The sequence below is a fragment of the Castor canadensis genome, chromosome 9 (genome assembly GCF_047511655.1).
Source record: "Castor canadensis chromosome 9, mCasCan1.hap1v2, whole genome shotgun sequence".
NCBI lineage: Eukaryota > Metazoa > Chordata > Mammalia > Rodentia > Castoridae > Castor > Castor canadensis.
The window spans coordinates 87,400,681-87,472,769 of NC_133394.1; the positions used below are offsets into that span (position 1 = coordinate 87,400,681).

Sequence of the window (72,089 nt, forward strand, 5' to 3'; positions counted from 1 at the left end):
ATAACAGTCCATCTAAGTGTTTATGTATCTGTTCTATACATTGTGTGTTTGTGAAATAAAAAGAAAAAAAGCATGGTTTATGGAGTCAGGCTTACCTGGGTCCATATTTTGGTTCTGTGATTTGTTAGGTGTTTGTTCTTAAGATATATTTTAAAATTTTCTTCATCTTCAATTTCCTCTTCTATAAAAACAGAGATAATATTAGGTGTTATATATGATTGTTATGCAGATTAAATAGATAAATAAGGAAAGTACTTGACGATTTCTGGCATATAAATAACAAATATTAGTTATCCTCTCACTTTTCCTTAAATTTAATGTGGATGACCATAAATGATTCCTGTTTATACAGAAAAGAAAAGAAAACAAAACAAAACAAAAAAACCTTCATGACTGCCAATGCAGATTCCTCGGTCACATTTACTAACTATCTATCAACTTGGCATCAGAGACTGTGGCTTTGAATCCTTAAACCCTACCATAGAACTCAACAAATGTTCAAAATATGTGTTTGCTAATGTTAACTCATCAGTATATTTGATGGTTAATATGATGCATTTGTTAAGACTGTGCCAGGTATAAAGAAGTTCCTCCTAGGAACTTAAAATTAAGATATTATCAATAGGTTTTGAAAAGTCAGGCAGAAACAATTATTAGTATCTTTTTGGGGATTATGGAAGTTTATTCTGGATAAGTGGAATAGTATGAGGAGTATCATTGCTATAGGAAAACTTAGACTGATTTTTTTCTCCAAAGATAGGTAATTCCCTCAATTAGATTATTGTATATGTAAAAGTCTAAATAAGAGATAAAATTATAAAGTTTAGTTGACAATCTTGACTGCTTATATAAATAAAGCAAAAAAAAAACTGTTAGTTTTGGAGTAAATGAGCATCTCTTATTTGTGACTCATCAAGCTCATTGCCTATATCTATAGTCAGTGACTATGCCTTCTTATTTTGTATGTCCCAGATTCTCCTTCCCTTCTTGCTTCATTACATTCTGAAATTAGAGAAACAACCCCCCACTAGATTGCTATGCCCCACCACCCACACAGATACACATATAATATACTGCATCTCTGATATGTGGTATGTCACAGACTGGAGAAAGGTACTATTATCAGGAATGAGAAAGTCATAGGAGGGTGCAGGCTTGGAGGAGATGAGAAATTTCCTAAAGCAAATAGTGAGATTGTTAGATCTCACCTCTGTGTCTTTTTAACATTAGTCACACTGCAACCTGTCTTTAGAGGCAGGTCATTATAATAATGAAGGCTTGAAAGTATGAGACATATCTCATCTCAATTTAGGTAACAGAGAACCAACCTAACAGCCTATGGGCCCATACATGGGTGCAGAGTGAAGGAGAAGGGTTACAAAGTCTCTCTTTGCACCAGTAAGCCCAGAGTTGTTCAGAATACCCCTAGCCTGAAGTTTGTAGGCATTCCATGGCCCATGAGATCCATAATTATACCTGCTTAATGGATAGGCTGGTTGAGAAACAAGGGAAAAATTCAGGGAGAGGTACATAATAAACCAAAAGGTAGCAATATTTTCACTCATTTATTTATTGACTAGATGTTGAGAACCTATTGTATGCTGAGTATTGATGTGACATTGAGTTGGTAGCATATACTCTTTATTCTAATTATTCTATTAAGAAATTTATTCTAAATATAATTCTATTAGTAAGTATAAAATAGTCAAATAATTTTAGAGAGTGTTAATATGTTCTGAAGGTCTTTTTGAAGTGCCTTTTCATTCTTAAAAATAAAGTAGAACTCGGTTTCTGCAGACAGGTTAAAAATGATTAAGTTAAGTAGAATGAACCTATCCTGGCAATAGTCAGTACTAATTTTTTCTCATACTTCAAGTCTTTGCAGAGAAATCTTCCCAGACTTCCTCAAAGCAGGGACCCATGTAGATCTCTGACCCAGTTATGGTCATTATCAATAATGACTGATTGTTCATTCTTGTGTATAATATCTGTCTTGCCCTCTTGGATGGTAGCCTCATGATGGTAGCAACCTTGTCTGTTTTGTTCTCACTGGATTCTCAATAACTTTTCCAGACCCTGGCATACAGAAAGTTCTGGAATTCAGGTAATCAACCATCCCAGTTTACCTGGACCTGAGGCTTTGACCAAGACATAAGGTATTCAGCACTAAAACTAGGCTACTACTAGGCATAGCCGGGTGGTTGGTTCCCTACATGGCATGTATATATACTGGATAAGAGATTAGCTCCAGGAATAGACTTTGCATCATTGAGGTTGAATCTCAAATGGTTTAAAACAGACTCAAAGCTGAGGTATTACTAAGCCCTAGTAAATTTAGTTCTAGACACTGGCTCTAGTGTAAGCCTGAACCTCAGGAAAAATGAACACAAACTCACAGGGAATCTTTTAAGCATTATGAACATTAGTATGGTAATGCAGACATTGAGCTCCCGGGAAAAAATTTGCCAGTATTTGCTAACAAAACTGGGGGGAGGGGGGGAAGGAAGAAGTCTATTACATCTAGGCCTCTGCAAACCTCTTGGCTACTGAAGTTTCCAGGAAGACCTACTCTAAAAACATCATTATTATTGTTGTTGTTGTGCTATGGTAGGGGTACATTGGAGTATTTGCAAAAGTTCTTACAATGTACCAAATATATCATATTTGAATTCATTCCTTCCACTGCTCTCTTTCATCCTCCTGACCCCCCATTCCAGAAACAGTTTCAACAGGTATCATTTTTGCATTTACTTACATGTTTATACATTGTTTGCACTGTTACCATTTTCTCCCTCCTCTGCCCCGCCAACTCTGAACAGAACCTGTTCTGTCCTCCGATTTTGTAGAAGAAAAAATATAAAAGATAATAAAAATGTGATGTGTTTGCTAGTTCGAGATAAAGATAGCTATACAGGGAGATTCCTTGTGTTGTTTGCATGTGTATATGTATTACAACCCATCTCTGCCAGACCTCTTCACTACTCCTTAGTCCCCTTCCCAAAGTGGCCTTGGCCAGTACATGATTACTATATTCATTTCTATACAGTGCACAAATGAACCACATTCAAGTTTTTGGTTTCCATCCTTTGCCTTATTTCTCCCATGCATGATCTGATCTCTCCTTAGTGTGACCCATGTCCAATAATATTACTGCATTTGTTTTGGGTCTATAATTTGCCTATGAGGGAGAATGTGCAATTTTTGGCCTTCTGAGCATGACTAACTCTGCTTAAGATGATGTTCTCTAGTTCCATTCATTTTCTTGTAAATGATAAGATTTCATTCTTCTTCATGACTGAGTAAAATTCTATTGTGTACAAGTACCACATTTTCTTGATCCATTCATCAGTAGTGGGGTATCTTGGCTGTTTCTATAACTTGGCTATTGTAAATAGTGCTACAATAAACATGGGTGTGCAAGTGCCTCTGGAGTAACCTGAGTCTTGTTCCTTTGGGTATATTCCTAGGAGTGGGATTGCTGGATCATATGGCAGATCTATGTTTAGTTTTTTTAAAAAATCCTCCATATTGTTTTCCAAAGTGATTGTACTAGCTTACATTCCCATTAAAAGTGTATGAGGGTTCCTTTTTTCCCTGCATCCTCACCAACATTTATTTTTGTGGTGTTCTTGATGGTAGCTATTCTAACAGGAGTGAGAAGGAATCTTAGTGTGATTTTGATTTGCATTTCCTTTATGGCCAGGGATGGAGCATTTTTTCATGTGTTTTTAGCCATTTGGACTTCTTCCTTAGAAAAACTTCTGTTTAATTTAGTTGTCCATTTCTTTATCAGGTCATTGATTTTTTTGGAGGTTTAGTTTTTTGAGCTCCCTGCATATTCTGGTTATCAGTGCCTTGTCTAATGTATAGCTAGCAAAGATTTTCTCCTATTCTGTGGTTGGTTTCTTCAGTTTAGAGACCATTTCTTTTGTTGTGCTTTTTAATTTCATATAGTTCCATTTGTCAATCCTTTCTCTTAGTTGCATGAAGTAGCATTTGACAACTAAAAGAACTATTAACATCTTGTAGTATCATCCCTCATTTTACAGTTGAAGACACTAAGAACTTGAGATGATAGCTTCTCTAACAGCCAGGCCAGTTCTACAGGATCATCTTTATTTTGTTTCTACCCTGACTAGGGTCCCTTTGTGATATTGCCAAGGGTTCTTGTTCCCATGGTGAGACAATGATTGTCTTCCATTTCTCCCTCTCAAAGGTCTTGTTTTGCATCTCTTCTTTCATTCCATGTGTTCTGGGTGGAACCAGTTTTGCTAGTCTTCTTGCAAGTGACTCATTTCAATATCTTGGTTGCTTTTCCCTAAGATGGCCTTTTAACAGGTTCAAATATTCCCTCTTTGTAAATTTAGAGTGAAAACTTTTTGCCATTTACTGGCTTGCAGATCTTAAAGAGGAGAGAGAGAGAGAGAGAGAGAGAGAGAGAGAGAGAGAGAGAGAGAGAGAGAGAGAGAGAAGAGAAGAAGAAGAAGAAGAAGAAGAAGAAGAAGAAGAAGAAGAAGAAGAAGAAGAAGAAGAAGAGGAGGAAGAAGAAAAGGAAGAAGAAAAGGAAGAAGAAAAGGAAGAAGGAGGAGATAAGGGGGAGGGGGAGGAAAAACTAAAAAATTCCTTAAAAATTGATGAAGTCTCCTAGGCCCCTTGTTTGTTGGGTTGGGTGACATGTTCAAGTTTATGTCACTGTGTTAAGTTTTAATGGATTTGCCTTGACAGTATATATGGGTTTCTCACAATAGAAAGAACAAAACTCATGCTAGTTTTTTTTTGTTGTGTATTCTAAATCAAAAGATTAAAGTTGTCTTTAATCTTTAACGTAACAGCAGGGACAGGAGTAGCAAAACTGCATGTATTTAAAGATGTCTTCAAAATAGTATGTCCTAGGTCAACTATTTTGGGGGGAAATGCAAAATACTTTTATTAGTATTTTTGAAGTTAGAAAATTTGGGTTTATGACTGCCTTTTGTAACAGCTGGTATTTGACTTTTAAACTTAGGAAAACAGGGCATTTAAAAAATTTGTTATGAGTTCTTAAAAAAAATCAGAACTTAAGTAAAATATTTATCTGGGGAACTTTGTCCAGACTGAAACATTTTATTTTGCCCTTGGCTATGAATTGGATTCATATTTCTATAGTGAAGGTCTAAGTCTTTCTTAGATTTATTTCCTTATCTACTTAAGATAAAATTGAACAAGAGTCTGAGTCAGAAAATGTGTCTTCTCTTTTTTTTAATCAACTTTTTTCAAACTCCACCTCTATAAGCAACAGCTAAACCCTTTAATCTCATTTCCTAGCCCCAATACATGCCAAATACCACTCCTTCCTCTCAGAACAGGTCTGAAGTAAAGGAATCATTCCACTAAAAGGGGACATATCTGTGTTCAACCTCCATTTTCTTCCCATTCTTGACCACTCTTCACAGACAGCTAATTGAAGATAATTATGTGGGTAATTTGATTCTAAAATTATCACTGGTAAATTCCAGGCCTTGGAAACATTAATCATATGCTAATGGTGTTAGTGTGTGAGGTTTGACTTTAAAGCAGGTTGCAGTCAAGAGTCAAAGCACGTTTATGTGTTAACTATGTGTTACAATGCATATCACTGCCTGGAGGAGACCCACACAATCACATAAAAAGCAAGAGGGGGTTAATTTGATAATCTATGTGAGAGACATGGCATTCTATAATAAACTTGCATTAATGGGACCCAATACAATTTTCCAGACTGCTGATAGGTTGTTAAACTTTGAAAATGTGATCAATTATTAAGCAGTAAAAGGTAAAGGTAAAACAATAACTTTTATCTGTATATGTTGCTATAAAATGTAAGTTTTAAATATAGAAGTTTAGGGTTATATAAAATCAATTTTGATGATAAAATTCTTTCATTTATTTCAGAACATAAAAAGTATAAACATCTATGTATCCACCATCCACAAATAATAATGATGAATATTTTGTTAAATTTGCTTCATCTTTATGAAAGAAAGTAAATTCTATAGATAAGGTTGAAGCCTCCTTTGTCTCCCAGTCCCACCTTTCCCCTTCCCAGAGACAGCCATCCTCTCAATTCTGTAGTGATATGTAGTTAAACTATAGGATCAGTTCCAAATTTGGGGAAAAAATATATTTAGCATTTAGCTTTTCCATAACAGTGTGTAAATATATTGTCTAGAAATGCTGGGGTTACTACTGAACTAGTGATCCCTGTGCCAAAATGAATGTTTGTTTATTTTCAGAGTTTAAACTTTATAGAATCATCCAGAAATCACAACAATACTTTAGGGAGATCTAATATTTACAAGAGATGATATAATTTTGTTAAAATCAGGTATTTTAAACAGAAATTTCCTTAGGTATATGTGTTTATGATAACAAAAGAAGATGCTAATTAAAGCTCTTTTGACTGACGTAATTTCTTGAGCATACTTTCTGATTAATAGATTAAACAGACCATGGTTACTTTATTGGTAAAGGCTTTAAAAAGTCCAGTATTTTATTATTTTTAAACATTAAATAATAACATAAATGGTATTAGCAACATGTAGAGAATTTCAATAAAAGCCAGTAGAGATAGCTAGAGAATTCTCCTTTATCATTTTGTCAAGAGGTATTTGAGAATATTTTCCTCAGTGTTTGAAAACAAATTGAACTTCTATAATGCCAAAGATTCACCCCTGAAGGAATAATAAGTAAGTAAAATCATGTAGTAGTTAAAGTCCTGGGCTTATTTCCAAGATCTTTGATAAGTGTAACTTTGCTATTATCTTGTTAGCCTGGATAGATCATTTATTCTCTCTGGGATTCAATTTCTCCATCTCAAAATTGCCTTGGTTGGTGGCATGAGGATAGGGGAAGATAAAAAGAGATGTTCATTAATATTTTGCCCAGCTCTCACATTTTATCATTCCATTATTCATTCTCTCTCTTCTCCCTCAATGCTCTAAGACAGAGACTAGTAATTAGTTAAAAATGAGGGGATCTTCTAGAAAAATAATATCAAGTTTAACATTAAAGAACAAGAATGCCAAGCACAAAACTTCTTCTTTATTCATTATAAATGCTCTCATTCAGAAGGAAATAAAAGCTGAAGAAGAAAGAAGTTACAAATAGAGAAATATACTTATATTAACTCTTCACTATATAAAGATTTTATAGGATGAAGAAGATTTATCTAAATAAACTCATATTAAATATAGTCAAATTGCTACTCAAAACAGTGATACATCTACTCAAGATGAGGCATGTTTAAGATTGTTGAATGTTTGTCAGAACAAAAAAAATGGTGTGCTGTTATAACCAATGAAGAGGATGAGTTATATTAGTTATTTATTATCAATAGCTCTCACAGGAAGAAACATTGTCTCATGTTGTAAATAATTTCTTTGTAAGAGTAAATATGAACTGACAAATGAGTGAAATAATAATGCTTATTAAAGGAAAAATAGTAAAGTTGGCTTTCAATAGTTCTTATCTATAAACAAAGCTAGAGTAATTTTTACATATTCTTAGGGGTCTTGCCAACCTACTGTGTTTGTGGTAGAATTCCACATGTAGTTGTTACATTCTTTTGTGCATCTTTAAGGTCTGGGAGTTAAAAAGTGACTGATAACATACATGGATATATGAAAGAAACTTCTTGAAAGTATGTTGTCTATTCAATTCTCTCCTACTTAGAAGTGTGCTCTTAGCATATTAAAATGAATAGTTATTTATAATATTTTTAGTGATCCCAGAAAAGGAAAATATATGCTTTCTGTAAAAACCACTGTTGAACTGAATGACCATCACAGACCTAATGTTCTTCTTACATCAGTTAATGGATATGAAAAAGCAGAAACTAACAAATATTGGAGATTATTATTGAGATGACCATTCCAAAGCTGACCTAGTCATTTATTTCATTTCAGAAATTCCTTCTAAGTGGCAGCGTTCATTTTTATAGTCATCAAAGGATTGATGGTCTTGGGCGGGGACTCAGTATCTTAAATATTGAAATCTTCATGTCCTGTCTTGGTTGTCCTTCTCATTATGTTCCAGGAATATGCATGTATAGAGGCCACTTTGCATTACTATGAAATAGCAATATGGTCCCTTCTAAGTTAGGTTAGCCATGGACAGACTTCACTCAGGCCAGAAGCAGGAAGAGGGCATGAACCCAAAGCATTCCTGAGCGTGCTTACAGTCTCCTTCCCCCTTTTGTTCTAGGCCCCAGGTGATGAGGAAAAGGAAGCCATAGAAAAGCACACCAAAGAGCAAGGGGAAAATAAGGGATTTTTTTCTAAGGTTTGGAGCTCAGTTGCTCTAATTGGCCTGTCTAATTATCTGGGCACCATAATTCATCTTTTCATTGTAGCTGCATGGGAGAAAGATTCCAAAGAGGGAGGATCCCAAGTGTGTCCTGTGGCTTCCAATATCTTGGTTTTGGCTTACCCATGCCACTGCAGTATTTCCTCCTCCTCTGCAAACAGCTGGGAGAGTTGAATTTTCTTCTTCTTTCTTTAAGTCTATCTGCTTTGAAATAGCAATTACTTTTTTCCCCTTAAACATAAAGTAGTCTGTTATCTTTTCAGTACTCTAGGTATCATAGTTTGTTTTTTTTTTAATTCCTTAACTGTTGAAAAAAACATATTGAGTTTGTGTATTCCAGAGAAGCTTTAACTATTTTTGAAGATCCGTGAGTTAAAAAGTCACAAAGCTTTCTTAATAGCTTGCTTTGACCCTGTATATCTCGAAATTGCATCTGATCATTGTTCATGTTTTTGCTTTATAGAATTCTCATAATCACTTGTCAACATGTAAGAGAGGCAATGTATATTGTGATTATCAAAAATGGGTTTGCCTTCCTTGGCTTTGAAACCAAGAAGACTTAGGTGGTGGTCCAAGGTGACTGTTGATAGGTAACGTGACCAATGTCTTTGTTTTCTTCTATTACATACATTCTATTACAAAGGGATATGATTTCCTATCCTTAAACAGAGAGAAAATGCAAAAGTATTTTTTTGTAGAGTTCCTTGGCTACTTCACAAGACCCTTTAAGATCCAGACAGAGAATTCAATGCTAAAAAAGGCAGCCATTCCATTTCAGACATAATTATTGTTTTTCTTACACTGAAGCTGTAATCCATTGCCTTACACCTTTCCCTCTTTAGTCTTATCTGGTGTCCTGGCATGTCATTCCTCTTTAACATGAAGAGTTTTAAGTACTTGAAGGTAGCAATGTTTTATGAGATTTTCATTTAAGGTTCAAACATCTTAAGGAAATCATAAATCACAAATAATGGTATTAAACTTATGCTTATGACAAATGTGTCTTTGAGACAATAAACACTGCTTTGTAAGAAAGCAACTAGCTTCTCATTTAACTTAAATACATGTATTCTCTAGTTTTATACATTATTTCATAGCTCTTAGAGTAAGTAATTAAATCAATTTTATGGAGTTGGAAAACAGGAGCATTGGAATTAGAGACATATGAGCTTAATTCATGGCTTCTATAGCTGAGTAGCCTCAGAAAGTTATGTACCTTTCTGCGCTTCATTCCTTCATGTCACAAATGCAAATAATGATTCCTATGTCTTAGGGTTTTAGTGAGGATTAAATCTAATAAGTAACAATTTATAACACAGTTATGGTGAACATTCAACAGTGGATAAAATGAGTGAATTTTATCAACATAAGTCAACATGGATAGATGACCAAATGCATAAATTTTACAACAAGAAACAGAATGAGACAGATTGCACAATAGCAGGTGAATACACTCATGTGGTATTCATATAAAATAATACCATCGTTGTTCATGAAAGGTGGATTGGAATGCTCACACTAAATACAGTATGGTGTAAGATGGGGATTTTAGATAGGAAAAGAAAGATTAAAATAAAAGAAAGGTGTTTGGAATTGGATCACTCATGGCACTTGATCGAAATTTGTGTACTTGAGGTACAAGAAGATTGGAAAAGGAAAATAATCCTTAGCACAGAGGCTGCCATATATTAGAAACTCAGTATAGGTGGCTATTTATTTAGTATTGGAATAAGGCTCTACTCAGGCGTACTGATACTTTTTCTTTTTTACCAGTTTGACTGCTATATTGAATTTACCAACATTTATAAGGATAGAAGTTGAGCTAATGGAGTCTAAAGACCAGAAAGAAACTTTGAGAATTACAAAATGGAAAGAATTTTTTAATGATAAAGAATAATTAAGACATAGTAGTAGCAACAATTATTTATTGAGTAGTTTGTGTAAGACATTCATTTGTTAATTCACTGATTTATTTATTTGACCAGCACATATATATTGAAGGCTTACGTGTTACCACTGTTCACACAACAGATAAACAACAACAGCAAACCCTGCCCATATGAAGCTTATAATCTAGACAGAGGAAGCAATAATAAGAAAATGTACAATATGCTAAGTGGTAATATGACTTCTGGAGGAAGCGACAAAAAGTGAAGAAAGGCTATACCTAGTGGAGTGAGTACAATTTTAAATAATGAGGTCAGGAAAAGCTTGCTTCTGTGAGGAACATTATTTCAAACTCATTCCGTGTATTATCTCTCTTAACCTTGTCATCAGACCTTGAAGAAGTCACTTTGCCTGACATGATGCTGTTTTTCAGATGAATAGACTGGTTTCCAGAGTCCTTCAATGCCTTATCCAAGGTTTAGTAGGTAGCTATGTAATAGAGACAGAGCTAGGGTTCAGGGTGCTTGACTCCAGAGCTGTCTCCTTATGTAGTATTTCTCATATAAAAGGGTCCTTGCGCTTCCTACCAGGCATGTGTTTTGGAAAAAAAAACATTGCACCACTAATATGGTATTCGCTTTACATCTTTTTATTGGGGTAGAGGGCACAAAAAACAACTTAAGAACATAAAACTAGGCACAACTTTTCTGCCGGCGATTGTATCCAGAGGTTGCACAGTATATGTCAAATAGTTCCATTAAGAAATCCTGATTATACCCAACTCTTTTAATTCCTTGCCACAGGATCAGAAACCTTAAGAGTGCAAGTGACTTGCCTGAGGTCACCAGGCCCATTTGTTATAGACCTAGGATGGAAAATAGAGCTTGAAAACAACCAACAGCCAGCACAGCCAAAACACAGTGGGGCTGGCCTCCATGGCTTTCTCCTTTGAACTGCGGAGTAGTCAGGGTTAAGAAAAGGCTCAGGTCTGTGAGAATAAATTACTGAGTTGGGGGAGGGAAAAGAAGCAAAGAGGGTGTGAGGGAAGTGAGAGGAGGAACCAGCTCAATATAGGCAAGGCCAGCTTCCAGATGGCTCTTTCCATCCTAGGAAGGAGAAGAGCGGCAGGGACCTTGGAGCAGGGACAAGGGTCTCTCCATCTCAATAATCTTAAGTATAGGATAGGTACGAATAGTGCTGTTTTATATACAAGCTGAAGCTCAGAAAAAGTACTTTACATACTCAAGGTCATAGGGCTGGCAAGAGAATTTCCCAATGATGTTAGTTTTGTTTCTGTCTATGGTCCCTTTCTATTCATCATTTCTTCCCTCAGCTTTCTTTTATATGTACAAGGTGAAGTATTGAGGTTTTTAATCTTTTTTTCCTAATAGTTATCAAGTATCCAATGATAGCGTTAAGTATGAGGTTACCATGACAACACAACCTTCACTGAGGACTAGGCTCCCTGCCATGCCTCCAGAATCTTATTTCACAGAGTATAGGCTCCTTTTCTTTGTGGAACTTCTAACAGCTGTAATTTTACAGTCTGATTGGGCGATTATTTGCTTAACGTTTGTCCTCCTCTAGCCGATAAGCTTCATAATGGTAGGGACCAGCCTGTTTTTACCTCCCGTGTGCTCCCAGCGTTTTGCACAATACCTGGCACTCAGGCTCTCCGTAAATACTTGCTGAGCAAGTGCTCTGTGGTGCCTTCCTGCTCTCTTCTGAAAGTTACCTGGACAGTAACCTTCGGCTCACAATTATGTTAATAGATACTGTATAACGAGTCGAGCCGGTATTTACAGGTAGTACACAGGTAAATGAATACACACACGCGGACACATGACTGCACGAACTGCCTCGGGCAGAGGCGCTCGGGAGGAGACGCAAGCAGGAGCGAGTCCCGCCAGCGTTGCTAACCCGGGCCGCATTCGGGCGCCGCGGGTTCCGGCAGCCCGGGAGAGCGCCGGGGTCAAGGCGCTGCGGGAGGCGCGCGCACCCCCGACCTGGGGGAAAGTCCCGGGGGCGGAGGAGCGGGCGTTGGCGGCGGTGTGGGCGCAGAGCTGCGCCCTGATTGATCGGCGTCTGCTGCGGGGCGGGGCCGACGGCGGGAGGCGGGCACTCATGGCCAAGGGGGTGTGCGCCGCGCCAGTGCCGTAGTTTCAGTATAAACAAGGAACGCGACTGGCTTGGTGGATTTTTTTGCCTTCTTCCCGCGCGCTTTCCCTCCCGGTCCTTTGGTCGCTTTCGTAGGCGCGCGGCGACCGGGCCAGGAGGCGGAGGAGCTGGGGTCCATCTGCGGGTAGGTAGTTCCCGGGCCGGGAAGGACCGAAGTCCCGAGGCGGGAACGCGGGACCTGGCTGCGCGCTGCGCTCTCCGGGGAGACCCGGGAGCCGCGGGGAGCGAACCGGCCGCTGGCTGCCGGGTGCGCTCCGAGGCTGCTGGAGACCCCGGGGCCCGCGAGCGCTGGCTCAGAGCCCGGCCAAAGCCAGGACCCCGGGGAGTCCCCTAGCTTAGCCCGGCTTCCCCGGGCTCCTGGGGCCGCCCTGGTCCCAACAGGTGCGAGGCTCAGCCTCTGGGACCTGGACAGGGACGCACGGGACTGTGCCTTGCATCTTTCTCCCCATTCCACAGCCAGGCCTTCTGTTTTGAGGTCTCGATAGTTTTGAAGGGTTTGAGTTCTAGTGCGTTCATCCTTTTTTTTTTTTTTCTTTTTTTCTCCAATTCTCTCTTCCCTTCCTGTGCACATGCAAGTTGTTTCCTTCTACTTCTTGGCTGTTTTTCTCGGGTGTTTGTGTGTGAAGGGGTGTTGTCTATTTTTGTTGCCGGTTTCCTATAATCTAAGGTCTGACTCGTAAGAAGGAATAGGGAAACAAGTCATGTGCTCCACGCTGACTCTCATCCCTCGGTTTTTTTCATTCCTTGGTTCACCTGGCAAACTTGGGTGACGCCGAGTCGCTTTATTTTTTGTGTGAGCTCAGGTGAGTTGTCTTGGGATACCTGCCCTGGCGATGCTAACGTGAGCTGGGGGCGGGGTGGGGGGGTCCCTGGAAGCCTCATGGGCAGACAGCAGCCTGAGGGAGGCTCCTCTTTCTAGGAGGGCCATGGGAACAACTCAGTACAAAACCGGGGAGCTGGATATACGTCTGTATGTGTGTGTGTGTGTGTATGTGTACATGTGTACGATTTAACTATTGCTTCCCGCCGTACCCTGTACTCACTGGCGCAGTTTAGGCAAAGCAACGTAGCTCGGTCTGTGACAGTGCCAAGGGTGGCAAGATTGGAGTAAATAGCACAAGAAGAGTGTCTGGGCAGCAGTTTTCTCTTGAATGTGGATGTGTCGCCTTCGCAGATGAATTCCGTGGGTATGGTGTGTACAGATGAATGTGCACACTTACTCGTGTATGTATGTTTGGGCGAAAGCGTCTCCAAGGAGTCCTTAGTCAGCAGCACCATGTGACAGTGGTCTGGAACTGCTGGTGTGCATAGATCTATATTTAACGCTGATGATCTTTTGCAGGGAGGGTCTCTGGAACTGGGTGCAAAAAGGGGAAGAGTCCAGGGATCAGGGTGTCGCAGTCTTGAATGATGCCTGGCACAGTCAGACTCAGATGAGATGTATAATTATTCTTTCCTCCTGAGAGCAGTGGCCAGCTCTTGACATGTGATGACTGTGTCTTAATTTAAACATAGCTGGGGCGATGGTGGTCAGCCTATGCTAAGAAACAAGGAGGATTAAAATTAAGTAGCACCTACACCAGATTGGAGATTTGGGAGGGACTAACTGGTCAAATGACGTTTACAGCAAATGTAGAACTGATTTCTTAAAAAAGGGAATGAAAATTTTGGCTGTTGGGGTTTTCATAATAGAAAAAAAGAATAGCAGCCAGTTAAACCCTGTCATTAATATTATGCTATTTGCCAAGAGGAAGGACAGTGTTTGAGTCAGTGAGAACCTGGGGCACTTTTGACAGAAGTCAGAGTTCACAAGCAGTGCTTACTGTGTTATTCCTTGCAAGAAAGATTTTCTGGCTAGGATAAGAACATTAGTAATTTCCTCCCCTGCAGGTTGGTCAATCCTTTGTTTTCCTAAAGGTGGCAATATTTCTGGCTACTTAAGCATACTGGCCTGTACTTGCAGTTGTCTAACGGAGTGCTTCATTATTTTTAGAATTTATTTCTCCTGTGGTGCATTTTCAGTTTTACTCCATATTACCTGCTGCACTGAACATTGAATCTGATAATACCACACTAATTCCTGGGGACCATTCTGTCTTTTGGAGAAGAGAATCAATTTTTCAGTGTTACTATCTACTAAAATTTTAATTTCTCTTGACTAATCATTTTTTATATATTTATATCTCTCTTTTCAAGTTTTGCGAATCAAGTTTTTTGATTCACATTTTATTAGGAAATTGTGGTATGAAAATTAGTTTAACACAGAAAAAAAATTAAAAACCCTAGCCTTTTAAGAAAGGAAAACATTGTAGTCTACAATATCTATCTAAAGAGAAGAATAGATGGGGAAGGATAAACTTAGTTTTTTAAGAACTTGTAGCAAAAAATAAAATCCCATAATTTTATGACTACATAATAAAATATAGAGAAAGTTTGAATTTTTACAGATGTCCTTGCTAAGTGTCAGATCATTTTCATGCTGAAATGAATTGAGTGTAGAAAAGTAAAATCTTTTAATAAAAGTGCTCCCAAGATGATATTCTGTGATTTAGCTTAAGAGCTATCATGTATAAATTATGATTCATCTTCTCATTGTTGGATGTGACAGACTTTAGCCACATGGTGATATTTAAACTTAAGTTTATTTGAGTTGAATTAAAAATTTAGTTTCTCAGCTAGGTGCTTAGTAGTCACTGTGGCTAGTAGAGACTGTTAGTGAAGAAGAGTGGACATTTCCATGATTCCAGCTCTTTTGACAGTACTTGCTTAGAAAATGATGATTTCGATTATCTAGAAGGTCATTTTTATTTTTCTGGCAGAATGAAATAATTGATTCTCATCACAGATGGACATCTAAGACACCAGGAAATATGACTGACTGGATTTGTCAGTTAGTATATGTTTCCTAAGTTCAGTAATATACCAAGATTACAAACACAAATTTCTCATTTTTTTTCCCTCAGAACTCTGTTGCCCTTCTTTTTCTTTTTTTAAACCAGCACCAGCTGTCACTGTTGGAAAGTACCAGCCCTTTCAAAGACAAGGAATAAGGCTCCATCTACTGTTTAACTCAAGAACTGCTTGGAAGATGGAGTAGATAATTAAAAATCAGGCAGTGAATGCATAAAGAATGTTAACATGTCCTGGCTGTCCTTCCCACACAGTAAAGCTTATCTTTTAGAAAAGTTTTAAATGACTCTTCAGGTTTATTTAGAGTTGCCATGCCATTTTGTGCTTTAATAAGCTACTAACAGCATCCCCTAGACAAAAGATAACAAACCTTATCTTTGTTTTTCTTCCAAGGAAGCCAAAGATTATAAGTCTTTGAGTCATAATTCCCTCCCCCCGCCAATTAGGAATTAGTGAATACTTTTTTTACAGTAACATCTATGGCAAATCAACTAAGATTCAAATTCAGTTTTTATATGGATGCTTTCAACTCAAATCAGGAAATATCACCATTTCATTGTGAAGAAAAATGAGATGTTCCTCAAAAATAGTGATGTTTTTCTTCTTTCTTTAACTTGGAAATCTGTGCCCCTTCCAAAGAATGTACTTGTCTTGGAATTACTTTCAGTTAACATGCCAAAGAAATGAGTTGATTCTGAGTTGTCTACTATGTGTTGTTTGCCCTATCAATACAATACCTCTTTTTTCAAGTTGGTTAGCAGAGGTGTAGCATTTCTGCAACTTCCACAGCTGCTGTTAGAAATCTCTACTTTCAAGACTTCTGATTAAGGGAAGAAATGAGAAAATAATCTAGGCATTTCAATCTCAAAGTAAGCTCTATTTTAGATAGTGTCAGAAGCTTGACTTTTACCTTTCACTCATGTGCGTGTGGTCAGTCTTTGTATTCTCAGATGTAGCATTACCAAAAGAAGGCTAATAGTACCTGGGACACCAGCTAGAGGAATACATGAACTCTTTCTAATTCAGATCTCTGAAAAGAAAAAGTTGCTGAAGGTGCATCTCACCAAGGTACAAAGTTCCTTTGGAATCTACATGGGAATTGGGGAACCTGTAATTCCAGGATATTAAATTAAACCTCTCCCCACTAAACAAATATTCTTTCAAAGTTCAGCTATGATAAGAAGGCCTTTGTCTACTTGACTTTTTTTTTTAACTGAGACACGTGTCCCGCATTTGAACAGATGCTAAAATACTATAGTCAACATAAAGGCATTGAATTTATTATATTGCTTTGTATGGTGAGATAGTGTTGAATTTTTTTCTTTGACTCCTGTATTTTCTACCTCATTCTCTTGAGTGTAAAGGAAATGCTGACATGACATTCTGGTAGAGATTTACAAAGCACCTATAACACACTTTGAGGGATGGCTTTTGATTTAGTCCCTACACCCATCTTTTTCTCTACTTCTTTTCCAATTTGAATTGTCACCTGAAACCACCTTATCCGGGTGCACCTGTTTCATCATAAATAACGTTGTGCAAAAGTAGTCACTAATTCAAACACAGTCTGCTGTTTAGAAAAAGGCAGCTTTTCATCTGGTACTTTAGTTGGTTTGAAGCCATTAGGCATGCTTTTCAAATCCATTCAGCCCATAAATCACCCAGAGCCTGCTTCCTTTCTGCTGGATCAATGTCAGGCTGAACTTGTTCAGGGTCCTTGGAAGAACATGATCTATCTTTGAGACCAATTTAGCAGCCCCTGTAAGATGTCTTGCCTGTCAACTGACTTTTCAGCTTACCAAATTAATTTTAAGAAAGAATATTTATCTTTTTTTTACCTGGGTTGGGTATATCTTTTTCCAACTGGAAAGTTTTTCAGCATAACCTATAATCTACGTACTAATTTTTGTGGCCCAAAGCTAGCTTTGAGCCCAGTGTATTGTTTTAAAAATTAAAATGTTTCCCATTGTCTTGCTGAAACTTTTTCCATCTTAAAGTGCTGCCTCAATGTAAGGAAACAAGGAGAGCCCATTTCATAGTTTTCTTCAAAGCAAAAGAACTCTCATTCTTTTATTGTTTTTAGCTCAGTTGGATTGGTACCTGGGAAAATACGTATCCCTTGGTTTTTAAGTAGCCAATCTTGAATGTGTTGAGTCCAAGTTCCCTTGTTATTCTGCTTTGAGATAGAGACATGATTTTTAGGTTCTGTGTAGACTCACAGTTGGACCTCTTCACCTGGGATCTGCAGATTCCCTTAAAATATATGACAACCTGGTGTGTTTCTGCAGGGGTGGTGGAGGATAGGTTTATAATCTTAAAAGGTTAAGGGCTACTGGCTGAATAGAACATATTTTGAATTTCAAGGAATTTGGCTTACAACTTTGTAAGTTGAGAATTTCCTTTGAGTCTGTAGTGTATATTAGTGGTAGTGAAGTTTTTTTCATGTGTCCCATAGAAATCTCTCTTTTTTCCAAGGGAATTTACTCTTTGAAGTTTGATTTAACAGTAAATTAACCCAGTATTTAACTTGCTACCATGTCACACATTCTATTTTGAGAAAATAGTCACTGTTTCCCAAACAAAGTCTCTGGTTAGCACAGGTCCTCATTGTAGAGATGTTGGGTTAGGCAAAATTTGTGATAAAGAAGAATGATGGAGAGGCTGGTGTTGACTTTATGTCAGAAAATGTGAGAAGGAGTAAATTGAGAACTTATGAACTCCAGAGACAGAAAATATTAGTTGCGAGAGCTTAAAGGAAAGGGGTTGGCCACAGATAAGGAAGGCATCAGAACTACATTGAGAAGAAAAAAAAAAAAAAAAAAAACCAGTGGAAGCAAAACGCGAAGAGCAACTTCATACTACTTGTTCCCCCCAAGGAATAACCAGTAAGTGATTCCTGAAGTTAGTAGCGCCCAAGGATAAATACTTTTCTGGATTCTTGTGTTCAGTAGTTTGGATGTTAGATTTATTTTCTTAGCAAGAACTAAGCCAATATTTAATCTTCTGGGCCTCATTCTTCAATTCCAGAATGAAGCAGGTAGAACTAAAAACCTGGACATGGAACCTGAGTAATAGTGAACAAGCAGTAACTCTCGAGGAAGATTCTTGAGAAGAAACAAACTACTGTGTTTATCTTCTTAGGTATTTAAAGCCAGATTTCACAGACAGTACTTGACTTTTCTTTGTGTTTAGCTGTTACACAGGCAGTTAATCTATTATAAAATGGCTAGACTGGCCACTTGTTACAGATTCTCCAGAGATGAGTGATGAATACCATGACCTATATAATCTTTCTTTTGATCATCTGTTTCTTTTTTTTTTTTCATTTTTTTTCATTTCATCTGTTTCTTTAAATTGTTTTTTGTTGGAAATTGATAAAATAAATATAAGCGAATGTTACTGTATTTCATTGAATCCAAGAGGCCATCCATTGTAAGAGTCTGTTATTTTATGTATTGCTAAAAAGTGACTTTTTATTTGACTTTTTACATGTTTCCCACTTTTTAAGATGTCAAAATATTTTTTTAAATCACATATTCTTTTTTTAATAAGAGTAATTAGTGGTATTAATACATCTTTGGAGCAAGGGTTTATGTAGAACATGTATAACATATAAATTATTCTAATAGCATACAATTTGGGACAGACTGACAGGCTTTTCATTTTATGGTTAAACATTAGAAGTTCAAAGAACACTATTTGCAGTAAAACATGGAGTAATATATTATGTACCTGGAATCTGATACATTTGACACCCTACCCCATATGTTCCTTAATATGTAACCCTAAGCGAATTATTGTTTTTTGTCTCAGCTTCTTCTTATGCAGCTAAAACAGGATGAGAACGCCTGCCATGGGCTGGTTGCAGAATCCAGAAAGGCATTTGTGGTAAATAATCTATTCTGAAGCCATTGAAATTCTCAGTGCCCACCATACCATGGATCTCCAGAGAGGAATCTTAAGTGGAATTCAGAGAAAAAAGGATGTAGAATGTAGAGACCTTTTCCACCAAATAAGATTCTATAGTGAGAAGAATGTACAACTAAGGAAGGGAGAAGGGCTTAAGGAAGTGAAAAGATGCTGTCTTGTGGATGTGGCAAGATAGAAAAATTCCCTTTTGTGCATAAAGAAGGTGCTACCAAAGCTTCTTGGACTGGTTTGGATCTCAGCAATTAGTTATTGCTATGTACAGGTTCAGTAATCAAAGTGGCTCATGGGAAAAAGAAACCAGCTGACCAGCAACACATCTTTGAACTAATTTAAAGACAGAAAACTGACTGTGATATACTTTCTTCTTACAGTTGTTTTTTTAAGTTTAATAAGCTATAACACCAATTAATTTACTTCAGTTTTGTTTCCATCACTATTTGTAGTATTTTCTTTTGGTGCCTTGTTTGAGGAAATTTTCTAAATGTTGGTATTTTATACCTTCTCAAAAAAAAAAAAAAAGCATGTGATACATTTCCAAAGAATAATATAAAAGCCTCTTTCCATAACTCTAAAAGTAATGTTCTACAAATAACTTTGCTAAAAAGAAGATGGGTAGTTTATATGTAGATAATTTTTAGCACTTTGGAATGGATGAACAAAAACTGAAATTAACATGTAAAATACACCTTGGATGGGAGGTGGTGGATACATAGCTTTCTGAAGATTTCATAGTGATTAAGTACCAGAATTAGGACTCCATTAATCTGGATTCTTAATCCAGAACTGAGTCCTTGTCTTTGCTGCATGAGTACATAATTAAGAAGTACAAATATTTGGTGGGTTTGGTGCTGATTCCTTAAAAGGGAACTTGAGTGACCTGTGACTGTCTTGAAGGTTGGTGCTCACTGTTGATAAGCCCAAGGCAGCAGGAGTGCGAGACTCAGGGAGGTTCCATCCGGCTCACTTTGTGCTGGAGCCACATGACTGTGTCACATTCTCCTGGTCACTCCAGTTCACCCAGGGAGGTCTTAGGTTGCACATATGGGAGTTTGGACCTGACTCTGGTGGCTCATGAGTTTTGGTTTGTTCTCTAGCTGGCTGTCTTACAGTAATTTCTAATTACTTAGGATACATATTCTGCCACTAAGATGCAGCCTCCAAATCCTCCTCTTTTATTCTCAGACCCCTAGATAACCACATCTCATGGATTATAGTTGGAAAGTGAAATGAAATCTATTCCTTTTATTTTGGTCCAGATGATTTCTATGATTCCTCTGAATGTTTATCATTTTCTGATTTTCTGGAGTTCTTATATCCTAGCTAACCATCTCCCAAAAGCACTTTGTTTAGATTGATTTCAGTAACAGCAAGGAAGTGGCACTATCAAGGAAAATTGATGGTTCCTGGCAGAAAAAAAAAATCCTAATTTCAAGGGAATTCTATCCCAGATCCTGTATGTGAAGGATGCTATGTGGTTGTAACCATGGAAATCTTTTTTGAGCCACAGGCAACTAAATCCAGAGGTTTTGGAAGTATCTTTTAGAATGCCTCTTATCTCAGGTCCTGTCCTCCAAGTTTGCAGACATTCTGAGTTTCTCAGGAAAAGGGATTGAGTCTATTTCTTCCCACCAAGGACAACGTATTTTCAACAATTATATCACACATGAATTACGCTCACGAAAATTTGCGATTTGACGAGGAAAGACATGTTCTTTGTCCATTGGTTTATAAAGTATTAACATCAAGTTTTTTATTAAACCACAGTCCCTACATGTGAGGGCTTACCACCTAGGGGGTATGCTGAGCATCTGTGTTAACATTCTATCCCATATAGTATAGTCCCTGGTCCTCGATTATAACCATACACTACTTAGGCTAAAGGATGGCATCAGTGACTATAGTAGTGACAAATCCCTGTAGAGTGGATCTCTGTAATCACTTTCTTCCCATTTGTGGCAATTTTTTTTCATGGATCCTTTACAGCACTGTTTTCTAGATGGGATAGAGTATACACACTTGAAGGTTTTTTTCTGTTTATTTTTCTTGATGATTCTTTTCCTAAATATTGTTTTCACCCATCAGATTGGCTTTATAGCAGATGTTTTTTTCCTAACACCCCATCCCTAGCCACTTCCTGTCCAGGCACATGAACGTGTTGTGATGCCTTCATACCCTCTTTTAGCTGTAGCTGGAACAGATAGATGTTGGTAGAGTGAGGGACGGGACTTTTCAGGCAGAGTTCCACACCCTACCCCCATTTGGATGCATATATCTTTTGGCATCTTGAAAAGAAGGATTAGCCCAGGTTGTGTCCTCTTGCAGCCTCCATATGCCTGCCCCTGTCAGTCCAGGGCCTGGAGTTTGGCACCCATCATTGTTTGCTTTCTGAAATCGTCAGTCTGCACAACTCTTGAATGCCTCCATTGTCCACATGCGCTGCCAGAAATTCGAGTCTATTCTCAGGGCCAATGTTGTATCCCCAGGAATCTACTGTGTCTCCAGGAATCCAAGTAATAACTTATTAGCCTACACTGAGCACTCCCTGACAAGCTCTTTGTGAATTGCAGAGCACACAGATGGAGAGGAGCAACTTATCTTGGGACTGTCACAGGACTCCTTGTTCCCAAGTCAGGTGCCTTCTCAGCCTGCATGTTTACTGAGAACAGAGACTTTGTATAACCACCACCTCCACACACATTTCTGAGGATTGGACTTACTGGGGAGAAAATCAACAACAGCATCTGATCTTGAGTAATGCTGGAGCCAGCATTAAATCACTTGATACATGCAAACATGTAAACACACACACACACACACACACACACACACACACACACACATACACACACAGGCACACACAATGTACCTTAATTCTAGGCCTCTTTTGCAAGTGAGATCTTTCCAGTTCTGTTTTGGTTGTCTCCCAGTATGTCCAATGCTAGCCAGATACCTCTTCAGTGTTATGTAATTTTCCTAAGCAAAATCTGAAGGCCTGTGCATTTCTACCACAGGAAAATACTGGACTTAGTGTGATCAGATAATCCAAGCTTAGTTCCCCAGCCTCTGTTCACAACCAAACATGAGTAGCATGCAGGTGACAGCCAGAGATGTAGGGTTTTTTTTTATTCTTATGTGCATGCAATGTTTGGGTCATTTCTCCCCACTTCCCCCACTCCCTTCCTAACCCCCCCCACCCCCTCCCTTCCCCCCCATCCCCTCACTACCCAGCAGAAACTATTTTACCCTTATCTCTAATTTTGTTGAAGAGAGAGTATAAGCAATAATAGGAAGGACCAAAGGTTTTTGCTAGTTGAGATAAGGATAGCTATACAGGGAGTTGACTCACATTGATTTACTGTGCATGTGTGTTGCCTTCTAGGTTAATTCTTTTCGAACTAACCTTTTCTCTAGTTCCTGGTCCCCTTCTCCTATTGGCCTCAGTTGCTTTAAAGTATCTGCTTTAGTTTCTCTGCGTTAAGGGCAACAAATGCTATCTAGTTTTTTAGGTGTCTTGCCTATCCTCATACCTCCCTTGTGTGCTCTCGCTTTATCATGTGGTTTTAAGTCCAGACTGGATCTTTTGGTCAAAGCATTTTGTGATATTTGATTGGATGAAATTGGTACTCAAAGGTCTGTGTGCATGTGGTACTCAGAGAGCAGTTTGGTTTTTAGTGAGTTCAGATATTGTGTCATAACCTACTTTTTAAAATTGTCTGTTCTTTCATTACTATTAAAACTTAATACTGGACCTGGTGTGGTGGCACACATCTGTAATCCCAGTTACTTGGGAAGCGGATATTGGGAGAATGGCCCGGACAAAAAGTTATAAAGGTGTCATCCCAATCAATAAGTATGGTGGTATGTGTTGTAATCCTAGCTACGTGGGTGATACAAGGAGGGAGAATCATGGTCTTAAAACTCTCTGAAAAATAACTAAAGCAAAAAGGACTGGGATTGTGGCTCAAGTTGTAGAGAGCCTGAGTAGCAACTGTGAGGTCCTGAGTTTGAACCTCAGCAGTACAAAAACAAAACAAAAAAGCAAAAAACCTTTGTGTCAATTAAAGCATATCTTTCACGTTGCGTATTACTGATGCCATGTTTTCTTCTTTTTTGTTCCTTTTAGGAAAGTATGCCTCAGACTCCTCCCTTTTCAGCAATGTTTGACAGCAGTGGTTACAACCGAAACCTCTATCAGTCTGCAGAGGACAGCTGTGGAGGGTTGTATTACCATGACAACAACCTCCTTTCTGGGTCTCTGGAAGCACTTATCCAGCACTTAGTACCTAATGTGGATTACTATCCAGATGTAGGTATTTATGTTCCTCTGAAACCCATTCTTGGTATAATACATTGTGCAGGGACCATACATACTGTGGAATTATAGCTGGGTTGCTAAGAATTTTTCTAATAGAAATTGCATATTGATTATTAAATGATTTGAGATCAAATTGAGCCTGGGTCTGAGTCAGATTTTGGTGTAGACTGCATGTCAGTTTCTTTTCAGGTTAGGTACCACATTATAGGCAGTCTGATTGAAGTAACTGTAGGGTTGATCTATGCATTTACCTTGGTCTTTAATGCCACAAAACATTGGATGATCCTAGGGTATGGTATTTAATGTGTTTTTAATTCTAATGCCATCACTATGCTGAGAAAAGAGAATATAACTAGGGAAGTACATGGAAAAGATTTATACTCACAATGCAGTGACTTATAGACTGGATAGATGACATTTGCTTTTGTTTTTCCTTGATAACCTACTTTTGGATAGATGGAAATTTATTATGTATTATCTTAGTCTTTACAGTAATTCCAAGACAGGATAGGGGAGGAAACTGAAACCCACAGTGTGGAGTATGTGCTCATGGTCTCACTCTCAGAATCTGTAACCAAACACGGCTTTCCTTCTGGACCAAGTCTTTTCTCTGCTTCTCTTGTGCCCCAACTGTCTCTGTGGAATTGAATTTAGTAGGTCATTGAGATATACTAAGGAGCCTGGTTATTGATGGTGATTTCGTAAAAATATTTAAAGATCACATTCATTAGTTTTTAATAAATACTTTGTATAAGTAACTTTGATGTGCAAAGGATAGTTTGTGCTTGCCATGGTTATTCACTGTAATGTTTCTTACTGAGTTATATCTCAGTGTGTGATTTGTTACATGGAATTTTCAAATATGTTGCCACACAGGGGAAACTTGTAATCAAAAGTAATAAAAGGAATCCCTTGTTGAGCTCTTTAAATGTTTATGAGTTACTAAATGCGCCTAAGGGAGGTGGTTGTGGAGCAACCCATGGAATTTCTCTTTTCATTTGGAATCTGAAACTATTATAACAAATAAGCACTACTTCATTACTGGCTTCTTGGGAGACAATGTGGTTAAAGAAAAGTGTATAGTGTTACATTGTGCTTTATCAAATTGCTTAGCTCTTGAGCCAGTAAATAGGTTACTTGAAAGCTTGCCTTCAAATATTCTGACACAAACACTTCAGTGTGCTACACACACTGAACACACTGAAGGATTCTTGATTAAATGTGGGTAGGGTGTATGGGTCTTTGTTTCTTTGTTTGCTTGACTTTTTTGTTGTTCTTTGTTTCCATTGAGTTACCATAATATTTGAACACATAACAAGATTCTGTGCAGGTGATTCATTTGAGATAGATTTCTCTTTCTGGACTGAATTCCATTCTTTACTACAGTGAAAAGATAGGAGGATAGGTAGGAAAATGTTTTCTGAATAATTTCAGGAGCCTGACTTATTCTGTTATTTTTAGTGTGATTTACAGAAAAAGATACAGGCTTAAAGGAAAAATCCATCCTATACTGTTTTACTATTAGTAGGTATTACTTTTGAAAGTGTAGAATATTAAATTCGATCAAGAGAACTTAATGAAATTAGATATATAGGAAAGCTGTTAATTCGGAGAGAGTGTAACAATGATGACTTTTTCTTTTGTCACAGAGAACATACATTTTTACCTTCCTACTCAGTTCCCGGTTGTTTATGCATCCATATGAGCTAATGGCCAAAGTTTGCCACTTATGTGTGGAGCATCAGAGACTTAGTGATTCTGATAGTGATAAGGTAAGGAAACATTTTAAACTTTACCATTTTTTAATTAGTATACTAACTCTATGGCTTAGAGTTTGTGAAGTTGGTTTCTGTAAGTAACTCTAGCTTGCTCTGCATAAATGGCACCATGGCTACACATAGGAAATAGGGAATGGCTTAAAGAACACAGTATAGGACTGGGGGTGTGGCTCAGTGGTAGAGCACTTGTCTAACATACACAAGTCCCTGGTTGGATCCCTAGCACTGCAAAAAAAAAAAAAAAAAAAAGAGAAAGGAAAAGGAAAAAAAGAAAGCAGTAGAAATTGAATGTCGTAGAGAATTCCTATATCCTTCCTTAAGTTGATTGCACTTGGTATTGACATGGAAGAGCTGCTTCAACCACAAAGACTTTGCACTAATAATTAATCAGTGATGTTGTAATTATGTATTTGATGCTCATGGTAATAGAGATCAACTGAATGTGATTTGCTTTTTCTTCCTAGAACCAGATGAAAAAAATTGCACCTAAAATTCTTCAACTATTGACAGAATGGACAGAAACATTTCCTTATGATTTTCGGGATGAAAGAATGATGAGAAACTTAAAAGACCTGGCTCACCGAATAGCCACTGGCGAGGAGGTTGGTAACTTGAATTTAGCAGTCACAGAAATTTCCAGACATAGACTGGGTGGGCTACAGTGCTGAATTATGTCCCAGAACCTCAGCACTTCTTTTCTGTTTTGCCTTTGGGCAGGCCCTCTGCATAGCATTTTGGCCTTTTTGGTATGCCAAATGGAATGATTATTCCATCCCACTTCACAGGAATATGATTTAGATTTTTATGTGATTTATTGGGGGATATGTTATGTTTATTCATGCACAAGATTCTTGTTGTGCATGTGTTTTGATTTTATTTTACTTACATCTTCCTTCCTTCCGAAAAGGTTTGACACAGGTAGACAATAAATAGCATATTAATAAACAGTAAGATATAAAGTAAATAGCATATTAATACAACAATTTATAGTGGCATATTGGTAAATTATAAGTATAAATAGTTCTGAACCATGGAAGGAGGAAACAAATATGATTATGTTGAGAGCTATTAGTTGCTGTGGTTTGAGTTTAAATTCCGGATAAAAGTGAGCTACAATAATTTTCATTGTCAGGGGGAAACAGCACACTAATTCTTCAGGGAATTAAATGAAAATTTTTAAAACTTGGGACTGGTTATATAGCTCAGTGGTAGAGCACTTGCCTGGCATGCATGAGACCCAGGGTTCAATCTCCAGCACTGCAAAAACTACAACAAACAGCAAAAACATTCTTAAGAGGGATTTTTTATAGAAAGTGTAAGATGTGATGTTCTTTATTATGCCTCTGTAGTTGTTACAGCAAATACTCCTTGATAAAATGGACCATTGATTAGTGTGTAGATTAGCAAAGATGGAGGAGGAGAAGACAAAAAGCAATCCAAGTCTTCAGGTGCCAGAAGTTGATTCAAGGCTAGGACCTAGAATAGGTGGAGACTGAAAGTAAGTCCCTTAGATAATCATTTATAAATATCACTTCCTTCAATCAGGCCTTTGATAGGGGCTAACTAGCTGTGACAGATTCAAGGTTATCCTCTCTGAAGTAGGCCTGGAGGGCTGGTTTTCTGTGTTGAGGCTTGTTGGGCAAGGATGTCTTTATAGTTTCTGTGTTGCTGGTAAGTTTCTGGAAACAAGTTACTTTGGCACAGATATAACATCTTCACATAGAAAAAGGTAGACAAAGCATGTGGCAGTTGTAGTGATGTCTTGTTTCATTTGTCTGAAAAATGCATTTCCCATTATGTATAACCTTTCTGGAGAACACATTCTTTCAGAGGTGTGCTACAAAGAGAGTCTAACAAGACTCTGATCTGTTCTGATACTTGTGAATATGTTTTAGTACATTTCCCCAACTTAAAAAGAAATTTTACTAAAATTCTATAAAATTAACACCTGAATACCTTCTACTTGGCTTTCCTTGAAAATTATTTTCGCTCCCTTTTGTCTGGAACTTAAACTCAAACCACAGCAGTCTATCTACTAACAAAACTGGAATGAACCCTTTTAGAATGGCATCATTACTGACGGAACCCACGTGCTCAAGACAGCCATTATGTCTGCCAGGCTGAAAGAGTCCTTTTCACTGTTGTAAGCATCTTGCCAGTGTGCCTGTTTCATGCTCTGCCAGGTACAAATGGATAGGTCCCTCAATCAGTAAGACCAAAGTGAGGCATCACAGTATAGTCTTGCAATAAATCTTAGGTTGGAGGGCTTAGCTGTTGGGTTGCTTGGCAGGGTCAGTGCTGATCTCAGTTTATGACAAGCTGTACAGAAGTGGCTCCATAGGGCTTTTGCATGAATGAAGACTTGAGACCTGATTCACCATTAGTTCTTCATTTCATTTAAGTTGTATATAGCTACTCAACTTTATATGTCAGTCAACTATCTTCTTTTTGTTGCCTTTTTAAAAGACAGAAATTATAGCTTGCTTCTTCCCAAAAGGAACACCTGAAAACCCTTTTTCTTTTTAAGATAAAGTACAGTGATTTGAAAATGTCAAGTGGATGACTTTTGGAATGTAATGTTTGCTTGTCATGGAAGTCAAAGAGGGAGGTCATTCCTATCTATGACCAGGTGAGATCTGGTCTTTATTCTTTTTATGACTTGACAAGATCAAGTCATTCAAGAGTTGGGTAAAACTGAGAAAAGGGACAAACTGCCTTCTGATCCTGGCTTCTTGTTAGCTCTCCTGTGTAACTAACACATTCTTGCTAAAACTTTGGAAGTTCAGCTGGCTTTGAGCATGGGAAGAGGGGTGAGTAGGTAAGCCAGTTCGAACTGAGGATTTGACTGAATTAGGTGGTGAATGGAGATATGTGCCTGTCTTCATTGGGCAGAGTTTCATAGGAAGTGGCTGTTTCTTGGCTGATTTAATCAAGAGTCAGAAATTAGGTCTACACTTAGTTTGTTGATCTGAGTATGCTTTGGCAAGCCCCTTAAATTCCTTGCTCCTTTCTCATTTCTATAAATCATTGAGTGAACTACCTTGTGTCAATGTACCTTCCAGCTCTGAAATTATGTGGTGGATATTCTTTCCTTACTTCTTTGCTTGGCAGACTCCTCATCTGTCATATATTGAAATATCACTCTTCAGAGAGACCTTCTTCCCGCCACCCAGACTAAGATTACACCTCTCGGTCTTGACTTTCACCACCCTTTCCTTCATAGCATTTCATAGCACTCTGTGATTTCTAATTAGTTACTTTTTCATTGTTCTCACTGGGACTAATGCCATGCCTTCTTTGCATTCTTAACTCCTATTTCAATGCCTAGCATTTAATAATTTAAAAATTTAAAAATTTCTCAGTAGTGTTTGATTGAGTGAATGAGTGAATGAATGAATAGGCAAACATTATTTCCCTCCACTGGAAGGAGCGACTTGTTGCTTCTTGCCTGTGATTTCAGGGATTTTTTTTTGGCAGTCAATGAATCCAGGTGCACCCTATATATAATTTAGTCAAGTTCTTCTGAATCTGCTATGACAGTTCCACATAATTTGGCTTAATATCTTTTTCCCCTGGGGATTTGCCCAAAATGAAGTGGTTTATTAGGACTTGCCTGCAAGAAACATGAAATGAAACTAATGATTGAATTACATGACAAATGACTATAGTGAGTAGAATGCAATTCTCTCTTCCTTAAGGGGCTGGTCTTCATAATAAGAACTTCTGTCTTTATTTGCCAGGTAATTACTGTCGCTGGGATTTCAAGTTATAAAAAAGAATAAGTACATATTTAGCAATTCATGACTCAGTGAAGGAGTATGCTTAACAACACAAAGCTTGATTTTTCAAATGGAAGCAGGAAACTTTTAAGGGTGGTCACACACATTCTCCCTCCCTTTTTCTGTCCTGTGTATGCACGCACACACACACACACAAAACCCTGTTATTCCAATGGCTTTTCCCCTATACTCTGTTATGTACATTCTTCCCCAATATTTTGTTGCTGATTTTTGTAACATGACTATACAGTTCCTCTATCTCTTCCCTCAAAAGGCATTTAAAAAATGCAGAATGAAATCTTTCACCAGATATGCTAGTAAAGCATTGGTTCTCACATGTGTCAACATCACCCAAGGAGCACTTTTGTACCTCAACCCAATTCAGTCAGAATCTGTGGGGGTGAGACTCAGGCTGCAGGTTGTTGCCATCCAGCTATTTCTTGTGCCCCTTTCTTCTCAGCTGGTACCCTCACGTGGTGAGGAGAAATGGCCATTTCTAACTGAAGTATTTTGAGTGAGGTTCCTGGGGAGGGAGGAGAAAGGGTGAAAGGATTCAAGATGTAGGAATAACTAACATGGGAGAGCTGTTGAGATGTTAAAAAAATTGAGTTGTTTGTGGTATTTCTGAATGAAAGAAACTTTCCTACACATCTCATACCTATGTTAGCCGAGAAATCCCATTGTGTGAGTTTTTATATTTTTTATTTCTAACAAGTCAAGTAGTATAGGAGTATATTCTGATTGTTAAAAAGCTTTTTTTACATGAAGCAAAAGTACTTAAAAGTTCCACCAATCCTGTTCGTTTTGAATCTATCCTTCTGAGCTACCTCTCTATGTGGATTCATGCACAGACATGGACATCCATAGAAGTAATGTATGTAGTTATGCATGTGTTTAACTAGTGTTCTTCACCTGCTTTCTTCACTCACTGACATGTCTTTGGGGACCTTACCATGTCAGTGCAGATAGCGTATCCTCTTTCACCTGCTGCACAGTAGTCTAAAATATGCTTGGGCCATGCTTTTTTCTTTTTAAAAATTACTCTGTTGGAAACAAACAAGGAAAATTTGTATGGAGAAGATTCAGAACTTTTCTCAGAAAGACTTGACTAAAAATAAACATCTCTTACCACACCAAGCTATGTTTTAGTAGGGTAGTAATGTAACAGTTGTGGGTTACTCTTTTAATAGACCTTAATGACTCTGAAACTGCAGCCTTATAGCATGTGTTTTCTAGCTGGGATTGTACACACCGTGGCTAAAGCACCTCAACAAGATGTTTGTTATCTATCATGATTAATACATTGGGAACTACTTGCATAATTTTAAGAAGTAGTACTAACTGTCACGTAGGTATTTATTATGACATTTGGGACAGAAGACTGAAGAAAACATCTTAAGTTCATAGAGTTTTAATGTAGCTCAGTGTTACAAAAGTAGATGAGGTGGAAGGGGAAGCAGAAATAAAGGATCTAAAATAACTCAGTCTTGAGTGGCTTAAAATGCCAAAGAAAGAGAGATTTTCCTTGAGTGACAGGTACATTACCAAACAGATAAAACATTCTAAACTGATAACCTAAATGCCGAGTGGAAGATAGATTTTTTTGAAAGTTCAATTTTTAAACACTTAACGTAGCTCATCAGTTTAGGGTGACCTGTGAATACAGAGAAAAATAAAGGTCATCTATGGGCCACTTAACTAATTGGAATGAAGACCAATATGTAGAGAAGAAAAAAAAAGGGGGCTGTGTATGCTTTTTATCCTTGCCTATGTGAAAATTAACCATTTCCAGATGTGTTATAATTTTCCTTTTTATGCAGACATCTATAGGATTTTGTAATGTGCTCTATTGAATCAAATTGCTTCTGTTAAAAACAACAGAATGAACCAAAAAATGATTTTTGTACTTGAAGATAGATGGCATTTACTATTCAGATAGCTAATCTCAGCAGATGTATTATGGTACTTCTTGAAAAGTCGGTGAAGCATAAACATAGGCCTTTATGTGTCCGTGGATTCACTGGGACTACCCTCCTTTGGAGCTATTAATGTAAGGATCCAGTCCAGCTTGAGGCTGCCCGTGTGGTTTTTCCTAACATAGGCATTATAATTTACCAAGGATACTTTTTGGCAGTTTTGGACAGAAAAGGAAACCAAAACAACTCCGTAACTTACGATAAGTGAACCAAAGGAATTGATTAATTGGGAAGTTATTTCTTTGGCTTAACAAGCATTTTAAACGTCAAGAAGTTGACACTTACACATGATACATGCAATTCTTTTTAAACCAATTGATCTTAGGTTTTGTGGCTATAGCATAATGGAGTAGGGAACACAGTGGTAGCTGACAAGTAGCATTATGGAGAAGAGTTTGGTTGTGAACATTAGTACTGACTCAAAATGAGAAAGAAATGGACATGAGCCCGGAGGAGTCTGATACCAAAAATGAATATCCACCTCCACATCACATGTGACAGTCAGGAAGTGTGTGGGTGGGAGAGTAGAAAGTAATGGTGTGTTCCTGTCAAGTAGTTTTCATATCCTTAGAATAATGATAGGCATGGAGAAACCAGCAAGGCCCTAAGATCAATGTAGTTTAACCTACCAGAAGTAAACAGGTACATTCCTATTAGAGAAAATTTAGTTGTGTACAGCACTCTTTACATTGCATCCCTTTGACAACTAACCTGAAATGTCTCTAGTGTTTTTAAAGGCCCAGCCTATACTGCACTTTCAAAAGCAACCTGAGACAAGGACTAAACCTTACAGGTCTGATCTGAAAAGACATTTGATACATGTGTGTCTCTTTTCAGCTGTTAAAGCTATTGAACCAAGTTGATTGTCCAAGGTCAAGATGAGATCGTTTAAAGACATGGTCTGTGGCGTTGCATAGTGCTCAAAAGAGACATGCAGAGCAAGCGTGTCATCGTTTTCTTATTCCCTAGCAGACATACCGGAAGAATGTCCAGCAGATGATGCAGTGTCTGATCCGAAAGCTTGCTGCTCTCAGCCAGTATGAAGAAGTCTTGGCAAAAATCAGCTCCACCTCCACAGACCGGCTCACGGTTCTCAAGACAAAGCCACAGTCCATACAGAGGGATATCATTACTGTCTGCAGTGACCCTTACACATTGGCCCAGCAGCTGACTCACATAGAGCTGGTAAGGCCCTTATTATCCTTGCCCTTTACAACTACAGACTTGCTTTGCTTTGACAACCAGACAGTGTATTTGCCAGCAGTAATGTCACAAGAGAGGTCAGAATAAATCCGGATGAGAAATGATGTACAAAATAGCTGAAACTATTACGTTCAGGCATTCGAATATGAATGATTGACATTCTGGGGATTTTTACTTGTAAATAAATACTAAACAAGATCGAAAAGCAGAGTTTATTGCTATCCCACATCTTCTGCCTCTAATTAATTTTTCCATAATTCATTCAGTCTCCTACTATCACTTGGAACATTGACCTACACAGAAAATTGCCTCTGTCTAGACCCTGAAAATATGAAACTATTTAGGGTTAAAAGCTTATTTTAAAATTTGTGTTAAGAAATTGGGGTGGTGCCAAAAGTCACTCAAGGAAATTGGCTATCCATTTTTTTTTCATTTGCTTTAATACTGTTGATGCTTTGAATTTCAGGAGAGGCTCAATTATATTGGACCAGAAGAATTTGTTCAAGCATTTGTACAGAAGGACCCTTTGGACAATGACAAGGTAATTGTCTATCCAGAGGTCATTCCTGAAACTAGAAATGAAATTCCTTAATTTGTTTTAATGGGTATAAGACATAGTCATTGAAACTATACTGTTTTAGGTTTGAAGATCAGAAACTTGCTTCTTTTTTCATTAGCAATGTGTGATTCATTAGTTTTTCTTGAGCTAAATCTCAGAGTACCTTTACAAAAGTCTTATTCCATCACTAACTTTTAGCCTCTCTTTCCTCCTTATTGGGAAACTTAATAAGTCCTGGATGGCAAGTAGATGCAGGCATTTGTGGTATTCATGGTAGAAGATAAAAGCATAATGGTTTAAGCAGATTAAGCCAAAAAGAAAATAGAAGAGAACACTCTGCTGATGATTCAATGGCAGCAGAGACAGGAAAGACAGGAAGCACATCCAGCTCACTGAGCTCTTTTGCTTTGCCTCTCACTTTAAGGCAAAAGCCCACACATGAAGGATATAATACTGGATTTGGGCTGTAAGATCAGTCTACACATACAAGATTTTTTTCCTAAGTGACCACTAAAATTATTTTGAATTGTTAGGTGAAGACTTCATCACCCACTGATAAGTCCCCTTTGGGAGTAGGTACAACAGCTGTTTTCCGGCCTTAGAATAGCTTCTCTCAGTACAGGAAATGAATATGTTTTGCAATAGAAGGCTACTGGATGTTTTGTTTGTGTCTTTTGGAAGGAAGGAAAGAGGGGTTAATAAACCTCTTCCAGTATGGCCTTGAACTCCAAGTTGAGATTAAATTCTTTTGCTTTTGAACTATGTGTCACTCACCCTAGCAGAGACCATGATGGGGTAGACTTCCATTTATCTTCTTGGAAGACATTTAGTTTCTTGGTGCATCATGTTCTAAACTTTGTTCTATAACTTAACTTGAGGAGGTTTTTCTAATTCTCTGCATTCTTGGCCTGTCCTTACTGTCTTGATAGCGTTAGTATTTGTACTCCATTAGTCAATCCAAGATCTTTTTAGAATACAGCTAAAATCCTTCCTTTGAATTGTGCTTCTGAGGACAGAGCTCACCCAACTTAGTTGCATAGGAAGGTAGGATGAATGCATCAAAATATATGTCTAGACCTCAGGCTTCACTGGATCATCCTTAAAAGAATTTGGTATATCTGTAAGGATAATCAAGAGTTTCTCTCTTGCTTGCTCTCTCTCTTTCTCTCTCTCTCTCCCCCTCTCCTTCCCTCTCTAATCCTAGAAAGCCTTCCTCATCCATAAACTGAGAATAAAGTCCCCATATCTGACAAAATAAGAGCCTAATGCATTCTTTTTTCTCTAACTTAGCTGTTCACTTGCTTTCCCTATAGAGTTGCTACAGTGAACGGAAGAAAACACGAAACTTAGAAGCTTACGTGGAATGGTTCAATCGCTTGAGCTACTTGGTTGCTACAGAAATCTGCATGGTAAGAAAATGAATTTTGTCTTCCTCCTAGCTGTCAATATTATGTTTCATGCTTACTTTACATCTGCTGGATCTATTATATTGGATAACTGCTCTCCATTGTCTTATATAGCCTGTAAAGAAGAAACACCGAGCAAGAATGATTGAGTATTTCATTGACGTAGCTCGAGAGTGTTTCAACATTGGCAACTTTAATTCCTTGATGGCAATAATCTGTGAGTATTTCCTGGAGGATTTTATTTTTATGGGGCCTGTGAAAGGTACCTGCTGAAAATCTGTAAATAATACAGTTTTGTTGATGAACAGTACTGTACTCTTTAATCCTGAATGTCAGAATATTCAGGATGTTAAAAATAGCCAAATTGGTACAAGAATGTTTAATCTTTTTTAAGAATGCAAGAGTTCTTGGGATATTTTAAATTTATCCTTAGCTAAATATTCTATAGGAGCTTCTAAGTGGCAGGTGAAGATGTGCCTCAGTGGTAGAGCACTTTAACACATGTGAAAGCCCTGAGTTCTATCCCCAGGACCAAAATAAAAAACAAAAACAAAAAACAAAAAAGCTTGTAAGTCAGGTATTTCTCTAAATAAAGAATTTTAAAAAGTATTTTGGCAGCTTGTATATCAAGCCTTTTAGAAATTGTTACCTGAGATCAAATCACATGCTTTCATCAGCATGGACAAGAAGGTGTCCCAAGAAACTGAAAATTTTCTGACAGCCCACACTCCTCATGCTCATCCTGTCTATCAACTGTAAGCCTTGCTACTCTAGTGTATTAGCTGTCTCCTGAATTTCATGGGGATTTTTAATGCCAGAGACCATGTTTCTTTCCATTCATTCTATTAGCATAGGTCGTGCAGCAACAAATCTTTGTTGTACCTTCTATACCTGTTTTCTTGCCATAATTATTGATAATTACTCTTAGCATTAATAAGTATACTGATTTATATGGCAGATTATATGGATGTCCTAAACATTGTAGGTGCTCAGTAAATATTTGAATAAAAGAACAGAAGAAAAGAATTGGGGTCAATTTGAAGTCAGAGAATCTACCCAATTTAATTCAGTAATTTTTATCCTGATAAATTCCCCTTTCACCAATTCCTTTTTCCATTTTGCTTGCATATTACTTCCCTTTTGTCTCCCCCCATAAAAATACTGGTCAAATTTCAACTGTTACTTGACTGACTCTATAAAAACAGTAAACAGAAAAATCATATAAATCAGGGACCTGGAAGTTCCACAGTCTAAGTAATAGAATATTACTTGCTTTCTGTCTTAAACCATTAAGAAACTGTCAGGGCAAACCATAGTATGGGAGAAAATATTTGTAATGCATGTAGATGACAGAATTTGTATCCAGAATCCATAAAGATTCAATAAAAAGAAAAATGCATCAATAAAAAGAAAAATAACCAGTGAAAAACAAGGCAAAAGCCTTAAAAGATACTTCACAAAAATATACTAAATATACTAACAATATTCTTTTCCAAGTATATGAAATGGTACTCAATATCATTAGTCATCAAAAAGTAAAGAAATTAAAATCACAATGAAACATCATTCCATACTCTGGAATAAATGAAAAAAACCTGGTTACACCAATTATTGTTCATGATGTAGAACAAGTGGAATTCCTACACGTTATTGGAGGGAAAATAAAATATTACTCCTTTTTTGGAAAACAGGCAGTTTCTTATAAACTTAACCATATACCTACCTGTAATCCACAAATTCCACACCATCTTGTACTTACCCCAGAGAACTGTAAACACACATCGGTAGAAAGATTTGTACTAGAATATATTTAAGCAGCTTTATTCATAATAACCCCAAACTGGAAACAATCCAAATGCCCATTGACAGATGAATGACTGAATAAACTATGTTATATTCATACAATGAAATAGTACTGAGCAGCAAAAATGTATAATTGATGCACATAAAATACATGGATAAATTCCAAAATTATTCTGAGCAAAAGAATCTAGGCACAGAAGAATGTGTACGTATGATTCCATTTATGTGGAGTTCTAGGACCAACAATGCTACTCTGTAGTGATAGGCAGCCACTATCCTGACTTCTGTAGGGGTGGAGATTGACTGGAAGTGGGTACATGGGAGCTGCGAGGAATGATGGAATGTTCTACTGTATCTTGATTGGGGTGGAGACAAATGGATTTACACATTCTTCAAACTCTTCTAATTATATATTTAAGATCTATGTATTTTTCTGCATGTAAAGTTTTCCTGAATTATAAAGAAAACTCCTCTGGTTCTTAAAATGCGAATATTGGTGGAATAGAATGAATATGTATATATTCATTAAGGCCTGTATAGACTCCTCTTCCACTGCAGTATTTTACCAAGTAGCTGTAATATGGAAAGTTGTCATTCAGTGCAGCATAATGGGGTGAGTGGGGTATGGAGTTAGATTCGTATGCACTTCCATCTCTGTTACTGGTTGGGTGAATGACCTTGGGAAATTCTTTACCCTATACTCTGGCTCAGTCTGGTACACTGCTTGTTTCTTTGTGGCCACTGAGTAAAAAAATAAAAAGAAGAAGAATATTTCTAATGTGGAGATATTGTAAATTCAGATTTCAATATCCAAAAGTAAAGTTCTATTAGAACATAGGTATGGTCATTGCTTGTAGTTATCTGTGATTGCATGGCTGTGTTTTGTAGGCACAACATAGACCATATGACTTGCACAGCCTATGACAGTGCTCTTTTGCCTTTTACCAAGAAAATGTACTCACCCCACCACAAAGTAAATAATAGTAGTTATGTTGTTTCTGGGCTGAGGGAAAATTTGCAACATAAAGTTGTAAAATTGGAGTTTATTATTTATGAATAATTTATAGAACCCAATAACTTATGCATGTAATGAACTCAGGAGTATAAATTAGAATTGCTTTTCTTATGTCTCTATTTCAATTTTCTCTCCCATGCTTTTTCAATGGGAAGCTGGCATGAATATGAGCCCAGTGTCTCGACTAAAAAAAACCTGGGCCAAAGTGAAGACTGCAAAGTTTGACATTCTTGAGGTATGTGAAGCTGGTATTTTACCAGTAAGTAATGTTTTACACCTGGAAAGTGATATTCCTCTATGTGATCTTGCCACTTGATTGGATAGTACTGCAGAAGAAAAAGGATTATAGACCTATAGATTAGGTTTGAATTGGAGGAGGGTAAAATAAATTAGGTTTTGGATTACTCCTTTAATAAGTAGAGGTATATGTGCTGGGGTAATTGACTAAAGAACTGCAGACTTGTCGATCACATCACTTTGTGTGCTAGAATACAGCTGGGGTCCTGAACAATGTAGACTTTTTCTTCCTCATTTACCTACTAACTACATTTACATACAGCAGCCATGGAAGGAGTATATTCATGCCTACAGAATATTCATTCACCAACCTTTGAACAAATATAGCTGACCTGTGAAAAGCCCTCCCATATAATTCCAAGGGTAGTTAGAACTGTGCACAAGAGCATGTGTTTGAATCCTGTTCATCTTCATATTATATTAGTGTGTTGATGGTGGCTTTCAATCCAAAGTCTTTTGAAATAATAAGGATTCATTCTCAAGTTCCCCAAATTGGAAATTGTCATTAGATATATGCTCCTTTATTCATACTATCTGAACATTTCTTTCCGTTCTTGCAAAATGATGTACTTCAATTATTTGTGAATGATTTGTTATCAAATGCAAACAACAAGTTCACTACAAAGTATTAAATCATGTACATGGTTGACTGTCTCCTGGCCTATTGGTCTTCAAATAAGAATATTTTTTCCAGTGCTAGTGTTTGACTCTTGTCAGTTTCAGGTCCGACCTCAATAATTAGCCTAACTAGATTTGATTTATGTTTAACATTATCAAATTGATAATTAAACCAAAGTTGTGAAAATAAGTCAAACTTCAGGAAAGAAAGCATATGTGTTGTAATGTGGTATGTGGGTGTGTGCATGTATATAAAAGGGATAATTCAAATTCCTAGTGAGTTCCCTAACATTGATTTTTTTTGTGTGTATAATTAAATGTGTGATCTTATAAACTTCTACAGGTGAGAAATAAGTGGCTAATACTAATTTCTCTTTTCTCTACAGCATCAGATGGACCCTTCAAGCAATTTCTATAATTATCGAACAGCTCTTCGTGGGGCAGCACAAAGGTCTTTAACTGCTCATAGTAGCAGAGAGAAGGTGGGTAGTTAAAATAGTGTGTTATTTGTAATAGAGTTGCCATGTTTTATATTGAAATGCAGTGTGAATGACTAGACAGAGCTGCCTTTACCTGTTCAGATCTGAGATGTGTACTGTAAAAATCACTTATCACATAAGAAGGAGGAATTCTCAAGGAAAGTTAAACTGTGGGAAAGGAAAGGTGACTTGGTATAGAACTTTACAAATATATATTACTGTATAATTACTACAGTACTGAAATGCTTATTCTGTAGTGCATCTTAGTTGTGTTTCAAGCAGCAAATTAAGTCATATGTTAAGGTGACTGATAGCATTAGAGAGTAATTTGCTTTAATGGAAAAAAGACATTTAATCTCTGTGCAAGGTGGCTGACTTAATGTAACCTTTCCTCTTAAAAGAATTAGCTTACCTCCCACAGTTAAGTCATTTATTTTCAGAAAGTAGGTTAGTTGCTATAGCGTTAGGCCTGCTGCTACTAATTGGATATGTGGGTGGCAAAAAAATACAGGGGTGATGTCTGAGAAAGGAATGATCTACTCTCTCTGCCCTGCTCTTAAACAAGTTAAAACCGTCCTGGATTTACCATACTCTTGACTCTGAGGTTCCTTTCTTGACACATTCGTGTTGCATTTCCTTACAGAAGAAGGGTATGTTGTCTTGACCTTTGACTGTCAGTTATTTGAGAAGTACATACCTGGTTATGGTAAATGGCTAATGAAGGTTGTTTGGTAGAAGTTATCTTCTGTTTGGATCCTGCCTATCTTTAACTTAAACCATATCCTCACAAATGAAAAACTGAAGGTAAAACTATTTCATGGCATCTAAGTCACTTCCCCAGCAAAAGCTTTAGCCTCAGAGATCTAAAATGAAAACAAACAAAACCTCACCTTTTAAAAATGCTAAATTGTTTCTCAGCCACATCTGAAGTATCACTTCTGATAGTGTGTGAGAGATTATAACTATATTAACTTTTATCTTTTAACGTAAGAATGGTTTCCCAGGTTTTAAGTTTTGTTTGCCTAAATCCCAGTATTCCTATGATTAGATTGAGAAAAGACCTCAGGGTTGTTTAAGTTTCAGAAAACCAGCACATATGTGGGAGTTGCCCAGCACCCTCAAGTGAAAGGACATGTGACCACATTCACCTCTCCTAGTGTTGGATGTAAGGCTCTCTGCGAAATTGCTGGCTCCGCTCAGTGAAGAGGCCATAGAATTCTATTTGTTAGGGAGCTGCAGCATTGGTAAAGTAATTCTGAAGTCCGTCCTCCTCAAAAGATGTCACCTGTGGGACCCTTAACAGTGTTTTTTACAGAAAAAGTCCCAAGTATTTACCATTTATATCATTTAATAAGTCCTATCTGCTGTAGTTTATTCTTTAAAAAGTTCTATGTGAGCTTAAGAATTGTACCACATAGATCATGAAATAAGCAGAACCACAGTCATTTAAAGAAATGTGCTTTCTTTTTCACAATTAGTCTCAGAGGATATGAATGAAAAGTTTTCTGGTTTTCATCTTTTATTCAAGAAAATTGAGATTCTTTTTCCTTTTTCTAAGGTGGGGGAGAACTCTTTATTCCAGAGTAATTCCTTATTTTACAGTCTTCCTGGCAGCATCCCTAGCAAAGTAGAATCTTTGATCTTTCAAATCTCAAATTTTTGTGTTCAAAGTGGCACATTTCCAGGTCCCTCTTACAGAGCAAATCAAATCTGTCTTTCACAAAGAAACACTTCTGTGCTTTTCTAATAGAAAGTGCTTGTGTATTATGCCTGCAGGTTTCTAACCATTGCTGGTGCAATAGCATGGTTTTCAAACCTCTGCCATTGTGTTTGTGTTTCTGTGAACTCATTTCTGCTTACTAGTAGTCATTGCTACATGTGGAACTGATAAGCCCTTTAAAGTAGGGTTGTTGACTCTCTGAATTAAGAATATCTTAAAAGAGAATTGAAGACACATTATTACTTGAAAAGTTCTCCCATTAATGGCATCATTGGCAAGACCTTATAGAAACCAAACTTTTGCTCTTTCCTAATAGTACTCTGCACAATCACTTAGCTAATGAAAATCCAAAGTCCTTGCATTCTCTTGGTTTGTTTTGTATAGGTGCTTTAGAACTCGTGGGAATTACTGATGAGTAAATGAGAAGTTGAAGAAACCTGTGAGATTTCTTTCTTGTCTATAGGCATAAGAAACAAAGCAGTGAGGTATCCCAAGTGAGATGTGTTATGGTTCCATTTCCCTGGAGGAGTGACTTAATCAATAGATCATCTTGTAGACACCTATGACTGCAAAAATCACAGAAGGAATAATTCTGCCACCCCAAATTTATAATTCATCTAGAGGAACATAACATGGACTTGGAAAAAGTTTAAATATCAACATGAGACAATAAATGATCAACACTCAGTGAATCTCATAGCCTAGCACCAAGGAATAGAGACAGAATTAAAATTCTTTCTTAAAAGCTGTTACAGTATACACATACTACATCTTGATTATAATTTTGTTTCCATTTCCCTGGGGTTATCACATGGTGATGATCATCTAAGTTCATGTTCAAATTGGATAGTGGCATGACAGCAGACATAGTCAATATGTAGATGAATGAACATGGCTGTGTTCCTGTAAAGCTCTGTGGTCACTTTAATTTGAATTTCATCTAATTTTTACACATCCCAAAGTATTACTATTTTTATTTTTTTCCCCCAGCCACTTAAAAAATGTAACATGTGTGGCTCTTAGGCTGTATAAAGAAAGGTTGCTGTTTGCTAACTCCTAGCTTTCACCACTAGTAAATTATGGAGCCAGGTTTTAAAATGATGTCTGACAGAGTCCCAGCAATGAGTAGTAATTCAGTGATGCAAGGTTCAAGTGTACTTTTATCATTGTTATTATGACTGCATAGTTCTAACACAACAGAGCCTTGATAGTAACATTAGAAGGAGAACTTAATGAGATCTTTACCAATTCAGCTTTAGAGGTTTCACAGACAAGAGCAAATGATTAAAAGTATATTCAAGAGGGTGGTTGAAACCGAAGATCCAACTTGGTTATTTCAGAGATTAATGAAATAAAAAATAATGAAAGCTTACTTAAAATGACTTTCTGGGAACTTCTGAATTTCTCTCTAGAAGTAAATGGATGCTTAAGATTTTTGTGCATGAACCAAAAAAGTATTTTTTTCCCATTCACTTGATATAGAAGTACCACATAGGTCATGAGCTTAGGAAACTTCAAAAATATGCTCTTGGGACTTTTTAAGTTTCTGTGTTTTGTGCATTATTTTGTGTTGGGTGCATTATTTACACTGTAGAAAATTTAAAATCTTTAAAAAAATTGTTGACATTTGAGACAAAGAAGAAGTTACTGTATCTGAGCTTTGTTTATTCTGTTATGGGTTTAGTAGGATTTATAGTACTTTCTTAAAGATTATTACTTTAGGTTAATTAAATACTATCTTATCAAACCAAAGAATCGAGGCAGGAAAGTATCATTAAAGAAAGTTTGTTGTTTGTTAACGTCTTCAATTTATACATTTATATTCCTCCTACACTCGGGGCACACTTGTCTCACAATTTACTGTGCCAGGTACTTCTTAGGTGATTTTCCACAATAGCAGGTCCTGACTTGTTTTCTTATACACAGGCCAAGTTTACTCAATGTAAAGGTTGTAACATCTATTGCCTAAAACTCTAAGCTCTTGCATTATCTTGAGCAATGCCTTCGAGCGTAAAATACAATCATCTGAAGTAAAAATAACCTCATCTAAAATGTAGACATGTAAATAATATAGTGATACAGAATGTGGAAGGAGATGGGTCATACATTTCTTGAGATTTTGCAATAACTAAGGCATTGCTAAATGAAAAGCAAGAGTTCTTTTAGGTATTTTTCCTTTTATTATAGCTAGAATTTTCAGATTTTATCATATGCTGTGGTGTTGAGAAAAAATAAGAAAACTAGGAAAAGTATCCATCTACTTCCCAACAGTACTTGTCCTGGCTATGTTTTGGTTATTAATGGCATTTGTATCCTAAGCAAAATCAAATACAGGAGGAAACTATAGACATGTAAGGCATATAGAATGCTGTGCCTTAATTCACTGTGGCCTTCCATGCAATTCAAGTAGTGTTCATTAATCCCTTGTAGTATTTGATGACAGGTTAAATGTTTTGATTGCCCAAACAAACCTGAATCTTTTTTTTTCTCTAGATTGTGATACCATTCTTCAGTCTGCTAATCAAAGACATCTATTTCCTCAATGAGGGCTGCGCCAACCGCCTTCCAAATGGCCATGTCAACTTTGAGGTGAGTGTGATAGAGTAGGGTAGAAAAGTCGAGTACTGGGAGAGGAAAACTTCTCACTACTGCACCCCAGGCCCGGCAGCCAAAGCTGATCCTTCAGTTCCAGAACAGACTTTCACTTTTCAATAACAATGCTAGACTGGGAACATGGATGAAGTGATAGAGCACTTCCCTAGCAAGTAGGAGGCCCTGAGTTCAAACCCCAGTACACTGAAGAAAAGAAATTAGTAATGCTAAGTAGAATATAGTAGCTCCACCATCATTGTTCTTACTATTGTTATATTATTTCAGGGAATGTGAGTAGATTTTACCGTACCTAACCAGCAAATGACAGCTTTTTTGAATTATGAAAAGTATATAATTCAGAAGTTTAAAAATCAGAAGGAAGCATTTTAAATAGAATTGTCTCTTTCAAGTTCATAGTTTTTGATGATTGCCTTTAAAATTCTTTTATTCTCTTCCAGAAATTTTGGGAATTGGCCAAACAAGTAAGTGAATTTATGACATGGAAACAAGTTGAGTGTCCATTTGAGAGGGACCGGAAGATCTTGCAGTATCTGCTTACAGTTCCAGTCTTCAGTGAAGATGGTGAGGCTATTCAGTTTCTTTCTTTTTTAAAAAAAGGAAGAAAAAATGTTAGAAGGATAGAATACTGGCTTAGAAAATCTACTAAGGTTTTTTTTTTTTTTTTTTAAACTGAGGGTGCCAGTTTACCTCATAAATTCTTAATTAATTAAGTGCCTTTTGACTTGGCTGCCCTTGGGTTTTTGTTGAGAAGGTCAGTTAGAGGCATAGTGCCATTCTGTGTTCTTTGTGAAACAATGAAGCTTTTCAGGCCTAAGTTAATATCGTAAAGAGTGTGTTTTGCTGGGGGTTGGTCTCAGCTAGTGGTAACGTATCAGAAGTCTTCGTGCTGATATAGTTTTTCCTTTGATTGATTACAGCTCTCTACCTGGCTTCTTATGAGAGTGAAGGACCTGAAAATCATATAGAGAAAGACAGATGGAAGTCTTTAAGGTGGGTCTCATTGTTGTGCAAGCCTGTAGGAAATGTTGGTTTTATTTGAAGAAAGCCACATGCATTCTATTGGAAGTCTCTGCCTACCTGTTTTAAGTCCTTGGAATCTTATTTCCTGTTAACCAAACCTCTGTGGCTTTGAAATATCATAGCCATCATTCAGTTTTATTCTTTCATTATTTTCTTTTGTAGTGGTCCTGGGATTTGAACTCGGAGTGCTCTACCACTTGAGCCGCTCTCCCTCACACACTCCCCCACCTCCCACTACACTCTTGCTGTAGTTATTTGTCAGATAGGGTCTTATGCTTTTTGTCCAGGGCTTCCCTGGGACCACATCCTCCCACCTGTGCCTCCTCATACAGCTTGTATGTTGGAGGGTAGGAGGGGCCACTCACTTTTTGCCTGGGCTGATCTTGAACTGGGGTTCCAGTCTCTCCCTCCTGAGTAGCTGGGGTTACAGGCACAAGCCACTACGCCCAGTCCATTTTGTAGTAGAATAATAAATTGAAATTACCCCATAGTATTTTTTTTTAAAAAAAACACCAACTATATTTTTTTTGTCTAAAAAATCAGAAGTTCCAACCTTTATTTCTGCATAGTTCTAACCCTAAATTGTATTTGACCTGAGATAAAGAAAAAAAGAAAAGAACTAAATACTGGTTAAAGTTGGGACCAGTTAAGATGATATGGGAGTGAGTCTCATCTTTGGTTTGAGAGAAAGAATTGGAACTTAAAATATAATCAGGAATTTTTTTTCAGACTTAAAATGTTTGCTATTCTATTAGTATTTTCAAACTTGCAAACATTTGTATTTAAGCATTTGAGTTACTTTAATAGATAAAAGCAGCCCAGGATGTAATATAATACAGTATAATCAAAGTGCTTTAAAGTACACATTTTACTTAGATTAAAAAAAACATTGAGGAGCTGGTCATGTAACCCTAGCACTTGGGAGACTGAGAAAGGAGTATCTTGGATCTCAAGTTTGAGACCAGTATGGGCTACTTGACAAGACCATGTCACCAAAAAAACTAACACAAGAAAATATGGGATTTACTTCTTTATCCTATGAGGAGAATTTTGCCGTCCTTGTTTCTCCATTTTAATCTACCTTTTCACTTTTTCTTTGAGAACATTAAGTTTGGTGAGCCCTGCAAGGAATAGCTTAGCTACTGTTACTTTTCCTATAGATTTTAAAAAGAATTGTTAAGTAAACAGATACAAATGGTGTCTGTGTCACCTGTGGCATCCAGACATATTATAATGATCCAGATCGATCTGTACTTCTTTTAGTTGACTTTCTTTTTTTGTTTGTCTGTTTGATTTAATTTGGTTTGATTTTGGTGGGACTGAGGTTTGAACTCAGGGCTTCGTGTTTGCAAAACAGGGACTCTGCTTGAGCCTCACCTCCAGTCCACTTTTGCTCTGGTTATTTTGGAGATGGGGGTCTCACAAACTCTGCGTGGGCTGGCTTTGAATTGCAATCCTCCCTCTCACAGCCTCCCAAGTAGCAAGATTGTAGGTGTGAGCCAGTGGTGCCCAGCTCAGTTCATATGCTTTTATGACACATTCCAACTGATTAGTAGTTAGATTAGAAAGGTTAATAAGTCCAAGGTTTGATAGTAAAAGCTAAAGATTGAATTGCACAATCTCTTCCCATATCTCTTTGTACTTAACACACAGTGTATGATAACGCTGAACATTTGATTGGTTGAAATGAAACCAAAGAATTTAGTGGAGACAAGAAATGTGGGATAAAAAAGAAAGTGTACTGGCCTGAATTCAGAAATGAACCTGGGAATCTAATTATATTTGTTCTCAACTCAAAATTGCTCAGAAACAATGTTCCTGGTAAGAATGGCATGGGGACTAGCTGAGGCCCAAATAAAATGCATGATTTAAGGTAGGCCTGTTCCAGACCACCCTGGGCTATATTTATAGTATGATCCTGGCTGTAAAAGAAAAAAAGATACATAAGGAAATCAAGATCCCTTCTTAAGTATGAAAGATTAGTTTCCATGTTAAAATTGTTTTCTAAGGAAGCTTGAGGAACAAACTCCCCTAGGTGTCTAAGCCATGTACTCTGCCTTCCTCACATCCTACCTGTTCTCATAGCCCAGCTCCACTACTCCCACTTCTCTCTAGAAAGAGTTCCTCTGACCTCACACTCTGAAAGTACTCGTCTTCTCTTGCCACGTGTTGCTTTGTGCAGTGTGTATGTTTCTTTTCCCTGCTGTTGTGTAGGCCCCAGAGGGCAGGCACAGAGACATTCCCCTAGACTGTCCAGTCCTGATACACTGTCCTGTATTCCATTGCTCTTCAGCCCTTGTTCTTGTGGTGATGTTGAATGACAGCAGGTCATTGCAGGTGTTGGCTATAACCTAGAAGCCACAAAGAGGATAATTAAAAGAAACTAGTCCCTTACACTTTACAAAAACTCATATGTTAAGTGCATGTTAAATACTATAGAATGATAGTAGCTACCTGAAAACTTGTCTATATGTTAGCTTTTATAGCAATAAGATATTTGTACATAGACACTTCTCCTGCTGTCCCTAGATCCATTCATTGCAGACACATTCATCAATGACAATGACAAATCCGCCTCTAGGGCAGACACTTTTTTTGTCACCTACTATTTCAGTGTTGCCAATGGTCATACAATGGGTTGTGGAAGATGCTTTTATATACTGAATAAACCTTTCTATTATAAGACTGGTACAGAACTTAAAAGCTTTTTATTATTAATGATCTTTGCTTTTTTTTGTTTAGTTTTAATGTAAAATCACTTAGGATGTAGATTTATCTATAATAATGCTTTGCTTTCTCCATTGTAAATATTAAAGTGACTACATTTTCCTAAAGAATCAGTAAGATTTCAAAGCTTGGCCCCCCCTCCCCTCCCAGTTTTGACTAGGTAAAATTCAATTTAAAACCTAGGAAGAAAGAGAGCAATAGAAAGGGTTAATCTGATCAAAGTACAGTATATGCATGAGTGAAATACCACAGTGAAAACTCTTTTACAGTTAATACACACTAACAAAAAATATATAATAAAACCTAGGAAAGACAAAATAAGTATTGAGCAAAGCATTTTAAATCCTAATATAAATCGTTTACTGCATTGTGTCTTACGTAGTTTTCTTTATTGCACAGGTCAAGCCTTTTAGGCAGAGTTTAACATACAGAAGCTGCTTGTTGCTGCTGCTGCTGCATCGCACAGAGCGTGGAGGGGCTGGCCTTTGTGTTCTGGCATCTCTTACTAGGCAAGATCGTGAAGACCATGAAGCCTTGGAAGAACTCTGGTCAGCAAAGCAAGCAAGTCTACTGCAGAGCAGATGAGAAACTCATTTCCCACAGCTGACAGATTGACTTGGATTTTGTGAGACTGAAATGTTCACTGAAGACACTTGAGAAAGAATCCTCTAAAGATCCCGGCTCTGCAATGATTCATCTCCTGGAATTTCCATGTGAATCACAGCTCTGCACCTGGATGGAGTTTTCTTTTGTGTGTATGTTTTTTATTTGGTTGAACATTTGCTGCTAATGGGACTTACCCAGCTGAGTGCTGGCTCTTAGGAAGCCCATGTTTCTTTGTTAATTTAAAACAAAAAGGGAGAGGAGGGAGGGGGAAAAAAACCCCTCAGTTTAGATCCCAGGCCTCTGCTCTAGCAGTATTGCCAGAGAGGGGTAGGACTGGTTGGATGCCAACTGTGGACTTTGTTCCCCTTTAGTGTGTGTTGTGTTGTAAATTCCTCTCCCTCCTCTTCCTACAAGGTTTTGAGTTGGCTGCTGGTTAGCAAACTCCTTTTTACCCACATAAGTTATTTAATATATAATGAAACTCAACACTGTGGTAGGAAAATAGCCACTAGGAAGATAAAAAGCAGAGTTTGTCATTCATTGTCGGACTGCTTACCATGCTAGAAGGACTTTTTGCTTTCTTTGCCCTTCTGAGATGTTTACATCTGGCCACTGTGCTCTACAGATGTGTTTTTCAGTAGGTTTTGTTACTTAGTTTTCCATGAGGCCTATTTCTTTTCCTTGTAAATTTAAATGATCTGACTGTAAGGGTCTTGGAAAATACCATGGCATAATCACAATTTAATTTTTTTAACAGACTTATTATATTTCATTATTTTTGGAGTCTGTTGGTGCGTAAACAAACAGTAAATCAGAAAAGTTACCTCCTCACCCTAGCAGTGAAAAACAAAAACATATTGCTGTTAACTCAATGATTGAGCTAATTGTGAAATAGTTCACCTGGTAAACACCTAAATAGGTCTGTAGTTGCTCTTTAAACAGCCACTTTATATATACATATATATATATATATACTTACTCTAGGAGAAACTGTAGAGTAGTAATCTGTGCTAATGAAAACGCGAAACACCACGTTCAACACAGAGATGTATTTAAAAACCTCATGACATGGTTCCCAGAAACAGCATGTATGTTCGCTGTGTATCATTGCAACAGGCCTGAACATCTCCATCCAAGTTGTCCCTTTACAACCATCAATATATTTTACACTCTGCAGTCAGGAATTGTGGTGTCTTTCTTTGGTTTTATGGATGGAATCATTGGGCAGGTGGACAGTAGTTCAACTCATGACTGTGGCTTGAAATGTGTGTGTCACTGAAGTGGCTTTAGGAGTATGCACACGGGCATTTATTTTCTAAAAATGAATCATGGTAAGTATTTAATAAATACTGCTACTTGCCAGGAACTTTCTACATGTGTAAGCATGGATTATATGATCATCATCCCCAGTTTTTAGGTATGGAAACAGGTATGTGATAATAATAATTTCTCTAAGACCTCATAGCTAATGAAAGACATAAGAATTTGAACTAAACCTCATTCCAGAGCCCAGGCTTTAAACCACCAGGGCATCTCAAGTTTCAGTATCCTTGCAAATAGTCTGGGGTCTTTATCTATCTGTATGTAGATTTTGAGTCTGTAGGTCTGGAGTAGGGCCCAGGTGACACTGAGGCTGCTAGTCCTGGATCCTGCTAGAGTCCAGGCACTCCTGTCTCACTTGTACCTAGAGATTTTAATTGATAGGGATGACTACGTAATGACACAGGGAAGGCAGTACCATTGAAAGATTTATATTCATTCCTGGAGAGAAGAGGTCATGACACACCATGCAGGGCCACGGGTATGTACCAGTGTTGGGGCAGAAGCAGAAGGAGAAAGCCTAGGCCACGACCTATAGGGAGGCTTCCTCTGGAAAGGGAAGGCAAAGCTGGACAAGGTGAGCATTTAGGATTGGCAAACTTGAATTGGGTTTTCATGTGGTCTCGGTTCCTGGCTCCTGGCTGGGGATGATTTAGGGCAAGAGAAATGCTGGTGTGGTATGTGAGAGTTAAGGAGGAGAAATGGCTGTGGACTAAGGATTAGTTGTGTTTATGAGAGGTCTATTCCTGAGCTGAGCCTGTAGCATTCTTGGTGAGCCCTTGGAGGATCTATGTGTCTGCCGGCAAGATTTTTTTTTTTTTTTTTGACAGTACTTGGGTTTGAACTCAGGGCTTCATGCTTGATTGCCCCTACCATTTGTGCCACTCCACCAGCCCTTTTTGTGTGTGCATGCATGCTGGGTGTTTTTGAAATAAGGTCTTGATTTTTGCCCAGGCTGACCTTGAATCACGATTCTCCTGATCGCTGCTTCCTGAGTAGCTGCTGAAACATCTTACAGAAAATTCAAGAATTATGATTAGCACAACTCCATAGTACTGTTTCTTTCCCCCTTGTACTGCCTTTGCCTGGACTCTACCATTGCAGTTGATAGCAGCAATGTTCATCCTTCAACTCTCTATGTCAGGGGTCAGCAATTGTGTGCTGCTAACTACATCTAGCCAGCTGCCTACTGGTACGGTCTACAATGGAACAGGTTGAAAAACTCGAAAGAACAATTGTATTTCATCACAGGTGAAAATTATGTGAAATTCAGATTTCAGTGTCCATAAATAATGTCTTATTGGAGCATAGCCACACTCAAAATTTCTTACATATTTTCTTGGGGCTGATGTCTGCTGCAACAAAAGAGTTGTGATAGACACTGAATGGCTCTGAAGCCACAAACATTTACTTTCTAGTCTCTTACAGAAAGTTTACTGACCCCTGATCTAAGAGGGTTTTTTTTTAAGCATTAGATAATTTACAAAAATGTTAAAAATTCTCATAACATTAGACAGCTAAATGTGGCTACTGAAAAAAAAAAAATTCCTAAAGTGGTACCAGGCCTAGAAAATGTAAAATGGCTAGTTAAACAGTTTTCAGAGCTTACCGTTCTCATGCATAGCCTCTTGGTATCTAAGTAAGCCAGGGTTTAACCCTGTGAACTCATTGAATAGTCTCCCTTTTGTACCATGTGTGTTTTGGACTCTCCAATGTGTTAGTAGATAAATTTATAATTTATGTGGCTGGGTGAAGCCTGGGTAAATACAAGTGTAAGCAGAACCAGATACTGTCAGTCAGTGGGCTGATTACAGATGCAATCTGTTCAGACATACCAGCAACCCCAAAGCTGCAGGCTTGGGGCTGGGGCCTCAACATAAGCTGGGTGTCCATAGGTAAAAAAGTATACCTTTTCCTATTTGAAGTATCCCTTCTTTTTGAGAATGCAACTCCTGGTCCCTATGAGGCAGCCTAACAGACTACACAATTGGAAATCTTTGAAGGATTTTAGTTTTACCCCTTCACCTGACTCTGGCACCTCTGCCATTCCTGTCTTCTAGCAGATATTTCTTTTTTATTTTCCTTTTCTCACTGTTGTCCACACTCTTCCTCTATGTAGAATCTTAAGAAAACAGAGCCTACTCTTGGAAGTTCAGTTGATAAACTATTTAAGAATTTTGAGTTGTTAATTATGAACAGCTTCTAGCTTCTGTGGGTGCTTTTTGTTTACCCTGGGGTCTATCCCTACAAAAGACAATGCCTGCCTCTATTCCAAATGTGTCTTACTGTTCTGATGCAGAATGCAAGACTTGGAATAGAAAAAAGGCTTAAGCCAATTCTGTGCTGGAGCTAAGAGTTCAAAGAAATTCCTCAGTGTTTCCTGGAACAAAAATATGGTTACTGACCTGGAAACTACTAACTAAACATATAAAACTTGAAATATTCTGATGGTGACTCCATTTGTGAAAGGCTTTGGTCAGACCTGGGCTGCTAGAGTTTTGATAGAAAATTGGGGCACTTCCTAAATAATTCACGTCAGTTTTTTTCTCGGTTTGAATGACTGGATAATTGCCTTAATACTCTGTTTCATGTAATCAAATCACTTGGCTGTACTCAATGCTAACAAAGAGATGTTGGGGTTGGAGGTTTATGTGTTCCTTACAGTTTAGAGACCTGTCATTCAAAACTCAGAACAAGATTTGTTTTATGCAAAACTGAAGAAACAACTCCTCTTAAAGAATTTATTTTTTAGCTTAATGCAATGAGGAAACTTCAGGTAGATAATTCCCTTTTTAGGACTAACAGCCTTCAGCAAGCTTCAGTTGTACTCCCTAAGACTGAAACACTGCCTTCCTTCCCTCAGATCCTATCCAATGAGAGATTAAACACCCAAATCTGATTGCAGTCACATGTGGACAGCATGCAGAATACTGTGAACTGTTAGCATGATTACATTTAAGTGTGTACACAATCCAGTTTAGCATATCTAGGTAAAAATTTGTGGATTGTAATTCAAGGAACTGAAGGAGGGGACTTCTTAGAATGAAAAGGAAAATTATGTACTCCTTGATGGGTGAAAAAGCAGAGGGCTTTCTATCATGAAACAAAGTTTGCTTTCTTTCCCTTTCCACCTACGCTGTTTGGAGAAAATGAAAGTTAGCGTGAAATCATCTTTCTCTGGATGAATCACTATGGGAAAGTAAGTTTAGCATAATGTGTTGTCTACTTGGTTGAGACCTGGTGGTTGGAGAACCAGGGGCATTGTTAAATGTTTTCAGTGCTATTATGAATCCTCCTAAGTACAGGTTAGTGGTGGTAGGGAGTTGATGTGTGCTCAGTAATGCATGCTGATGTATGAGCCAATTATTAAGCTAGTTATCACTTGGGAGTTACAGATTCCACTTTCTTTGGTTGAATAAATCTTCTTTATCCCCAAAACATCTGGGTTTTGGAAATAAGTATAATTGAAGTGATTCCAATGTATTATCACAGGTAAAGAACTATACCTTCAGAAACTAGCAAAGAGAATCCAAAATTACGATTATTAATTAGACTGTTAACACGCCTCTGTATTTGTTAGTACCAATCATCACGACAGTAATTTTCCTTTAACGGTAATATAAAAATCCATCATTAAAAAGTAATCAACATGGTTTAAGAACATGGGGTAAATTTGAAATATCCTCTGAGAAAACATTCGACTAAGAATGGAGAAGTACATGCTAAACCTCACTCTCTGGATTTCCGGGACTTTGGAGAAGACTTCCCCCCTTTCTGAACCTCAGGGTCCTCTATAAATAATGTGTCTGTGGAATAGGCTGTTGGGGGCCTAATGTCTGTCGTTTTAGAAAGGACTTCCTCAGCTTGCTGGATTCAAGTGTGAATTAGCAAGCAAAATGCAACGTCCTGCTTGTGAGCCTTCAGCCAGGACTCTTGTGTTTTGTTTAATTGTGTTTGAGGAATGAAGGGATAAGAGGCTAATTGCTACTTAGCAGGAGACAAAGGAGTGATAAGGCTCAATTCACCCCTAAGTTGCACACCACAAAAAAGGATAGAGTTCTGCATAGTAAAAAGTGATTGCAACCCAGCCCAGGAATTGAAAATACACTCTTGCAACATCAGTTGTTTGATTTCAAAGGTGCTAGATTAAGAAAGTTTTGTTGTATAGATTACATCTTTGACAGAGCAGCTGATGTAATTAGGCTTGCTTGTTGATACAGATATGTAGATAAAGTCATATATAAAGTGCCTATTCACACCTAGTCATTTACAAATGAGTCACTATTTGGCTTAAAATAAACTGAAGACTTAGAGAAGTGAAGATCAGAGTCCATGTCCACATTTTGTCAACTTTCACTTTTTGGGACAGAGGAGTGGTTTCCTTTGAAGGTTATCCAGACAGAAGTGGGCTGTTGAATTTGACATATATGTTAGGGAAAGCCCTACACTGAAGAAAACCAGAAAGGAAATACACTGGACAGAGACTTTCCTCTGGCTGTAAGTGCTCCATATAGTCCTCTGCAAGAGAGAAAAGATCAGAGGAAGAAAAGACCAAAAACTCCCACAAGGGAGAAAAATGTACAGGGATATGTAAATAACAAAGTAAATAGTTTTTGGCAAGTAGGAAAGTTTAAGAAGAGGTGACATTAGTAATATTTGAGCATGTGAAATACTTAGACACATTTAAAATCTAATAAGAAAACAATGAAGCCAGGAAATAGGTTCTCTTGGGAAATCACAAACTACTTGCTATGAAAACAGGTATTAGGCAAATGAATAGCACTAATAACTTAGAGGATTATTTTCAATTATAATAACTTAGTGAAATGACTCCATAAAATAAATTTTATAAAATGCTGGGAAATTGATGTCATCAACAACCCATGTCCACCTGCTCAAAATTTTAAGACTCTTGTGAAGGACAAAGAGAAGCTTGCAGGTCTAGTGCTTGCTCTCTCAATAAGAAGTTCAGATTTAGAAGGGAATAAAGGATAACCAAGGGGTTCTTAGGTGCCTCCCCCCCACCAAAAAACCCTCCAGAGTTGTAAAATGCTTTCTTTCCTTTAGGGTAACATAATTAGTGGCACAGAGTAATCCAATCCTGCTGAAGTAGCCAGGTATTTAGTTGAAGAAATGTTGTATCTTAGCTCTGCCCTTAAATTTTATTAGGAGGTAAGAATATACCAAAATATTCTTATTTAGAGAACTACACATGTTCAGAGAATTCAGAGCACAGTGAAAGCAGTTCTTTGGTTTTTCTTCTCAAGTTATCTTATCAGATCCTACTCTGTCAAATTTCTAAAACTGTTCTATTTTTACCTATGGAAAAATCAAATTATAAAAGAAAGTGCAGTCTTATAGCTAGCCTTAGGGACTCCTTTAGCAAGATTAAAGACAGATATCATAATTAGGTAGTTAAAATCCTTTAAACCCACTACCAGTTCTTTTGAGCATATTTCTTTAGCCCAGAAGAGAAACATTTGTCCATCTATTGGAGACATCTCTAGAGGTAGCCAAGCAAGAAGTTGGGAACCTCCAAGAATATGGCCATACAGAAATGACTTACACCCTATAACCTTTTTCTCCTTTTTGTCTTCCTCTTTGCCCTAACCCACATGAATGTACCCATGGTCCACCATAGCCTGAGTATCTGGATTGCAGTTCCTTCCTACTCCCAAATAAACTCTTCACTTTGGAGAGTGAGTCTGCATTGCTCACAGTAGGATGATGACTTCTGTGCATAACTCACTGAGCATCCACAAATATTGGATAGATCTAACAGATCCCCAGAGAGAAGTAAAAAATGGAAGAGAAAGAACAGAATGCTTCTTCTTTATTTTGAAGTCGCGAGTTTATGGGCCTGAGTCTCATTGATTAGACAACTCAATGATATCTCTTCTCTATGGTCATTGGAGTCTCCTGACCTTTAAATTGGAAATCAAGTCAATTGTCCATAAAGGACACTGGAGGGTTTGCATTCAGGTTTCCTTCCTTTCTGACCATTCCCATCCATGCAAGGGTAACAGCCTTGTGTAATTCTCAAGCATAAACCTACTTCTAGAAATTTGTACTCATATTTTTGACTCCATAAGATACATGTCTCCCAAAGGCCCCACTACTTCCCAAGTCAACCTTTCTCCTCTAATCAGTTTCCCTGCATCACCTTTCCTTTTCCCACTGAAAATGAGCAGCACTCTGGAGCCATGACTTCTGTGTTCCCTGGATGAGTCTTAGCCTTCATTTCCAAGTGCCTGGAAGAAAGCTTTTTTTTTTTTTTTTCATTTTTCTTTTATTATTCATATGTGCATACAAGGCTTGGTTCATTTCTCCCCCCCTGCCCCCACTCCCTCCCTTACCACCCACTCCGCCCCCTCCCTCTCCCCCCCCTCAATACCCAGCAGAAACTATTTTGCCCTTATTTCTAATTTTGTTGTAGAGAGAGTATAAGCAATAATAGGAAGGAACAAGGGGTTTTGCTGGTTGAGATAAGGATAGCTATACAGGGAGTTGACTCACATTGATTTCCTGTGCGTGGGTGTTACCTTCTAGATTAATTCTTTTTGATCTAACCTTTTCTCTAGTACCTGTTCCCCTTTCCTATTGGCCTCAGTTGCTTTAAGGTATCTGCTTTAGTTTCTCTGCGTTAAGGGCAACAAATGCTAGCTAGTTTTTTAGGTGTCTTACCTATCCTCACCCCTCCCTTGTGTGCTCTCGCTTTTATCATGTGCTCATAGTCCAATCCCCTTGTTGTGTTTGCCCTTGATCTAATGTCCACATATGAGGGAGAACATATGATTTTTGGTTTTTTGAGCCAGGCTAACCTCACTCAGAATGATGTTCTCCAATTCCATCCATTTACCAGTGAATGATAACATTTCGTTCTTCTTCATGGCTGCATAAAATTCCATTGTGTATAGATACCACATTTTCTTAATCCATTCGTCAGTGGTGGGGCATCTTGGCTGTTTCCATAACTTGGCTATTGTGAATAGTGCCGCAATAAACATGGATGTGCAGGTGCCTCTGGAGTAACAGTCTTTTGGGTATATCCCCAAGAGTGGTATTGCTGGATCAAATCGTAGATCGATGTCCAGCTTTTTAAGTAGCCTCCAAATTTTTTTCCAGAGTGGTTGTACTAGTCTACATTCCCACCAACAGTGTAAGAGGATTCCTTTTTCCCCGCATCCTCGCCAACACCTGTTGTTGGTGGTGTTGCTGATGATGGCTATTCTAACAGGGGTGAGGTGGCATCTTAGCGTGGTTTTAATTTGCATTTCCTTTATTGCTAGAGATGGTGAGCATTTTTTCATGTGTTTTCTGGCCATTTGAATTTCTTCTTTTGAGAAAGTTCTGTTTAGTTCACTTGCCCATTTCTTTATTGGTTCATTAGTTTTGGGAGAATTTAGTTTTTTAAGTTCCCTGTATATTCTGGTTATCAGTCCTTTGTCTGATGTACAGTTGGCAAATATTTGGAAAGAAAGCTTTTGATATTTCCAACTAGGCAGGCATCTGACAGAGATACAGACTACAGGTTATAGATGAATCATTTGCCACATTGATGACAGGGGATACTACCAAACCAGATCTTCTTTGGCTGCTTTATAACTCTCAAATATCCACAAACTCAGCACAAAGTGGGCCAAGTCTCCCCATGTGGAAAATATTCTGGGTATCTTGTCTCTCTAAAGGGCAGGGTTCCAGGCTTAACTCAGTTTGGCAGTGTGGTACAGCAGGTCTTTCAGGATAGACATGGAGAAGAAGTTCTCACAGAAGCTGAGCATTATGAGCTGGAAGCACCAGCTCAGGGCAGGCAGGATGGCATTGAGTTGGGAGTCCATGACCACACAGTTCTCCATGTTCAGGGTTATAAGGATGGCTTATAACCATCCTTATGGTTACAAGGAAGGCCTGTACCATGGCCTTCAGGGTCTCAGTGTGTTCCATGGTAAAGGCCTCTATGAACAGTTGTGGGAACAGCTCCATGGGCAGCTCTACCAGAGCAGGGATGGATAGCCAAGGCCTTACTCATATCTCAGCGGGCTCTGTGCTGCCAGTTTCAGTTGATGATCAGAATGATGCTCATTCTGATGAAACTGTACCAAAGGAATTCAGATTTAGACACAGTTGACAGGGTGTTCTGAATCCCAGCAGTGCCAGGTTATAACTCCAGGCTCCATGATTCTGTGCCATTCTGTCAATCTTGTCAAAGCTAAAGGGAATCCTTTCTTGTTCTGCCTACTGACCCAAGTATAGATTTTTGGGTCTTTAAGTTCTAAGCCTGCTTCCAGGAAAAGAGGAAGGAAGGAATTCTGGTGCTAAAATTAGCTACTTCTTTCTTCCAGCACAATTACCATGTGTTGTTAGGTATAGACAGTCTCTGATTTGTCAAGACAATTTTTTCAAAGACAGTTCTTTTTGTCTTATCAATTATCTCTGTTTGGAATGGACCTATGTTCCAGGAGGTCAGTAGACACTTGTCCCATCCATGCCTGCAGAGGATTATTGGACAAAGAGTGGAAACTCAGCCCTGCTAATAACTGACAACACTACTTCCAATAAGGTTGGTAAGATCTCAGTGCCTGTCCTGCCTCCCAACCTGGTCTGTGTCCTAGAGCTTTCTTTCATCCTCTCTGCAAGCTAAGATGTACATATTTCTTCAGAGTCTACCAGTCTTTGGTAGGAGTTTGAGAGATCTGAAAATTTAAAACTGTTAATCTAATACATACTACTGTATGATTGATTGAGAATCCTTTCATGTTTTAGGGCACATAATAGTGTGAAATTTAAAATTTTAAGTAAGCAAAAGGAGAAATGTTGATGGGAGGATTATGTAAAGCCCTAAGATGTAAGAGGTTTGGACATGTCACCAAGTGATTGATTCACTTAGTCATCAAGCTGGTTGGCAGCCACAATCTGAGATTGTTACCTTGTCCTGAACAGATTCCCTCCAAAGCAGCCATCCAGTCTGCCTGGATTCTGCTATGCATTTACTCCCCCACTTAATCATTGGTGTTGTCAACCATTATAGCACTTGTGAATCCACAGTCTTTAATTGTCGTGAAAACTGGAATCCATTTAAGTTGACTAAGTACCTGATATTGAGACAGGAATAAAACACAGGTCTTCCAAGGAAGGAACTCATCTTGGAGAAATTGCCTTTGTGATGCAGCAGGTGTTTGCAGTCCAGCTCTTGTGTCTTCTAATCCTAGCTTCTCAGCTTAGGAGCTCAGGAACTTTGGTGATGCAAACCTGAGATGTTATGAATATCTGCCCAGGGAACTATTTCTGCATGTGGGTTCAGGGTCAGGCAGTCATGCATGGGCATATCATTTCATCCTGCCCAAGGTGGAGGAGGATTTACTAGAAATAGATCTAAACAGATCCCAGTGACTGTACTACATTCTGAGCCTGCACCAAGGTGCCTCCACCTAGAGGAAGGGCTGCTTCATTGTAGTAATTCATCTTTCCTGATCAGAAACCTTTTCCTAATTGACACAAAGGCTTTTTATATGCTAGCAGCAGCCCTGCCAAAGGGCACAAAATTCTCTATTTAGTAAACTTCCTTGGGTTTGTGATGGCAGAAAATGGGGCATAAGAGGTAATCAGGAGCCAGATGGAGAAGAGTTTACACTGAGAATTTCACTTTATGCTAAAGTTCTATGTGGAACACTGAAGGATTTTTAGAAGGGAGGTGGTTAGGTCAAAGGTACATTTTAGCACAATAACACTGGTTTCTCAGCAGAGGATTAATGGTGCGAAGTGGAGGTCATGAGAATAACTTAGATTGGAAGATTCTTTTGTTAGACCAGAAACGCAGGAGGAAGGTCTGAGCCACCTTGAGGAGAAGGTGGATTTGTAAAATGTTGAGAAAGTAAGATAAATGCACTGTGTGAAGGTGACAAAATGTGCAGGTGCCCTTGAAGATGAAGAGGAATTCAGGCTGGGGAGAACAGTTGTATATAGGTCTATGTTATGGGTTGAACTGTGTTCTCCCAAAAAAGATACATCACAGTCCTAACTCCAGAACCTCAGAATGTGACCTTATTTGGAGGTAAGATCTTTAAACAGAAAATCAAATTAAAATAAGGTGATAAGGGGGGCTTGACCCAATATAACTGATATCCTTAAATAATGTGTTTGTGGAGGGGGGGAATGTGGACACAACACACACAAGGAGAATCCATGTGAAGATTACAGTGATACTGTCAAGCCAGGCAACTACCACAGTTAGCAGAGAGAATTGAGGTGGATGAGTCCCTAGGCCTTCGGGATGCATGGCCCTGCCAAAATCCTGATCTTGAACTCCCAGCTTTCAGAACCATGAGACAATACATCTCTGTTTTTCAAGCTCACTGGTTTCTGGTACTTTTTTAATGGCAAACTTAGAAGACTAATACAGTCTGTCTCTTCTATGATTAAATGATTTATTAGCTTAAGTCTGCCATTACTTAAATCTCTTTTATAAAGAAGAGATTTATAAAAGGATTAAGCAATACTTCCTATATTTTACCTTGAATTCCACAATTACAGTCATTCTTTCTCACTGCCAAACATCCTTTTTAGGTTTCATTTATTTAGTACCTTCAATTATCTAATATCATATTGAACATAAAGTGAATTAGGAATTTGAAATATAGTCCCAAATCAATGAATGCAATTAAACACCACAGAAACTGATACGATTCAGTCCTGAGGTTTAATACGAGTCAGGATGGATGTCCTGGGCTACATGATAGAAACAGAAGGGACCCTAGAAAAAATAGTACATCCTTTAATTACAGACACCTGCAGTAAGGTTCAGAGAATTTATGTGCCCTTGAGCAAGTGTTTTAGCACTAGACTAAATCACAAGTCTAGAAGTTAAGGACAAGAAGTTAAGAATTAATCTCTTGACCTATAATCAGTTCTTTCACTTATTCTGGTGCCTAAGTGCTGAGTTTCCCTTGGAACTGAGTCAGTCTGATGCTTTTGCCTAGTGTTTGAATGTAGGTGTTAAAAAACAAGTGTTCAGCCACTCCTGGTGACACAAGCCTGTAATCCTAGTTACTTCAGAGGTAGAGATAGAGATGATCGAGGTTTGAGGCCAGCCTGGGCAAAAAGTTTGAGACACACCATCTCAACCAATAAAAGCCTGTGTGGTGGCATGTGCTTGTCATTCCAGCTATGGGGGAGCCATAAATAGGAGGACTGAGATCCAAGCCAGCCAGGGCATAAAGCTTATGGAAAATATCGAAGGCAGAAAAGACTGGGTGTGGGAGGGTGGCTCATGTGGTAGAGTGCCTGCCTAGAAAGCACATAGTTCTGAGTTCAGGGCCCCTCCCAATATCCCCCAGCCCCCAAAATATTGAGTGTTCTGAGGGTCGCAGGTGTAGTTCAGTGGTGGAGGGCTTCCATAGCATGCTCAAGGCCCAGGATTTGACTCCCAGCATCTCACACACACACATACACACACAAATGTCAAATGATCAAGGACTCAACCCTGCAGCAGCTTAAGGAAAGAGATGTAACAAAGATAAATAACAACTGATAGGAGAGCAAGCATGAAGTAAATATAAAGAGAAAAGAAATTGTTTTATTGAATGTATCTCACTCACTGGCTGGCCATTTCTCAATATCCTTTGCCAATCAGTCATCAGTCTCAAAGCACTGGATTCCCCAGGATTCAGGGACTGTTTAATTTGTGTTCACTTCACAGATGACTTCTGTCACTCCCATCACTTTATAAACCTTGGCCATCTGGTGACTGCCCCAGCTACAGCTCTCTGTTGTCTCACTCAAAAGTACCTTCACCTTAAAGCTTATGAGGTTTAAATTTTAGGGCCTCTCAACCCCTTCAAAAACCCTGGGCCTAATTTGTAGGGTTTTGCATTTTTTATCTTAAAGAAGCTTCTGCCCAAATTATATGGATTTCAAGTCACACAAGCCTGGATCCCCTCCTCACTCTCCGTGGAACTCCAGACAAGTTCAGAAAACTTACATTGGGAGGCACATGCTGAAAAGAAGACGAGAAGTAAAGAAAGAAAAGAGAAGAAAAGAAGCCTTCTGATTTCTCACACTAGTGGCTGTCATAGTGTTATTATTCTCTTGATCCACAGTTAGTTCTTTCTCCTTGTTCTTAATTCTCCAAATACTTCCCACTGTTATTTCCAGGGCTGTGCTTTGCAGTTCTCATTGTGCCCTTTGAGGTTGGCAAGAACTCTGGAATTGCCTTGTCTCATGAAATGTGAGTGGAGGTGACCTTACCTCCCAACATGACCTTTCAAAGCCAGTGTGCAATCCTCTATGCTCCCTCTGATGCGGTGCTGTGATCAAGAAGGCAGGATCCAGATGAAGCCTCAGCATCCTGGGTTCCTGAGCGAGTGCTGTGAGCACAGCCCCCTGCCATGTGGTAGTGGACAGGTGCTGTGAGCGATGGGGAGACTTTTGGGGGTTACACCACTGAGACACGGGGGTTATTAACTTGGCTTATCCTTAGTGACACTCCTCCCAGATCTGTGCATCTTCCCAGCTTTCCAGCTCAGTGAACACAAACTCAGTCCTCTGGGTTGCTTTGCCAAATCATATGGTCATCCCTGATTTCTCTTCCTTTGCTGCACATCAACAGTCCTAGAGACTGCACCTAAAACATGTCTAGAACCTGACCCCTTCTCACAACCTCCACCACTTTCTTTTGCTGAGTTCCTGAAATCATCTCCCAAACTTTGCCTTCCTATGGTCCATTTTCCACATGTTAGTGAGGGTGGCCATTTACAACACAAGTTCATTTGTGTCACTCATAGCATTGCTCATACTCCTTGATTTCTCATCTACCTTAAGTGACATCCAAGGTTCTATAAAAGCTCACCCTGCTGCCTATCCAACTTCATCTCCTCCCCTGTGATCCTCCCTCACGGTCATCAAGCTCTCCTTGCTAGTCTGTGGACATTCCAAACCGTGCTCTTACCATTCCCTTGGCCTATTCTTCCCAGGACACCATGGCTTATTCCCAAATCAGCTCTCTGTTCAAATGTCTCCTTTTCCATGAAACCTTCTGATCCTTCCCTCATCAACATCTCTCTCCCTAGCTTTCCCACTAGTAGGAAATAAAAGAGAGACATTAGTATTATATGTTAGGCTCTCTGTTAAACTCTTGATATAAATGCATTTACTTGCAGCTACCTATAGCATGGAAACTTTGACTATTATTTAAGGGGTACAAAAACTGTGTCTTAGTTATATTAACATTTGTTTAAAGTCACAAAACTGGTAAGTGGCAGAAAGGTTTATCTGCCTCCATCCGGCTCTTAAAATCATGTGTTTGGTTGCTATGTAATCCATCTGTTAGGAAGATTCCAACAACGTATTAAAACTTGATTTGGTAAATCTTAAAAAATAATTCTTTCTTTCTTTCTACTGGCAAACAAAGCCAGGAGCTTTCAGAACTTGCTGCATTTCCTGTGGTCATTCCCACAGAGGACAGATTAGCGTCCAGGTTTGTGACAGTATTCTGTCTCTGCCCTGGTCTTGCTCTCATTTTTGTCATTAACCAGGATAAAGATTGGACTGGTCACAAAACTGATGTTGCATCAATATTCCAAAAATTTCACTTACTACAATAATGAATAAAGTCAAACCGGATGAAACTTGACAGACCAAAGTGAAACCCTGCCTTTAGGTTCACAAGTTCATGCAGAGGAACCTGGCGATTTTAACTTACTCCTCTCTTGTGTGCCCCCACAGTGTGACATCATATAGGTGTTAGCAACAACCATTTTAGTGTCATTAAGAAACACTCTCCATCTAGACTGAGGATGTAGTCATTAGGGCTGTTTAACCATATCTGTTTCACGTTATCTTCTGTTCTCAATTTTGATTATTAGGCTTTCAGGATACATTGACAAATTTGAAGACACCAAAGAAATAAGTGATAAAGATGGTAAATCTTAAAAATCAAAGGCACAGGAAAAGCTGGGAGCCAGTGGCTTGTACCTATAATACTAGCTGCTCAGAGGCTGAGATCTCAAGGATCATGTTTTGAGGCCAGCCTGGGAAAAAAGTTTGAGAGATCCTATTTCAACTAATCATCCTAAGATGCACAGGATTGTAGTTCTAGGCCATCCCAGGCAAAAACGTTTGTAAGACTCCATCTCAAAGGAATGAAGCTAGGAGTGGAAATGTGTTCCTGTCATCCTAATGACAGTGGGAAGTGTAAAACAGGACATTCATGGTTCAGGCTGGCCTGGGCAAAAGTGAGATCCTGTCTCCAAAATAACCAGAGTGAAAAGGGCCAGAGTGTTGCTCAAGTGGTAGTAAGCCTGCTTAGCAAGCGTGAAGACATAAGTTCAAGCCCTAGTACCAACCAACAAACAAACAAAATAGGAAAGATTTTCCTGGATTCAGAGTTGTTAACTGTGAAAGGAAGAGTGGTGGAAAGTTCACCACTGTTAAAAGGCTTACTGTACTGTGTACAAGGTAAGAATTAAGACTAATAAGTGAAAACTACAAGGAGGCAGATTTCAAGTCAATGTAAAAAACGTTCTAATCAACAAATGTGTCCCTGTGTCCCTAGTGGTTATGGAAGCTATTTCAGTGGATAGTAGCAACCATGCTCCCATCACTTCCTAAATGCTCACTGACCAATAAAAGACAGTTTGCTCCATGATAAATGCTGACCTGCTTAAATGCAATCCTTGACGTTGCTGTGACTGTCAGCAGTGCACAGAGGAAGAAGTGATTAATTCTCTCTCCCTAGGTGGTCAAGGGCACTTCATAGAAATGATGAATAAGCAAAATTTAGAAGCATAGGCAAGTTTTTTTTTAGGGGGATAAATGCTAGAGAAATGCTCCCAGGAGAAACAGGAAAAGAATTAGGGATATCATCTAAAAACAGGAAGAAGCTAGCAAAGATGCAATTTCAAGCCATTCCTGATTCCACTGTAAATTACACCTCAGTGTTTTATCCCCTTCTGGCAAAAGAACTGGGCTGTTGTACTCCCACTCCTTCATCTGTCTTGGTTATGGGCTACCTTGATAGAGGGAGGCTGGAGATGCAAAACTTCTAGGTGTGTCAAGTATAGGTAGGGCATCTCCAGAACAATCCTCTGAAGGCCATAGGTGTGGCAAAGCACTCAGAGTTGGAGAATGGGTGCCTAATATATAGGATTGCACATGGTTAAGGGCATCTAATGGGACCACCAACAGCATCCTTTATCAGGAACAAGAGAGGGTCTTCTAGCAAAAATTAAGCTAACTGAACAAAGGGGCAGCTATGATGTATCCTTGGAGGTATAGATGCAGTTCTAGGGTAACACCCCAAAAAAGGTATAGATAAGGTGGTAGAATTTTATGACACCAAAATAAAAATCCTCTAGCAAGCTAGCAGAAGACAGGCAGAAATCTCATGGGAATTGTGTGGAAAAAAAGTGTAGTATGTTGATGCATCATGGAGGTTGGTTCTGGAAGGCGATTCAGGATCCAAGTGCTCTTGGGCGCTCATAGGCGGGAATTAATGATTTATTATTTTATTTCTATGACAGATTTTCTTTACCTTTCAAAGTCTTAGGTCAAGAATAAGGAATCTGCTCAACCTAGCTGAACATCACTGAACTTATTTGAGCAGAACATTTTGTATCAGCATATTTCTTAACATGCTTGAAGAAAGTCTGGGGCAGGTATCCCATGGTGGTTGCTCATCAGCTGTCATGAGGATTACAAGGTAATATGGTAAAAGATATGATAGAGATTAAGAAGTGGTGGCCATGGTGCAAGTGCCGTGTTTGATTGGAAAAAACTTTCTAGGAGCTAGATTTGGAATATTCTTGTATCAGTTTTCCAAGATTGTAACCAACCACACAGTATTGAGTAAAGGGACAGTGAGTGAGTTGAGCAGGTGAGGTGAGTGAGGTAACAGGAGCCCAAGATTTAATGAATGCTTAAGATCTGGTCGTGGAAGTGCAAATGTCTCCTTAGATTTTGTACCTCAGGCATGATACTTAATTCAATTCTGCTTTTAGCTACTTTAAAACTTTGTGATATAGCTCATTAACCTGCGGAGTTAGTACTTTGGGATGAGCTCAGCTGGGCCATTCTTCTATTGGCCTAGATAACTAGGCTTGCTCAGGTTCCTGTGGTCAGTGGAGTTTGGTTAATGATGTCCTTGGTTGCAGTATGAGGGAGAACAGTTTCCTTTCTTCATGTGTTTTCTCTCCTACAACCCACTGTCCTGAGCTTATTCACATGAACTTCTCAAGGTCCCAAAGAATAGTACAAAAGGGCACAAGTTCTTGTCAGACTTTTAGATGCATCACTTTTGCTGCTGTCCTTTCGATCAAAGCAAGTCAAACATCCAAGCCCAAGTCAAGAGGTGGAGAAATAGGCTTCATCTCTGGACAGAAAGAACTGCAAAATCACTTTTCAAAAATGCATACTTGGAGAAGGGGGAAATTATTTTTGCCATTTTTCAGATTATCAAAAGTACCAAAGAAAGGAACTTGATTTCTATCCTATAGTCAAGGGAGTCACCGAAGAGTTTCTGGCCAAAATTTGTCAGTGAGAACTGTCACTCTGGGAGGAAAGAAGGAGGAGGCTTTGTAGGGTGAAACTGGAGATGGTGAGAGAAACAATGGAACCTGTAGCAAGACAGTAGCAGCTAGAATGGAGAGGAGAGGACAGGATCAAGAATATTTAACAGGTATTGATGTGACTGGCATGCTGAGGGGAAAACATGAATTTCAGATTAAAACTGCATCTGGGTGGGAGTTTCCTGCTTCTGTGGGTCGTAATGCTTCTCTCTTTTCATGGCTGCCTCAGGTTCCTTTATTTCTTCAAAACTTTTCTGTCTTCACTACTACTCACTCTTACCTCCTGATTCATCAAGAAAAATTGAGGTCAATAGATAGAAATCAATTCAACTTCCATTTTCCTGTACCTACTCTCTACCCTTTTTTCTAGCTCATCTGTGTCTGCACCCAGCATGTCCACTGGCCAGGGCACTATGAAGACACTCTTCTGGTCCATGGCTAAGGCCTCTTCCTGTGAACCTCATTCCCTCCTCCACTACCCTTGCATCTTGTTTCACCTCCTTTTACAAAAGGTGGTGGTTCCTGTTATGAACTTTCACTATTATGGGAACAGAGGCATTAAATGCATTACAGTATATTTTAGAAGTATGCTTTCTAAATTCCTGTTAAGGGTACAGCTAGCAAATAGTCAAATCCTCCAAAAATATTTTGGACATTTTCTACCAATGAGATGGCCAATAAGAGTCCATGGCCATACCACCCTGAAATGTACCTGATCTCCTCTGATCTCAGAAGTTAAGCAGGGTTGGGCCTGGTTAGTACTTGGATGGGAGATTACCAATAATGAAATTTGTTTCTGGTTTTGACTTTGTATGAAAAATGTTAACTCTCCCCCAGAGTCCATCCACGGTATTTTTTTCTGGGGTAATTCTGATCTTTTACCTGAGATAATAAATTGTCAATGAGGAACTCTGGAGCCTGAAGGAGAAGGAAATACTGGAAGGAAATCAGAGAGTCAGGACAGACATGACTGAAGGAGTGGGAGGGATTCATTTATGTGGAAACATGAGAGCAGAGCTAACTAGGCAGTGACTAATGATATGATAACTGTCTACAAACACCAAGTGTGTATGATGTGAGTGCCAAAAATTCATTGCCTCACTCGGCACAAAGATATAAACTTAACAGTAACACAGTAGACAAGAGAAATAGAGCATTCTGAATTATAGTCAGGGGAAAAAAGAGTAGAGATTGAAATGATTTTACATCTGTTTCATTTCTGTGGACAACTCTTATTCATCCATCCATCCACCCATCCCTCCACCCATCCATTTATCTTCCTCTCTTTAAGAAACTTGAAGTATTTCAGGAGCTACTACCTCCCTAGCTTTCTCCACTCATACTTCATAAGTCCCCAGACTCTGATTTTCCTTTCCTTCATTTCCTGAGTTGCCTTCCCAAATCTTCTTTGCTTCTTTCCAGTGATGTTCAACCAAAAAATACGTGCTAAAAGAGCCAAAACAATATCATCTTGATGTGTAAGTTAACATATTTCAGGGGAAAAAATTTCAGCAGCCTTGCCACTGAATTCCAGGCTACTGTGTGTCCTGAAGGTGCACCAGTCCAGAGAGTGAAGATGGTTCAGTACAATCCCTCACCACTACCGTAAAAGAACACCAAGCATTGTCATTGACTCCTGTCACTCACTAATTTTTCCTCTTATGTGATATTGACTCATCCCTACTGGCACCATTTTCATGGACAACCAAGAACAGTGCTACTGAAAGTGCCCATCTTCTCAGGAAATTTATCATCAGCATCAATGGAACAAAGGATAGCCCAACTTCACAATCACCCTTTCATTGGATGAACTCACTCTGGGTGCAGACATTATGGTAGACTCTGCACCAAAAGCTTTAAAAACAAGCTTCACAAAGAACATCGGATATTGAGGGGGTAGAGGGAGGAGGCGGAGTGGGTGGTAAGGGAGGGGGTGGGGGCAGGGGGGAGAAATGACTCAAGCCTTGTATGCACATATGAATAAAAAAAAAAAATGAAAGCACTGTAAAAAAAAAAAAAAAAAAAGAACATCCGAGACAGAGTCACAGCTTCAAGGAGCTGTGTGAGGACTGCTTGAGCTCCTAGATATAATTAGTGATACTCTGTATTTCACAAAGTGTCTCTGTGTGGGACAATAGGTACAGAGGAGCATAAGAGGTGCATGTGTATGTGGGATTGAGACAAGCTTGAAGTTCAGAAGATAGTAGAAGAGAAACCCAAGAAGTCTTAGTTAACTAAGTGATGGAAATTAGAGGTAGAAAACTAGAAAACTGCTAGACTTTGGAACTTCAGGAAAAGAGCTGCTAACGTTCCAAAGAGAAAATGAGAGTTAGATATGGAAGGAGCCTTTATTGTCATCAAGTGCTGGAAAGAAGGACAGCTATAAAAGAACCTAGTAAGAATCTTTTTAAGCAGGGGGAGGCAGGAAGCTATTACATTCCAAACTAACCATTGGGTTGGAAGTCTTTGTTTCATTATGACACTATCACAGTTTGGGAATTTCCCACTCTTTTTATAAGAGCTTTATTAATTAATTGTTTTCCTGATTTCTACTTATAGCTCCTTTGTCCATTTCCTGCCATTGACAGCTACATCATTGGAGAAATGCTGCCACCTTGTGGGAATTATGAAAAGCACTGTGTGTCAGTAATACTTCATTTATCATTCATACTTTATGAAGAAAAACCTGGACACTTTAAAGTAGAAATTCACCCTTCAGCAAAATTGTGAAGCCAGCAAAAGTAATCCTTGATACTTCTGTCTTCTTTTTTTGTAGGTAAAGAGCATATATTATTTTTGAATTGTAATTGGGTCACATCTGTGTGGCTTTGAGCAAATTGGTTAGCCTATTTTCACAACAGCAAAGGGAATATACTAACACATATTGAACACAGTAAACGTATTCCCACTGTTGTCCAGCCCTGTCCCCTTCCACTCCAGTCACTCATAAGTCCTGTTGGAGGATATTCCTTAGATCATCTCCTTTCTGTTAGTGACAAATGCAGTTTGCCCTCAACTCAAATCTCTCTCAAGGGTCTTCTGGCTCTCTGGAAACATTGTAATCAGATGTGGGTCCTCTATACATGTGACAAGGAAAATTCCCTTCTTAGGATGCTTAAGTCAGAGAAAGTCAGACTACATGAGGAAAGCACACATAATGCACGTGTTCTTGCAAATCCCAGATTTAAATCTCATGATCTGAAATCCAAATCTACCATCATGAAAGGAAGCAATAAATTGTCATGGTAGTTTTTTGGTGCTTTGGGACAGATTGTTATAAACTAGTGATCCTGCCCTAGAGCGTATGAATGGTGTTAGAGAGTCTGGGCCTTTCTGAAATGGGATGTAAGCTGTATGAATTGCTATGTCTATTTTTCTGATGAGAGAGTCTGCATAGGTCACAACGTTCTCAAAGGTATCCCAAATTCCTCAAAATGTTCATAGCCTACTGAATGTCTTTCCAGAACATAAGAATTTGGTCCTCTAGACCAGTGAGCTATCCACTCAGGACCCAGGTATCTCACTTACTGGAGGATAAAAAACATAGTTAAGTAGGGCAGGAGTTAATGATCTAACTGGCTGTACAAGGTTAGTGTCATCCCCCTGTGTATAGATGAGGAGGTAGAAACCCACTGAGGTCAGGTCTGTTGCCCAGCAAAAGCTGTGATTCAAACTGCTATGGCTGGGCTCCAAAAATCATGTCCCAGCCACCATAGCACAATAATGGTCTGTTATCCTGCTTGACTGCTTTACCAATGCTCTTACTCATCAGCCACTCTTGTGTTTTGGGAAAAAGGTCCTTTTCTCTCCAACAGGTGTCTGCTCCTTCCCTGCCTGTTCTTGGGTTAACAGTAGAGTTATACCTTGGTAATTGTTGGGTCAAATGATCCCTATATGTATTTTTAAAATGGTAAATAGTGCTTTACTAATATTGGAAACTGGAATAATCCATATAAAACTTTGGATTTCAAACTGCCTTTGAAAAATTGGAGGATTACACAATTCCACGTCCATATTAGCACTTCCTGTGGGATACCCTCTATGACCCCAAATCACCCTGGGTCACCTGCTGGGATTCCCTGCTTCTGAATTTTCAATGCCTGGCTTTGTCTCCTTTCCTCTTGCCCCTCCCTCTGCCTTCCACACTTATCCAGCTATGGCTATCCTCCCTATGATGACCACTTTCTATTTTTCTTCTGTTTCTTTGCCTCTCTCTCATGCTTATCTTTGCCTCTATCATGTATAGAATAAAAGACAGATAGACAGATGGCAACTCTGTTGTCTCTCTTACTTGTCTGAGCACAGTGGAGCTAAGGCACTAAACTGAGTATGGCAAACCTGCCCCAGGGCTTCCCCTAGTCAGTTAATATTCCCTTCCTAGTGTTTCCACTAAAAAGAAAAGAGAACCTGACACATATGAGAGTGATAGGTGCCAGTTTTATTCCACATGTACTTCCTCTCAAAAAAGAGCAAAATGATGAAGCTGGAGATACTGAAAAAGAAACTTTTGGTACACTGATCTCTCTGCTCGCCCATCTTTGCAACAACTCAGTGCTGCAGCAGGCTTTTTATATGACACTAGGTATATGATTCTTTGATTTTCAACATTTCCTTTCTGAGTTAAGGTTTTTGAGTCCAGCATGATTAGATGTCACATTTTATTTGTGGATTTTAAAATTTGGTATAAATTCCACTTGCATTCTAGCATGCTATCTTTTTTGTGTTGCCAATCTGGAGGAACAGGCAAGAACAGGGAAAAATGGCCTCAGAGAGATGCAGTAGTATGAAGGGTTCCCCTCCATTCATTCCTAAAGTGTATTTGTCAAGTTCTTCAGGACCAACATTCCCATCTAGTAAAGTGATGTTAAAACAAAGTCAAGTCCAAAAGGGATAGGGTGACATGTATTTGGAAAGAAACCTATAAGGTCCTCAAGTATCCACGTCTGACTACTTCCAACAGGGACTCCTTAGGCAGTAGCCCCTTTGATATGTCTGTAGGAATGTCATTTGTGGTATTCGTTTGAAAGCATTTCTTGTTCTCTTTCTTTTGATTTTCCAGGGTGATATGAATATAGGAACTCAATGTACAGAGGTGCTATAGTTTGGATATGGTTTGTTGTCCGAGGGTTTATGATGTTGAAAGCTTGGTCTGTAGTGTAAGGGCAATGTTAAAAGACAGTGGGACCTTTAAGAGGTGGGGCTTAGTGGGAAATAATTAGATCATTGAGGATACCACCCTCAGAAAAATTGATATAGTATCATGGGATCCCGATTTGTTCTCATGTGAGGGTTGTTATAAGAGTGAGGTTTCCACAGACATTGGCCTCCTGTCTTGCTATGTGATCTCTCTCACATGCATACACCTAGGGATCCTAACGTGAAGTCAAATCTATGGCGTCACCCATTTTTGGACTTTCAGCTTCCAAAACTGAGCTAAATAAACATTTTTTTAATTTATAAGTTCCAAGTCTCAAGTATTTTGTTACAGCAATGGAAAATGGCCAACTACAGAGATACAGGAGGAGATGGAGAGTTATCTGCACTGTGGTTTCTTCTCATTCATTCTTGAGCCTGTCTGTTTTTCTAATGCCTTTGACCAAAACCACAAAACCGTAATGTGGTGTATCCAGAAATTGCCTTAGCTCTGATAAGATTCTAAAAATATCTGCCATCTACCTGCATTGCTCTATTTCCTGATGGCTATTGCTTACTCAAAAATCATACATTTACATAAGTCTTTACATGACCTCAACAAGCTCATCTAAAATTCAGCAATCTTTATTTTTATCCTGGGACCTGTCACTAATATGACCTGTGGCCTGAGATTGTGGACCATTAATTGGGTTCACTTTGTTCTCTCTCACACTCATTTGTGTGTAGGATTGTGGTGGAGGGCAGTTCCCCATCTTTGGTAATAATATGAGCTGCTCACTGTAAGAAATTCAGTTCAAACATTTCAGATGTCCCCTGCATTCATGTAAAATGCTGTTGTAGACACTTGGGGGTGGGGATGCAAAGTAAAGAAAGGAACTAACAACTTCAGGATGAGGATGTTACTCCCATCTTAAATAAACCAAGTCTTGGAGAAGCTAATTAATCTCACAGGGCCAGCAACTTATGAAGATCTGGCATTCAAAACAAGTTCAATTTGACTCCAAAGATTATGTTCTTCTCATTGTCCCACATTTGCTAGGGAGATAATTGAAATATGCCTTCTGTCTTCAAGGAGATTTTAGTCTAGAACAGGTGATGGTATACACATAATAACTGCAATTCAAGGAATTGTCAGTAAATTCTGCATCATTGACAAAAGTACAGGGCTCTGAGAGAATGGTAAGTTTATTTAGGGTTATGGTTGAGTGTTTATTTTTCATGATGATGTTACCATGGGAATAGCTTGACTTTCTCTTCTGAATTAAAAGATGACAATGTATGATAGTGTCAAAGATATTCAGGAAACTTTCATGTTTCCAACAGTTGTGAAGAAAAGGCATTGGTGTAATCCCAATTCCACGTCCCCCTTTCTATCTCTGGGTTGCAATTTAGTCCTCTTTATGGTTCAGTGACATAGTTCACTCCTCTAGGAACCAATGATGATCTGAGCTTGTCTTGCTGGTGCTACCTAACAGCAAGTTGACACTATTCCTCAAATGTGGGAATGAAGGACTTCAGCGGTCCCAGTGCAATGTTCTGTGGGGAACTAAACATACTCGGCAAATGTTAAACTCCAGGCCAGCTGCCAGACTCTTATCCTCTGAAGCTCTATGAGAGAATCATTACTTCATTCAGAGACAAAGGATCTGCCCAATAAAAACAAAGCAATTTATAACTGTGTTGCAGACGTATTTCACTTGTAACTCTTGACTCAGAAGCATTACATGCTAGATGTGCAGCCCAGTGAACAGTATTGCTGCCAGACTGAAAGCCAAGACACATTCAGTTTTCACATGTGCTATTCTTGGGATCAGACCCACAAGTCCTGGATGCCCAGAGGCTGATCAGGTAGGAACACCCACTGACACTGTAGTGAGGATTAAGAAGCACTTGTTCCAACTGTAAGATTTGCCAA

At 38.5% G+C, this 72,089-nt stretch overlaps 1 protein-coding gene across 3 annotated transcripts; it reads left to right on the forward strand.

The window, feature by feature from the left end:
* Window positions 1–12,365: 12,365 nt before the first annotated feature.
* Window positions 12,366–48,507, forward strand: Rasgef1b (RasGEF domain family member 1B). 3 transcript variants are annotated; one of them, XM_074041905.1, is made up of 15 exons: window positions 12,653–18,438; window positions 19,111–19,185; window positions 23,351–23,533; window positions 25,192–25,314; window positions 25,785–25,922; window positions 32,045–32,260; window positions 32,745–32,819; window positions 34,151–34,246; window positions 34,358–34,460; window positions 37,217–37,296; window positions 38,363–38,458; window positions 42,669–42,764; window positions 43,226–43,349; window positions 43,706–43,778; window positions 46,935–48,507. In XM_074041905.1, the coding sequence occupies exons 2-15, from the start codon at window positions 19,120–19,122 to the stop codon at window positions 46,957–46,959; spliced, it is 1,494 nt and encodes a 497-aa protein (XP_073898006.1). In that variant the 5' UTR covers window positions 12,653–18,438; window positions 19,111–19,119; the 3' UTR covers window positions 46,960–48,507. The 3 variants fall into 3 exon arrangements, with proteins under 3 accessions (XP_073898007.1, XP_073898006.1, XP_020043541.1); XM_074041906.1 differs by lacking the exons at window positions 12,653–18,438; window positions 19,111–19,185 and adding an exon at window positions 12,366–12,511; XM_020187952.2 differs by lacking the exons at window positions 12,653–18,438; window positions 19,111–19,185 and having other exon boundaries at window positions 32,048–32,260.
* Window positions 48,508–72,089: the final 23,582 nt, after the last annotated feature.

What these genes read in the sequence shown, in the direction of transcription:
- Rasgef1b (XM_074041905.1), top strand. Translation starts at nt 19,120, where the DNA reads ATGCAGCTAAAACAGGATGAGAACGCCTGCCATGGGCTGGTTGCAGAA. An exon ending in ATGGCCATGTCAACTTTGAG is followed by an intron (nt 42,765 to 43,225) that starts GTGAGTGTGATA and finishes ATTCTCTTCCAG; the next exon opens with AAATTTTGGGAATTGGCCAA. An exon ending in GACAGATGGAAGTCTTTAAG is followed by an intron (nt 43,779 to 46,934) that starts GTGGGTCTCATT and finishes TTTATTGCACAG; the next exon opens with GTCAAGCCTTTTAGGCAGAG.